The sequence below is a fragment of the Ipomoea nil genome, unplaced genomic scaffold, assembly GCF_001879475.1.
Source record: "Ipomoea nil cultivar Tokyo-kokei standard unplaced genomic scaffold, Asagao_1.1 scaffold1407, whole genome shotgun sequence".
Taxonomy (NCBI): domain Eukaryota; kingdom Viridiplantae; phylum Streptophyta; class Magnoliopsida; order Solanales; family Convolvulaceae; genus Ipomoea; species Ipomoea nil.
Genome location: NW_017617835.1, coordinates 4,914,113 through 4,985,221, shown reverse-complemented (window position 1 = coordinate 4,985,221; position 71,109 = coordinate 4,914,113). Strand labels below are relative to the sequence as shown.

The 71,109-nt window shown below is 36.9% G+C and overlaps 8 protein-coding genes across 9 annotated transcripts; 5 read left to right on the top strand and 3 right to left on the bottom strand.

The window, feature by feature from the left end:
* Nucleotides 1-1,511: 1,511 nt before the first annotated feature.
* LOC109186663 (auxin transporter-like protein 2) lies at nucleotides 1,512-5,688 on the bottom strand. Of its 2 annotated transcripts, XM_019336750.1 has the most exons (10): nucleotides 5,248-5,688; nucleotides 5,046-5,118; nucleotides 4,747-4,962; nucleotides 4,473-4,658; nucleotides 4,030-4,142; nucleotides 3,744-3,927; nucleotides 3,387-3,484; nucleotides 2,976-3,183; nucleotides 2,629-2,886; nucleotides 1,512-1,949 (listed from the first exon to the last, which is right to left on the bottom strand). In XM_019336750.1, the coding sequence occupies exons 3-10, from the start codon at nucleotides 4,924-4,926 to the stop codon at nucleotides 1,737-1,739; spliced, it is 1,440 nt and encodes a 479-aa protein (XP_019192295.1). In that variant the 5' UTR covers nucleotides 4,927-4,962; nucleotides 5,046-5,118; nucleotides 5,248-5,688; the 3' UTR covers nucleotides 1,512-1,736. The 2 variants fall into 2 exon arrangements, with proteins under 2 accessions (XP_019192295.1, XP_019192294.1); XM_019336749.1 differs by lacking the exon at nucleotides 5,046-5,118 and having other exon boundaries at nucleotides 5,248-5,687.
* Nucleotides 5,689-25,117: 19,429 nt separating this feature from the next.
* On the top strand, nucleotides 25,118-27,240 carry LOC109186588 (60S acidic ribosomal protein P0-like). Its single transcript, XM_019336637.1, has 4 exons — nucleotides 25,118-25,610; nucleotides 25,709-25,777; nucleotides 26,359-26,850; nucleotides 26,934-27,240. The coding sequence occupies exons 1-4, from the start codon at nucleotides 25,353-25,355 to the stop codon at nucleotides 27,078-27,080; spliced, it is 966 nt and encodes a 321-aa protein (XP_019192182.1). The 5' UTR covers nucleotides 25,118-25,352; the 3' UTR covers nucleotides 27,081-27,240.
* A 2,276-nt stretch (nucleotides 27,241-29,516) lies between these two features.
* Nucleotides 29,517-31,120, top strand: LOC109186586 (nematode resistance protein-like HSPRO2). Its single transcript, XM_019336634.1, has one exon. The coding sequence runs from the start codon at nucleotides 29,618-29,620 to the stop codon at nucleotides 31,004-31,006; it is 1,389 nt and encodes a 462-aa protein (XP_019192179.1). The 5' UTR covers nucleotides 29,517-29,617; the 3' UTR covers nucleotides 31,007-31,120.
* A 1,241-nt stretch (nucleotides 31,121-32,361) lies between these two features.
* Nucleotides 32,362-35,118, top strand: LOC109186587. The gene is made up of 2 exons (XM_019336636.1): nucleotides 32,362-34,160; nucleotides 34,617-35,118. The coding sequence occupies exons 1-2, from the start codon at nucleotides 33,058-33,060 to the stop codon at nucleotides 34,849-34,851; spliced, it is 1,338 nt and encodes a 445-aa protein (XP_019192181.1). The 5' UTR covers nucleotides 32,362-33,057; the 3' UTR covers nucleotides 34,852-35,118.
* Nucleotides 35,005-36,290, bottom strand: LOC109186589 (glycosyltransferase family 64 protein C4-like). Its single transcript, XM_019336638.1, has 4 exons — nucleotides 36,050-36,290; nucleotides 35,815-35,978; nucleotides 35,542-35,612; nucleotides 35,005-35,482 (listed from the first exon to the last, which is right to left on the bottom strand). The coding sequence occupies exons 1-4, from the start codon at nucleotides 36,089-36,091 to the stop codon at nucleotides 35,322-35,324; spliced, it is 438 nt and encodes a 145-aa protein (XP_019192183.1). The 5' UTR covers nucleotides 36,092-36,290; the 3' UTR covers nucleotides 35,005-35,321.
* Nucleotides 36,291-56,530: 20,240 nt separating this feature from the next.
* On the top strand, nucleotides 56,531-58,543 carry LOC109186862 (aquaporin PIP1-2-like). The gene is made up of 4 exons (XM_019337031.1): nucleotides 56,531-57,161; nucleotides 57,413-57,708; nucleotides 57,841-57,981; nucleotides 58,168-58,543. The coding sequence occupies exons 1-4, from the start codon at nucleotides 56,837-56,839 to the stop codon at nucleotides 58,258-58,260; spliced, it is 855 nt and encodes a 284-aa protein (XP_019192576.1). The 5' UTR covers nucleotides 56,531-56,836; the 3' UTR covers nucleotides 58,261-58,543.
* Nucleotides 58,544-62,742: 4,199 nt separating this feature from the next.
* Nucleotides 62,743-63,243, top strand: LOC109186261 (WUSCHEL-related homeobox 7-like). The gene has a single exon (XM_019336187.1). It carries the CDS (start codon nucleotides 62,743-62,745, stop codon nucleotides 63,241-63,243), a length of 501 nt encoding a protein of 166 aa, XP_019191732.1.
* Nucleotides 63,244-65,153: 1,910 nt separating this feature from the next.
* On the bottom strand, nucleotides 65,154-66,906 carry LOC109186408 (uncharacterized acetyltransferase At3g50280). The gene has a single exon (XM_019336370.1). The coding sequence runs from the start codon at nucleotides 66,742-66,744 to the stop codon at nucleotides 65,311-65,313; it is 1,434 nt and encodes a 477-aa protein (XP_019191915.1). The 5' UTR covers nucleotides 66,745-66,906; the 3' UTR covers nucleotides 65,154-65,310.
* Between the last annotated feature and the right edge of the window lie 4,203 nt (nucleotides 66,907-71,109).

The window sequence follows — 71,109 nt, the reverse complement described above, 5'->3', positions numbered from 1 at the left end:
TCCACTTTGGGGGTATTTTTAGCTTCCATAGGGTAAGCCATTTATCAAAAGCCCACATTACTATTAGCATCATAATTCCTAATAATGAGCTTGTAGCCATTCTTCACATTGTGGTTATGCAAGTTTCATATGGGCACAATCTAACCTTCCACTTCCCAATATTACAACAAATATTTTTCATGATTGGTTTAATGCAATCTTAAATGTTCTAGACACTAATGGAATTATGTACGCAGCTACTATTCTATATCATATTTGGAGAGCGCGGAACGAAATGGTTTGGGATGCGTGTCTACCATTACCCCGGAAGATACTTGCCACGGCGACAGCCACACTATACACATGGAGGAAAGTACACGATGTAATGCCCAACGCACCACCGACTGCTGCCTCGGTCGAAGGATTGCCGGCGGCCTCCACGGCCAGACTGCCGCCATTCGCTGCTCCAAATCACGCTGACGCACTACATCACCGGAGATGCTACGTCGACGCCAGTTATCGCCACGCCACAAACTCGGCCACAGTTGGAGTAGTATTGCTCGATGCGAATGGTGGATATATCTCGGCGTACAGCGCCCCGCTTCCAAACTGTTTCTCACCACTCATGGCCGAAGCATTTGAGGCAAAGGAGACACTATCTTGGCTACGTGCTCGTGGAGAGCAGTTTATTCATCTATACAAAGATTGTCATACACTGTAGTGCTATCTATCCTCGTCGGATGACCCTCCCCGATCTTATACTGGTTATGCTATTGATAGTTGCAAGACTTACATCTCGGCATTTTATGCCTGCTCAGTTCTTTTTATTCTTAGATTGCAGAATTATTTAGCACATAATTTAGCTTCTACTGCTTTTTGAACAGGCTACGGCTATGTATTGGGACTCTGTCCCACCTGACTCTATTTCAGCTTATATCTAAATATAACCACATTGGTTGCCTTAAAAAAAAAAAAAAAAACAATTAATACTTGTATATAAAATTTGTATATTTAAAAACCACATTAAAAATACCATTAAACAAAAATAATAATAATTTTAAAACAAAAAAAAAATATTAAATAAAATAAGAAAAAAATCTTTAAAAAAAAAAAAGAGAATTCATTTAACTAGTGCATAATAAACATTATAGATAAAATGAAAAAGAGGAAGTAATTTTTTTTTCAGAAAAGATTCAAAATAGTCACCAAACTACATACAAAAGTGTAATTAAAAAAAAAATTACAATTAAGTACCTCAACAGTCTAAAATTATACAATTCAACTAAATTTAACATGTTTCTCATGTTATTACTGACATGACGAGATTATCTATAACTAACCGTCACAAATCAAAATGACTGCAGTCACAAGTTTTTTTATCCTTTGCATTCTAGGTTTGGGATTACCCCCACATGTAATCTTTTTAATTGATACACATTACTTAATAAATCAATGTGAGGTTATCCAATTCACTTATAATTCATTAAAATCTATCTATATCTATATAAAAATAAAATCAAGAGTTCCTAAGATCTTAGATTCTTATCCCATTCTTTCATATCATTTTCAGGGCAAAAAGACAATTCTGAGCCTACTAAGAAACTGTCACCATTTCATCTTCTTATACATCTTTATACATATTCTGAACACAAAAACATAAACAGAAACACACAAGATACTACAACATTAACCCCCAACAGAAAGTCAGAAAAAGCATTAAAATCTTCTGTGATGAAGAAAATCTTCTGATCTTCCTTCTATGTATGGTGATTGGTTTCTGGAGACTTGTGCTTGCACTGATAGCATTTCGCGAATAGCCCGAAGGTGTCGACTTGCTTGATGAAGTTGTTCATGCTTGCCCACCCCCCGAATCCAAACCCGACGACTAAAACCCAAACCACAACGAATGCGTTCAATACATACACAGCGGTCCAGCTCGGTAGGAAGAACGGGGGTTTCTCTGCTGCATTCTGGGCAAAGGGAAACGTAACAATTTTATCAGATAAGAAGCGGGCAGGAAAGAAGTACAAAATTAGTTGAAAAAGATTGAACTTTTAGAAAATGCAGACTTATGGTACATCGTTTATGTGCTGCAAATCGACAAAAGTAGACAAATTTCGTTCAACTAGCTCAGATTCAGAAGGGGTAGGCTTAAGGGGGTCGGTGGTACCAAAACTCGGGATGTGTTTCTGGGTAGCTGAGCTTGACTAGTCTCGAAAAGCTTCAAAATCTGATTGAGATTGCTAAAATCCAATCTCTAAAGGTCACTATAGGAGCTATCTTATCTCGTGTTCACATGGTTCGAGCATAATTAGACTAACTTAAAAACGCTATGATTCATTGATGACATTGTGTCCAATAATGGTGTTAGAAAGGCATGTGAGGATGATGTCTTATCAAGAATAGCACCTAGTTAATGTATGGGTCTGATGACCAATAGAAATAAAGGGCCAGAAAGGACACATTAATGCATCGTTTTATAAATTTTTTTTGCAATCACGCAACTTGCAAATACTAAATACTCATCGGGTTTCAGTTCAATCATGAAACACGTACGACAAGGATAATGAGCAGTGGCCCGGTTTGGGCAAGGCCAGCAGGACAGTAAGTACAAAATGAAGTAGAAGATAAGACGATTGGACTGCATACCTGCCGGGCCGACGCCTTTCTGTATGTTACCATGTGTGCGAGGGCGGGGATGATGTAGACGGTGAAGCTAACTAGAAGTGCTCCCACAGCGGAGTTGATAGGCCCGAAGAAGGGAAATATGATGGCCAAGAACCATATCGGTATCACCACCGGTAACCTCGCTAGTGCCCTTAAACATATGCTCTTCGTGTCGTGCATCCCTATCACTTTCTCCCAAACAAAGTACAGTGGCGTGCAAGCAAATCCGAACGTTATGAACTGTCAAAGGAAAACAAAAAAACGGATCACAAATCACAAACTCTCAACTCTCAAATGACAGTTACCAAACTGAAAGCTTCGGTGAAGACCTGGTGGATTAGCATAAGAACAACAGCTGCATCGCGAAAACCGTTTTGGGGAAGGAGTGCAAACGCATTGGCATTACTGAGAAGCTGATCACCGTAGGCCCAATACATGGCAGCAGCAGATGGGATCGTTAATGTGAAGACGTAAAGGGTGGCGAATAGATATATGTACTTAAACTTTTGAGGCTTCCACATCGCGTGCATGATTTCCCTGCAAGAAATCAAGATCATCTCAAAACGTGTAGATGCAGGGCTGAAATGATCATAATATTTCAGTCAAATGTATAATTACTCGAGCCATAAGCAAGGATTCACATTTACTAGTAGATTCATTAATTCTCTTATCGGAGGCTATCAAGAAACGAATGTGGAATCTTCAGATATGAGTGATAATTAACATTAGAATTTACTCACACAGTGACAGCATGCCCACCGAAGGTGTAGAGTATATTGGTGGCTCCGGTAAAGTAAAGAACCATTTTTTTCGGTCCACTGTGAGTAACACCTTCAACCTGCATAGCCATAGAAAACACCAACTCAGTAAATTTGCCACAACATTGTAAGATAATGCGGGTTTTGTCAATTCAATTGAAGCATGTGCTCCATCTCAACTAAAAGCCTAAGCTGATAGTTGGATTGCAACACGTGGACTACCTTTGGCATAGCTCTGATACCAAATTGAAGCATGTGCTCCGTCTAAACTAAAAGACTAAGCTGATAGTTTGATTGCACATTTATGTTTATGTTATATTATATGCTCAACAAATTCACCTGGCCATGAACGAAGGCTGCAATGGTCAAATACCACGCGGTATATGTTGTCATTCCCAGTCCAAGAAAGGACCATATCCTATAGTTGTGAAAGGAGGGGATGAACACCGTCGTTGCACAACAGGCCCCGAATATGTATGTCCATGTCCTCTTGTCCAACCGGTCGTTAATGTAGTATATATTACTGCAACCCACCAAAAATTATCACTCAACCACAACCCAAAATCAGAGAATCTTCTTGATCGTTAAACCGATAATAATGAGAGCATTTATCATCAACACAAACCTTGCACAAGCTATGAGCTGAATGACAGAACCAAACAACAGGAAGGTACAATTGAAGGCCAGGCCAACAGCTTTCCATTTGGGTCCCAACAAGCCATCCAACACCTCAAACCACTAGATACAAATATAATAAACACATGTATTCCTCAGAGACATTGCATATCTATACAAATATACAATAACTGATTATAAAACATTAGTCACATACATGGATGATGTTTTTTAATGTTAATTAATCAATAGTAGCAGACAAGGAAACAAACAACCACTGTACTCTTGAGAGTGTATGCACCGGGTAAACCTTGTGACCTAAAGACTAGCTCTGAGAGTCAAACTTGTAACATTATTATAAATACTAAGTCAAGAAATTGACCATTTTGTAACATTTGGGTTACTACTATTCTTAAATTTTTTTTTAATGGAAGTATTGTTTGGAAGGCTAACCTGGATAACATGGTTCTTGAAGCTGACATTCTCTTTTTCCTTTCTGGTTCTGTACTCAACATACAGTACACTGATAAGATAAGCAGTCCAGCTTCCAAGAATGCCATAAAAGATCTGAAGCAAAACCCCTGAGAGCATCCCCATTTGAGAAAAAGAGTATGGCAAAGTTAAAAGAACCTGAGCCACCTGCAGAAACAGGACCAGAAACCCCAAAACTCAGAATATTTATACTTTTGCCCCAAAGGAATTTAAAAACATGGAAAAGTTTAGAAACCTGATTTGAAGCACAGCTGAACCAAGCATCATAAACAGACCCTCCATGCCAAAGAAAGCTCTTGAAACCAAGCATAGATTCTTGTTGAACTCTCCCTTCCTCTCTCTGATCATCTACCTCAGTTTCAGTACTCATAATCCCAGGAACTATTGCCTCTTCACTCTGTCTCTGTGGCTCCATCTTTTCCTCTCAACCCCTCTTCTTAAACACCTAAACCTGCAATAAAAACCCAACAACCACAAACCAATTCAGGAAATATCAGCCCCAGCAATTCATCCAAAACAAGATAAACACTCCACCTTCCAAGACTGAAAATGGAAGAAAAAACTGGACTTTATACTCTTTTAGGCTTGCTTCAATGGTGGGTTCATGCTAAATATACACCACAATTCCATAAACGCTAGTAACTGAAACTATGGGAATTGACAGATGGCGAAACATCCATAAAAAAATGCCGCATGTTTCCTACATTCAGAGCAAAAACCTGGGATTCCTCTGTACCTTAACCACACGAAAAATGCTTTCACATACGCTTCTTCCAAAATCACACCGCCCAAATGCTATACGGCACAGCTCGCGGTTGGATGGCCGTTACAACTTCTTCTAAGGAGCGCTGTTTCCATTGGGGCTATAAATGCAAGCAAAAACAGTAATATATTATTATCTCTATCTGAATATTCGCAGCTGACGGCGGCAGAGCAATTATTATTAAATGTGGGGAGTCTTGAAATCTTGGAGGGGATAAAAAGACGAGATTTTTAAGAGTGCAGAAACGAAACGAAGCGAAAAGGCTGGCTTATTGAATACACTAACGCAGCCCCCCTAGAGCTAGAGAGAGGGTAGAGAGTAGAGAATCAGAGAGAGAGAGAGAGGTGAGGTGAAATCACTCTGTAAAAGAGAAGAGAGAGTGATAAATGATTATGAATGAAGAGAGAGACGGTGAAATAACCCATGAGTGTGTATGGACCCAACGGGTAATGCAGCGAATCAAGCTAGCCTCGCATGGGAAATTCATCGAAATCCATAATTTTTTTTTATATATGAAGAGATAAATTTGCTTTCACTCTTGAATGTATAGTGTATACCATGGACCAAAGAGTATAACTTTTATGGAAATTTTATCAATATTCATAACTTTTTTTTATATGACGAGATAAATTAGTTGTCACTCTCAGTAGTTGTTATACTATGGGTCAGGAAGTATAACTTTTATGGAAATTTCATTAACATTCAAGAATTTTTTATATATATGACGAGATAAATTGGCTGTCATTATTGATCGATGTTATACTATGGATAAGGGAGTATAACTTTTATGAGAATTTCATCAACATTCATAATTTTTTTTTTATGACGAGATAAATTGGTTGTCACTCTTGAGAGCTGTTAAAGCGTAAGCTAAACATTGGTCCTAAATTGTGTATTTTTAATAGAAAATGCTACATGTACTCTCATTTTGTACTTTTAACTTGTACTTCCACACACAAAACATTGACGTAGACACTTGTATTGGGACCCATATGAAAAAAATAACTTATCAGAATCCGCCACATAAAGAAGTAAAATTTAGAAAGTAAGATTAGGGAGTACATGTAGTATAACTCATTTTTAATATTGAAATGGTGTACTTTTAAAGAGTAAATACCAGCGGAGGTCCTCTGACTTTGGTGGCACTGCCACTTTTAGTCCTCAACTTTTAAATCAACCACTTTTAGTCCTCTTACTTTTTGTTTCTAGCCATCTATGGTCATTTCGTTAAACTTGACTCTCTAATGCCGTTTTCTAAAAGATAATTCAGTCCTTTCATAATTAATTTATTAATTATTGTGTTTAATTTCCTCATCAGAATAGTCAAACAATGGTTTCCCAGCTATGAACGTGTACAAAACCAGCTCGTGAATCAAAATGGCGTACAAAAGCTGGTACGAAGGTTGTGCCAAAACGACGTCGGGATATCTCTGTATGACTCGACAAACATAATAATTAATAAATTAATTATGAAAAGACTGAATTATCCTTGAGAAAACGGCATTAGATGGTCAAGTTTAACAGAAGGACCATAGATGGCTAGAAACAAAAGGTAAGAGGACTAAGAGTGGTTGATTTAAAAGTTGAGGACTAAAAGTGGCAGTGCCACCAAAGTCAGAGGACCTCCGCTGGTATTTACTCTACTTTTAAAATATAAATTGTGTTTCTAAATTTTGAGAATTTGTAAATACAATATATGGTTATCATAAATTGTAAATTTTTAAAAAACAAGTTATCCCATTATAAGCACTTCCTTTTATTTTTGGGAAAGACCTTAGGGCAACCCCATCCATGGATTTTGTGATGGTTTTTGTAGAGGAAAAAGTTTGAGGGTAGGTTTTTTTTTTTTTTTTTTTTTTTTTTTTTGCAAATGAGGAAGAGTTCTAAATGAGTTTTTATTGTAATGTAAGTGTGTACTTTTTGTGGGACTCGTATATGGAGGAAAGAGAAAAAACAAATGTTGTGTGTTTGGGGCAAAGTCACCCTACTGGACAAGTAAAATGTAAAATTATAAACTTACTCATGATCATAAGTAACTATTATAAATGATTTTAGTAATTTATTTTTGGATACATCATAGACGAAAAATTCAAATGACCTAAATTACTTAAAATCTATTTCATCATATTTGGACATCCGAAGCATCAAGCCGAAGTTGTTCTTCTAGATTGTCTGAGGGGTGATACTTCAGCATATATCAAGAATTGAAATAGTAGCAACACGAGTTGCTCAGATAGTCAATTGATTATTGATTTTGTTAGTTTATTTTTTTTTTGGTCGTTATTTATTAACTAAAATCCTAATGCAAACTTCATCTAGAATATACATTTGAGTAACAATTACAAACTTTGACATTAAAGAATAGATGGAATGAATTATGAAAAGGATGTAACGAGGAGAATACTCACATAGTGCTGTATAAAATGTGTTGCAGGTGGCAGTGATGGAATGATGTTTTAGTTCACACTCTGTATGTGTCATTCCCAATCAAATTGATTGTCACGTTTAATCCCTGTGACTTAACATCAATTAAAAACTGATCTGTCTTGTTTGATTGCGATACAAGCTCATTTCAAGAAAATACATAAAATTTCAAAATTTTCTACTACTAAAAAGGTTATCGAACACATATAATTTTTAGTATGAAAGTCAAGTGTCTTTTCGACTATTTTGAGAATTCGATATATCTTTTTATTGTTATTAACAATCACTTAATAGCGCTCTAAGTGAAGCCTTTTTAGAAGAAATATATATGGCTTTCTGAATGAAGTCCGACGAACTTATGTTGAGACAATTTCAACAATGTATCAAATTTAAAATTTTGTACATATAAAGTCAATTGTCCAACCAAATTGACTTGAATTGTCGATTTAAAAAAAAAAAAAACTCTTTATTTTTAATTCATGTTGTACTATTTAGAGTTATAAATTTTTATTACAAAATTTGATGTGAATAAACAAGACTACTTTATCTTTTTTGGTTTTGTGCAAGAAGATAGAATTATAGGTGGGTAGTATTGATGCAATGGTCAAAAAGATAGCTAGAAATGATATATGCCTTTATCAAGTGCTACACACAATCCGAGTCGAACCATGAGGGCAAAAAGGGATGAAAATAAAGCCTACCTACCTATTCGTTCTTTCCCCAAAATTAATTTTATTTTGGTACTATAATTACTTTTTCTTCTTCTAAAATATTGAATCCATAACTTCAAGAATTCTCACACTCCGACCCGACAGAGTATTATAATTCACACACTATTATTGTTGATATTTGAATCTTGATCTCTTCTTATAAATATGAAATAAAGGTCAAATAGGCCACTGAACTGCACACGAAAATGCAATTAGGCCACTGAACCTAAAAAACCTACAATTGGGTCCCTAAACTAACCAATTTCATTCAATTTGTCTATTTTTCAAGTTTCTCAAGTTGCTAACAGGTTACCCCTCCACCTAGGATGTATATGTGGCATTTTTTAAAAAAAATAATTTATTTTTAAATTAGTTTTTTTAATGTTCAATAAATAAAAACTAAAATAATTTTTTTTTTGAAAATAAAATAATTTGTTAAGACGTCGTACATGGCTTGGATTTTATTTTCAAAAAAAATTATTTTAGTTTTTATTTATTAAATATTAAAAAAAAATAATTTAAAAATAATTTATTTTAGTTTTTATTTATTAAACATTAAAAAAATTAATTTAAAAATATTTTTTTTTTTAAATGTCGCATATGCATCCTATGTGGATAGGTAACCTGTTAGTAACTTGAGAAACCTGAAAAATAGACAAATTGAATAAAATTGGTTAGTTTAGGGACCTAATTGTAGGTTTTTTAGGTTCAGTGGCCTAATTGCATTTTCATGTGCAGTTCAGTGGCCTATTTGACCCTTATTCCTATAAATATTGTCTACTGAACCAGTGAGTTAAATCTATGCATGCACAATAATTACTTTTTAATTTGAGCTTTGATGTAACCATATTTGGAGAGTTTTCTCCTAACTTGTTAATCCATTCGTAAGGTTCGAACATAAAACTTTATTTTTAAAATTAATCCTGATCGATAAAATATTTTTTAAAAGTATTGAAATATGTGTATAAAAGTGAGTGATTTGGTATCTTTGGAGTCCTACTTGGTATAAATATTATTAATTTTGATGTATAGACATAATTGACAAGTTAAAAAAATTCGTGGTCAAATAAAAAATCGATGTATATATGGGTTAATATTTCATGTATATATGTCTTATATTGGAACTTATCTATTGAATCGAATTTAATTTGATATATCACTCTCAAAGTTTACAAAAGTTAAATTGGGTACAAACAATAAAATTCATTTTAAAAATATCACGTTGCACAAAAGTTTAACCAAGTTGTATATGGAAATTCTAAATTCAAGATTAACGAGAATATAATAATTTTTTTTTTAAATAACTTATGAAGATTACTACAAATAATAATATAATTATATATCCTCCCTAGCTCCAAAAGATGTGACATTTGAAGAGAGAATCTAATAGCATCAACCAAGAACAATATAATATAAGATATGAGGAAGGCATACACACAATAATAATTGAGTTTGGAAGTATAGGAATATATGAATGGCCCAATGGAAAGAACAAGACTAGATGGAAAAGACATTAGTAGGAGAATGGCACAATTTTATTTTTGTAATAAAGAAAATAAAAGAAATTATTGAGGATTTGGGCAAGCTTATGCAAGAGTGATGAGTGATGATGTTAGGTAAAAAATGGTGAGCATCGGCAAGAATCCTATCATTAATTAGCAAAATGAATGGAGGGGCCTTCTTCTCACTCATCACCTCTCTCCCTTTATTTCCAATTACTTCATCCTCCATGTCTCCTTTGTCTCTTTGACCCTTGACTCCTACTTACATACTTAGGTTTGTTACCACACTCTCAAAAAAATATAATGCGCGTGTGAGTGAAACATGATTTTCTTATATGATGTGCTCGATCAAGATAATGTTTACAATAATTAAATTTGTAACTTTCAGATACAAGAGTAATGTTTTACCTACTCATCTACCCTTTTTGAGGTTAAAGTGGCTTTCATAGCCACTCAATGAGGTGCGACGGATTTCGCATGAGGATGTTACTGGAGCCTCTATGCTCATGAAAAGTGCGGGACGCAAAAGTCGACTTATGTGTAGAGTGATCCCTTTCTCTTAATTCAAAAAATTATAAATTTATGGTCCTGTTTGGTAAATGGATATTAGCTGATAGCTAATAGTGTTAATTAGAGTGTATAACTAGTTGATAACATTAGATGTTGTATAAAAGTGTTTGGTAAAGTAGCTGTTAGCTAATAGCTGTTTGGTATAATTTTTTTAAAAAAAAAAAAAAAAAACTAATTGAAAAAATTGCTTAGAGTAGCTTTTTGAATTTTAACATTTTAGAGTTGCAAAAAGTTAATTAACCAAACACTTATATTGATATTTGAATTAAATTAAACAATTAATAGTGATAAAAAAAATTAAAATTGACCTATAAGCCAATTTTTTTACCAAACAGGACCTATATCTTTTTACTCGAAAAATTATGCCCAAAATATTAAATTATAGTATGTGCTTCCAATCCTTCAATGAGGGTTTTTAAAACTGCTGTGTTCCCTCATGACATGCCAAAGTATGAACTACACAAGGCAATTTGATTTAATAAAGAATAATTATGCTTTGGGTTTAGTGGGAGACCTAATGATTAACCGTGAACTCTTCAAAGTAAATCCAACATTTACACTACAAAATCCGGCCTTATGGTAACCAGCTAGTAAATAATAAAATAAATTGTCTTTTTTTTTTTTTAAATCACCATAAAAACACATAATCACTACTTAAAAAATATGCATCGAGTCTCTACGTAATAGCCAATAAACCATACAAAAGAGGTTAATTACATTAAAAAAAATTACCAGGACTATGTGGTCTAATGGTATCCGAGTTGGACTTCCGTTTGGAAGGTTGTGAGTTCAAGCCTCAGTGGAGGCGTTATTGGCTCTTTGTGTTTCAGTAGGTTGAGAAAGTATATGAACAGATACTACAATGTAATAGAGCTAGTAACATTAAAAAAAATTAACAAGTGATAAGTCTAATCCAAATAATGTTGGTGAGAATTGAATAGTGACTTTTTGATATGATATTTTTGTATTTTACAAATTAATTAAGGGAATTGACATGCATGGGAAGTGATTAATAATTAGTACTCCGTAATTATGTAAGCAAATAATAATAATAATAATAATAATAATTTTCTGTTTTCAAAAGAAAAAAGAATATTTTTCTCCGCCGTAAAGGTTATGGGTTAATGTGATTTCTTTATGTATTGTCCCCTGCAGAATGATTACTTCCCTACTGCCATAAGAAATTATATATATATTTTTTTTTTTGAAAACCAAAGACAATGCATTAATTCAAATCCGAAGAAAGGGTATTACAAATGATAGGAGGAGGGTTCGTAAACCACTCCAGTTATATATTTAACCCTATAGTTTCATCACTTTAGTTATTGTTGATTTCTAAATTTACTCAATTTCATTCTCTTCTCCCAAATACTCAATTATACAATTGTTAATCAAAATTATCTTCAATAATGTTATTTTGGTTTGGACCATCTTTTTCTATTTATTATAGTAGACATAGTATTTTTCTCAATACTTTTAAATTTTCTTATATTTATAATCTGTCTTATTCTCAAGATATATAATATATATATTAAAAAATAAATATGATATCGTAACATAATACACCTTATTGTATATGTTACAACATAATTACATAAACATTATATTTACTACATATATAAAAATCATGCATCAATTTGATAAACCAACAATAAATACTGATGTAACGTAGATTTAATAAACTGATACTAAAAAAATTTATTATAGTTTCAAAATGTATATAGTGTTAAATGGTGTATATCACCATACATAACCACCACACAATTCACCATTTTCATGTGCTACACTTAGCGTTTATAAAACTATCTAACATCAGTTATAATTGATACTAAACACATAACTTACAAAAAAAAATAGTGAAACACCAATAAATTTATCTACGAATTTTAATGATTTAACTATGAAAAATCATATGGTAATTCAATACCCATGAATTATTTTGTAGGCATTTTTTTTAATGTTTTTAGTGCAATATGGACACTAATCGTTGTTTTTTTTTTTTTTCTTTCTTTTGATAGAGATTATGGTTTTGTTTTGATATAAATATTTAATTATGTATTGTATTGCATATAATAAGTTACTAAAATTTTCCATTAAAAATGACAAGTAATTAGATTATAATATGATACTTTAGATATTATGATTGGAGTTGAGATGACAAAAACCAAACATCAAAATTCATTATTCAACACCCATTATGGAGCCTGGAATCGATTCAAATTCCATGTTCCACCAAGGCCACAATACAAGCAAAAAAAAAAAAAAAAAAAAAAAAAAAAAAAAAACTAAATGCATATAAATGGATGCAGTTTTAAAAGATTGATATTGCTACAAGTACTTTTTTTTCACTATTTGGTGTAGCAATAAAGTTTTTTCTTTTTCAAAATTTTTTGATATTATTGAAAAGTCTGCATCAGCCACATGAAGGTGCACGCTAGGTGAAATTCGTTTTATGAACCTAGCCAACAAATGACTATTATGAGGTAAAATAGCCTAGGTTGGTTGACCAATAAGAGACATCTTTCATGACATTGTTGTAAAAATCGCGCCTAAGCGCTAGGCGGTTGGCCTCCTAGGTGCCCTAGGCGCCCGCCTAGGAGTTCTAGGCGCTTTAGGCGGTCCCCATGCTCTTAGAGGGCGCCTAGCGATTTTTTCAACATTGTTTCACGGGGAATCAAACTTGGAAGAACTTTGTAGTTACCAAATCAACTATCCGACTAATTTGGCTACCAGTAGGGATAGAAATAGACTAGGCCGGGGCGAGTTTTAGAAAATTAGGCATGTGCTTGCTATGAGAACTTGAGGCCTGAACCAGTGAACCTAGGACTGAGGCGTACGTACGTAGTCTTTTCTTAAGTCCAAGCCTAAGCTGCTTACAATAGGTCTGGTATGGCTTAAAGCCTTTTTAAAGGTATGTTTAATATGTATATCATTAAAGATACTCTATTGTAGACCCAAATATAACAATGATAGACGAACAGTTGTAAGCGTAAGACACAACAAGTGTGAAAGTAGTGATAGCAACAAGCATCCTTAACCTCAATCGAATTTAAAAATAAATAATAATAATAATAATAATAATAATAATAATAATAATAATAAAAACTAAGATAAAAACTCAATATCAACGATTTATCAATCAAATGTTTCACTCCACCGCCCCACTACTATTATGCAATATGCAATGATCAATATGCTACTCCGTTAGGAGGAAAATAGGAGGAGAGTTAAAAGTGTGAAAATTGAAAATTGAAAATTTAGGTTTTTGAGTTTGATATATATAGTTGGTTTTATTTTGTAAATTAAATATAAAAACATATTAAATAAAGTGAAATATATAATAATCATATATATATATATATATATATATATATATATATATATATATATATGTATATAAATCATGTACAACTATATCAAGTTATCAAGTAATGGTGAAATTAACATTTTTATCCTGATAGCATGATGTATTTTAAATGGACTCATCTAGATGTAATCATGGATGGTATGAGAGAGAGTTCACATGCATCATCATGCATGACTACTTGTAGTGATGGGTTGGGGTTTGAATGGGGATTTAAGGATTTTGTTTCCCACACTCAACAAAAATGATCATGACATTGGGTCCATCCAATTATGCACATCATGAATCCTAGTCTTTATATGTAATATTTGGTCGGCTGTAAATATCATTTCTATTGCCCATAAGGCCATAACAAAAAAGGTAATATATATATATATATATATATATATATATATATATATATATATATATATATATATATATATTGTTGGGAATAACATTCAAGAGGTGAATAGGCGGTCAGAATTATTCTTGTGGACAAGAATTAATCTAGTGCGTTAGTGGACACATCTGAACGCAACTTGCATTCCCTCTCCCCTTTTTTCTCTTTTTTTGTGGCTGGTACAGGGGAGACAGGTATTCTCACTACTATAAATACCTGTCTTCCCAGACCTATTTCTTTACACTTGAAAAAAAAACTCTCAAGCTCTATAAATACTCTGAGTATGTATCTCTATAAGTGCAACTGAGTTACGTGAGTACTTCTGTGTGAGCCAGTCGAAAGCTCCCGGGTTAAGACCGCACAGTCTCCGGATATAAGCTTTTAAGGCAGTGTCCTGCACACGTCACAGAAACTATCCTAAACATATCCCAGCCTATATCAATCGTAGTCCATATAAACCTACGACATTTTTATAAAAACCACAACAATTAAAAGCTTATATATAAAATGAAGATGTCGTCCCTCCTTTCCAAGCCTGCCACTGAACTCTCGAAGATCGAGCCGCTGAACGGTATAAATTACCGAAGGTGGGCTGTGAAGATGATGGTGCATTTCGAGACGCACGAGGTTGACTACGTGCTCACCAGCTGTCCTTTCGGTCAAACCACTGCAACACCGACTCCAACAACACCAACACCAGTCGGAGATGAGATCGAGATTGCTTCGACCGAAGACACAATTCCAGATCCGGTGACACCAGATCTAAAGACGTCTGCGCCCGCAAAATCGTCTGCAACAAGTCAAGATGTTCGAAACAAGTTCGAACGTGATAATAAAATGGTAAGAGGCATACTGCTTCAATACATGTCTGATTCTCTTCTGGATATTTATGCACCTCACAAGTCCGCGAAGGCAATCTGGGATTTGCTACAAAAGAAATACGGGTCAGATGATGCAGGCCGGAAAAAGTATGCTGTTGCAAGTTGGTTAAACTACAAAATGGTTGACGGTAAGCCTATTATTGATCAAGTTCATGAGTTCGAAAATTTAATTGGGGATTTAATAACCGAAGGGATTCGGGTAAGCGACACATTGCAAACTTATGCTTTGGTTGAAAAATTACCTGAATCGTGGTCTGAATTTCAAAATAAAATGAAACATGAACCAAAGTTAAGTACATGGGAAGAAATGGTGAATCACATAAACATCGAAGAGGCGTTTCGCCTAAGACAAAGGTCAGTTTCCTCTCCTGAAAATTTAAAGGCTAACGTTATAGAAACAAGTGACAGGTCAAAAAGTGCAAACAATGGTAAAAATAAAGGTTGGCAGAAAGGCATGAAAGCAAACAACTCTAAAAACTTCAAGGCGAACAGAAACCAAAAATCAGGGAAAGGAGGTGGCTGTTATGTCTGCGGCAAACATGGCCATCGTGCAGCGCAGTGCTACAACAAGAAAGGTGGATTTGATCAAAAAGGGAACCAAGGAGGACCAAAAAGCCAAGCAAATGTGGTGGAAGATTCTGAAGTTGTAGCAGCCGTTGTAACACTAGAAGCCAACGTTATAGAAGACTCCGAAGAATGGATCGTGGACACTGGAGCGTCACGCCATTTCTGTTCAAACAAGAGTCTTTTCAAGAATTTTCAAGCAATTGCTCGAGGGCAAGGTGAACAAGTTTTTATGGGCAATGATAGCGTGGCCGAGGTAAGAGGTAGTGGTACCATAGAAATAAAACTATGTTCAGGAAAAAAATTGTTTTTAAACAATGTAATGTATGTTCCCTCTCTGCGAAGGAACTTAGTCTCGGGGCCTTTATTAGTGAGGGCCGGGATTAAGTTAGTGTTTGAATCTGACAGAATGATAATGACTCGTAGGGGGGGTTATCTGGGGAAAGGTTACATGCGTGGGGGGCTTTTTGTGTTACCTTTCATTTCAAACAAAAACAATGCAATCAACATGAATAATGTGGCCAGTGGCACTGGCAGTTCTGCTTATATTGCTGTTTTGTTTGACATGTGGCATGCTAGATTAGGACACATTGGTGTTAAATGCATGAATAGACTAAAGAACATGAACTTGCTAGCTAATGTAACAAATGACACTATAACACAGTGTGAGACTTGTGCTGAAGCAAAGTTCATTAAGAAACCGTTTACTTTAGTTAAGCATAAAACAACATGTGCTTTAGAGTTAATTCATTCTGACTTAGCAGACTTTAGAAGCACGGAATCTAAAGGTGGAAAAAGGTATTACATATCCTTTATTGATGATTTTACTCGCTTTTGTAAAATATATCTGCTAAGAACTAAGGATGAAGCCGAAGATAAATTTGTTATTTTCAAAAATGAAGTTGAAAATCAACTAAGTATGAAAATAAAAAGATTGCGTTCAGATAGGGGGGGGGGGGGGGTGAATATGAATCTGCATCCTTTAAGTCGGTATGTGAAAAACATGGAATTATCCATGAAGTGACTGCCCCTTACACCCCTCAACAGAATGGCGTAGCCGAGAGAAAAAACCGAACTCTCAAAGAAATGATAAACGCCTTTTTGTTAAGTTCGGGAGCTCCCAATACACTTTGGGGAGAAGCCGCGCTTACAGCGAATCATATCCTGAATAGAATACCCCACAAGGGGTACGATAACACACCTTATGAGATGTGGAAAGGATACTCCCCAAATCTGAAATACTTCAGAGTGTGGGGGTGCCTAGCGAAAGTTGGGCTTCCCTCGTTCAAAAGACCTAACCTTGGGTCTAAGACTGTGGATGCAGTCTTTGTTGGGTATGCAGAAAAGAGTGCAGCCTACCGGTTCATGCTATTAGAAAACCGGTCCATATGTGAAGCCAGGGAAGCTGAGTTCTTTGAAACCATCTTCCCCTTGAAAACCCCTAATAGGACCAAATCGCTTTCGGTTCTATACTCACAAATTGAGAGTGAGCCTGAACAACTCAGGAGAAGCAAGAGACAACGCACTGAAACTACCTTTGGTTCAGACTTTATAACATATATATCTGAGCTAGAAGACTTAAATGAACTTTCTGAGCAGTCCGTATGTCAACTAGTCTTAGAAGACGAACCAAAGACTTTCGATGCGGCTATGCGCTCAGTTGATGCGGTGTTCTGGAAAGAAGCCGTTCAAAGTGAACTAGACTCAATAAAGTCTAATCACACGTGGGAAATAATAGAACTTCCCAAAGGGGCCAAGCCTATTGGGTGCAAGTGGATATTCAAAAGAAAACTTAGACCCGATGGGTCAATAGAAAAATTTAAAGCGAGGTTAGTAGCCAAAGGCTATAGACAGAAGTTTGGGGAAGACTACTTCTGTACTTACTCGCCTGTGACAAAAATAGCAACAATAAGAGTGTTATTTGCATTAGCCGCAGCACACAAGTGGACAGTCCATCAAATGGATGTCAAAACGGCCTTCCTAAATGGAGACCTAGAGGAAGAAATCTACATGGACCAACCTCCTGGGTGTGTAGAACCCGGACAAGAAGGGAAGGTCTGTAGACTAGTGAAGTCCCTATACGGGCTAAAACAAGCTCCAAAACAGTGGTATGAAAAATTTCACAAAACACTGTTGGATATGGGTTACACAGTAAACAGATCAGATGCTTGTTTATACTCAAAAGAAGTTGAGTCAAGCATAGTACTCATCTGCATCTATGTAGATGACATGCTAATCTTTAGTCCTAATGTCGAAGCAATAATAGAGACCAAAAGGTCTCTTTCTGAAAGATTTGACATGAAGGGCTTGGGGAAGGCGGATGTGATACTTGGAGTGAAAGTCATTCAAAGTGAAAATGACTACAAGTTGTCACAAAGCCACTATACAGAAAAACTGTTAAGGAAGTTTGACAGTTATGAAGTGACCCCGGCTCCAACTCCGTATGATTCTAGTGTCAAACTGAAAAAACACACTGGAGCAGGAGTGGCGCAAGAGGACTATGTGAAATTAATAGGGAGTCTGATGTTCCTAATGAACTATACCAGACCCGACATCGCTCTTGCAGTCAACAGACTCAGTCGGTACACTCATAATCCAAGTGAGGTCCACTGGCATGCATTAAAACGTGTACTACGTTATCTGAGAGGCACCATCGAGTGGGGCCTGCAGTACACTGGTTTTCCAAATATCTTAGAGGGATATTGCGATGCAAACTGGGTCAATGACAGTGATGATGTAAGCTCCACCAGTGGGTATGTATTTACCATGGGCGGAGCAACTGTGTCGTGGAAATCCACGAAACAATCATGCATAGCCAGATCTACAATGGAGGCTGAGTTCATAGCTCTTGATCTGGCTGGGCAAGAAGCTGAATGGCTGAGAAACCTACTGGCAGACGTGCCGTTGTGGGGGAATTCTGCTCCATCAGTGCCCATTCATTGTAACTCACAAACTGCCATATGTGTAGCAAAAAATAGTTCCTACAATGGAAAAAGAAGACACATAAGAGTCAGACACGAGTCTGTAAGGCAGTTAATTGTGAACGGAGTACTCACATTAGAGTATGTGAAGTCCGAGAAGAATATTGCAGATCCTCTAACAAAAGGACTGAATCGGAAAGCTATCCTTGATATGTCAAAGGAAATGCGCTTAAAATGAGAGGTAAGGAATTCAAGGTGGACACCACTGTAGTGGTCAAACGAAGCCATGAAAAGACTTACGTAAGAAAGTTGAAGGGTATGCTAAAGTACTGATATGTGAACCAGAGTTCAAAACTACCCACTTCTCAAAGAGTTCAAGACTTAGTTCACTCCTGAGAGGTAAGTTACTCAGGTCACTACGTGCCAGTTCAAGGTTACACACTGGCATTAAGGTCAGTCTAGGTGGTATACTCAAACGCCCTGTTACCACACCCCTTGAATGTGTGGGGGATTGTTGGGAATAACATTCAAGAGGTGAATGGGCGGTCAGAATTATTCTTGTGGACAAGAATTAATCTAGTGCGTTAGTGGACACATCTGAACGCAACTTGCGTTCCCTCTCCCCTTTTTTCTCTTTTTTTTGTGGCTGGTACAGGGGAGACAGGTATTCTCACTACTATAAATACCTGTCTTCCCAGACCTATTTCTTTACACTTGAAAAAAAAAACTCTCAAGCTCTATAAATACTCTGAGTACGTATCTCTATAAGTGCAACTGAGTTACGTGAGTACTTCTGTGTGAGCCAGTCGAAAGCTCCCGGGTTAAGACCGCACAGTCTCCGGATATAAGCTTTTAAGGCAGTGTCCTGCACACGTCACAGAAACTATCCTAAACATATCCCAGCCTATATCAATCGTAGTCCATATAAACCTACGACATTTTTATAAAAACCACAACATATATATATTCTCCCAATTACCAACTCATTATTTGAAAGAACATGCTATGGAGCATTATGGATGGCAATTCAAATTCGAACTATTAATATTATTTAGAAAAAAAAAAAAAAACACATCAAAGTTTTACAATTTGATCGAATAATTGGAATATTAAACAAAAATGTGTCATTAACGTATATAACAAGTTATTTTCAGGTAAAATTGGTCAAAAGTACAATCATCAAATTTTAATTTTTTTAAAAAAATATTAACGCTTATTGATGATGGATCCTCTTACATCCATCCCGGTGGCCAATGGGCAACGGTGAATGCACAAATATTTCCTCCTCAGCCCAACTATGTGAAGGAAGAGACAATTGAACACATGCTTCAATTGAGACAACTACATACTTCCTACTTCGTATAAATCTACAGGGATGAAACATTATCATATTTTCTTCGATATATTACTATGTTATATTTATTCACATAAGTGATTTTATCATTAAGTTATAGTAAAATCTAACAATTTAGTAAAAGAATTTGTAACAATTATCACAAATCATGTTATTTGATATACGTTTACTCTTGTAGTTTATTAGATTTCATAATTTACTCTTGTTCCTTATCAAAGAATCTACTTTAATTTGAGAATTTTATTTAGTTGATCGGCATCTTAAGACATGATTGATTCCTTTAGTAATAAGATTAGTCTATATAGATTTATTATTTACAAGGATAATTGTTATTTCATAACTTAAAAAAAAATTAAAAAATTGCAACACCATATCAGATAGGGATCACATTGGGATGGGGTGGGAAGTATGCTCCCCATCCCCGTCCCTACAAAAGAATATAAAAGTTTTTATTGAATTCTTAATTTAAACTATCAAATTCATATATTAGTTTATCACTTAAATCTGTAGTTATTCATAACTTCATCAGAGTGTGTGTGTGTGTGTTGAATAGGTATAAGTGTACAACTCCTTGTCCTCGTTTTATTTTCCAATTTATGGTCCCCATCCTGCACTGTCACATAATATCACATCAATTACAATATGTATTAATTTTTGTTATATTAAAAATATTAAATTAATAGTATAAACAAATTTTCTAATTTAAAAAAATATTTTTTAGATAAAAAAATCACTTGTTCATTGTCCCAACAAATCAACAATAGTATAAGACTACTAAACACTTGTGTTTTCTTCTCACAAGATATCATATAGAATCTTTGATGGCACGACTTTTCTATCTACCTCACACCCCTTGCATGCATCAAGTAGGTACCCACAAATTCGATTAATAGCTCAACTCTATTCTCTATAAAAGTGTCAAATTTTAATATTATATTCCATTGCCTATCTTGATGTAATATATTTTTTGAAAGCATCTTGATGTAATATATATTTAGACTAAAATTTTAATTACCAATATTACTTAATTATTTATTTATTACCATATACCTTGACAAATGAGGCTGTAAAAAGCGTTTGACAAGTAATGAGAATGCTAATCATTGGCCGAGGATCACGCAATTGATCATTAAGGGGGATAATGCTGTAAAGTTGATTAATGACTTAAAGAAGAGATAAGGTTTGCTCTTTCTTTTGGGCATCCAACCCTAGTGAAATTAAGGCATAGGAGAATTACCTTAAACTTTTTTACCTACACAAGGATAAAATTATAAATTCTTTGACAACTAGCTATTTTTATTTTTGATAATTTATTTATGAAAAAATTTGCAATCACTACTCGAAAGTGTGCAATGGGTAAAGTCGCCTTGTAATCTTTGTCAGAATGCCGGCAAAGGACAACAAGGAGGTAAACTAGTCTAAATTATCCATAGCTGAATGGTTCAAACTAATAAGGCTAATAGACAATTTCGACAGAAAGTCGAACTTGAAACAATGTGATTAACAAGTTAATTTTTTTTTTTTGAAAACCAGTTAATTGTTCGTTCACTACAATTATAAACTTATATCTCATAAAGGATCAAAAAAAAAATATAGGAGGAGTCACAAGTGTATAACATTAATTATTATATCACTTTAAAATATTCAAACTCGAGATCTTATTTAATGCGATGCACCAACAATACTCCAAACTCGAGACCGAGAATATTTTTTTTTTTTTTTTTTTGAAAATCGAGACCGAGAATATAATTGAATTAAAGATGTGATTAAAGTAATAATGAGGAGTTTTAGGTTAGGGTGGCTTTGTTTAACCATTTTCTATACACCCACCTCAGCTCCCTATGGGTCCCTTCTGAATTAAGTTCTCATCTTGGGCTCAAGGTTGGCGAGTGGGTCTGTCAATTGGATAATGACAATGCCATATAAAAAGAAATATAAAGATGAGCCGACATCCATTTATGGCCTTAGACATCATGGTATGCACCACCTTAAAATGATATTTTCACCATCAGATTTAACTCATAAGAAAGTAGTTATGAACAGATACTATATTATAATAGAGTCAGTAGTACTAAAAAATTTGATACAAATTATATTTATTTTTAACTAACAAAATCAATTGACTCGTGGATAATTGAGTTGGATCAAGGGTTATATATCAATCTATTATGGTGGTGAGTGATTCACTAGTGACAATGACGAAGATTATGTGGGATAAGTCAAGGCGAGACTCTAGCTCTCGTTTGCATCATTGCAATTTGCAACAATAAGAGATTTGTGAGTCAAAAGTAGCAGTATCATTAGGTTTATATCTTTTGAGAATTAGAATTGTATTGATTATTGAATAGTCTCTTTCGCTCAACGTTTAGAGTTTGAAGTTACGTTAATGAGTTTTTAGACCTTCGAGATGGTCGGTGAATGTCGATTTCTGGTCGCAAACTTTAATTTGATAGGGTTGTGTGGACTTACCTTTTGTGATCATTAGGTGTTTATTTTTCTTAAAAAGAATTGTATTGTTGCATTATATAACAATTAAGGTGAATATTTAATTTTATTCTCTTCTCTATTTTTTTGCAAGATCAAAACCACAGATAATATCTCATTTTTATCTGATTTGAGAGCCAAATCTGAAAGATCATTTGCCCAAATTGCATCTAAATGACAGAATAAAAGCAATAGCCTTCAATTCAGTCACCACTTTTGACAGATAACTAAAGCTCTTTCAAATCATCCAAAGCAACCCTATATATGCTACACCATCCAATCATATATTTCATATTAACTTTTATTAGCACCCGAAATGGATAACCAAGTGAGTGGAACATGATTTTCATATTAAAAATTTAATTCTTGTCAACGACCTCTTAGTTCAATTCGTTGAGCTTGTTGCATAAACTTTTTCTAATGTAATTTATTTATTTTGTAAACTGTTACACAAAAATAAAGTTTATTTAATATATATCCTTAGATAGTAATTGCGGGTTAACATAACATTCAGTAAAAGCTAAGACAATAGGGAAATGAATATGGGGTGAAGCTAATAAAGTTTATCATGCATGCTAGCTACTCCCATGGCTAATGTAACTTGTGGATGAAGTTAGCATGCATGCTGACATCTTCATTGTTCACACTTCACATTATGATTATGTAATAAATTGCATTACAATGATACAATATACGTATGTGTTAGTTGGATTCTGTACTTTGGTTAGTTGAGTCTTGTACATTCTCCTAATTAGAAGTGTGATTGCATATATAAAGGTTCGAACTTTCAATCTCATGCTTAAACCTTTCTTACTTTTATCTGGTACAGATTTGGATTACTAAGTCTATGAACTCGTCTCTAAAACTTATAGAGGAGGTAAATCTCGAGTTGTCCAAATAATTTCAGATTCTCTTGCAGTATGTACATTTTGGGTAAAAGAAAAATCACCGAAAGTAATAAAACTAAACATTAACTGATCAACCATATTCACGAAAGCTCAAATGTCACATCTCAACAATATCTTTATATACAAAATAAAAACAATCAAGTCGAAAAATGTCCGGGCGGGCGGCAGGCCGGGCTGGTGATCGCAATCCTGGGCGATATGAATGTCTCCTTACTGGGGATCTTGAAGATGAATGAGATTGCAAGGCTTTAATTTAATGGATCGTTCCAAGATTCACTTCCCATCAATCTTTTCATCACCCCCACAATAATCACCCATTCCAAGTCAAAGTTCATATCAAACTCAATGACGATGTATATGAAAATGTGTCAGCCCTTCATTTGAGAAACCTCCAACGTAGATAGATAAATCATGTTCATATGTAATAACTCGTAAATCACACATGAATTACATATAATTAGAGAGAAAAAATTAACAAGAATTAAACTAAAATTAACAAGAATTGAATTTTATGGCTGATGAACTCGTAAATCACACATGAATTACATATAATCAGGGTTGTTTTAGAGAATCATTAACTTGTGGAGCTGATGAGGTCGGTAAAACACAAATCTTTATGGCTTTTTATTATCCATTCAACCCAGTCATTATGTGGGTTAAGAATACTTTGCTTTGGAACATGTTTTTCCGTTTGTCTTCTTCCGTGTTTTCCAGCTCCGGTTTGTGCTTTTGTCGGAGCCCTTGGGCTGGAAATTTACCATTGTTCTTTTATATACCATCACCCTTGATGGAATAATATAATTAGGGAGCAGGGATCCGGGGCGGCGTAATATGGAGCAAATCAGATTCGAAACCTGACTTGACTACGCACGCAACAAATTTTGAAGGGGTTTGCCTTCCAAAGGATCCTGGCTACTACCTCGGGGTCGGCCACCTTGTGCTCTCCACTTGGCCGAGCTCCGGGCTCAGCCAAGGGACTAGGTCCTCATGTTAATCGGGTCTCTCAGCGGCGAATGTGGTCCAGACAGCTTTCACCGCGTCCTCCGGGGTTGTTGGGGCGACATGGAGTATAAAAGCACTCCTTAGTGTCCCGGGTTAATTAATTCCATCAACCCTAATATAGTAATATATGCAATTGTTATATCATCGATCACAGTTCATATTGCATTGTGAACCCTGATACAAAAATTCTGTACCTTCAGTTAACAAATTTTGTACATACAGTTAATAGTTTCTGTGCATGTAAACAAATAACTTGATAATTGTTGACACATAATATGATAGCTATATATACAGAAATTATCAACTGCAGATACATAATGTGTCAATTATAGATATATGATCTGACTTAATAATTGTTGACACATAATATAATAGCTACAGGTACATAAACTATCAACTGCAGATACAGAATATGTCAATTATAGATATAAAATCTGAAAGTTATTTTGAAAACATGGTCTACAATGTAAGGTAGACCTTGATCCATTTTTTGCATAATCCATGATGGTATCAGTTAAGGATCGAAAGTGTAATGTTTACTACAAATTATTAAAGGATGCAACCAAACGATCCTTTAGTATATAGAACGGGCCTATATCTCTTGATACAATTAAGCCCAACCTAAAAAGCTCCAAAATGTGGTGGATTTGAAGATTTGGGCTATAAAAGTTAAGCCCAAAGAAATCTGGCCCACCATATCTCAACCGTTAATTTATGTTAAGAATAAATCTTGTCCGTCGTTTACGTCATCTTCTCCGATCTTATACCGTATATATACAAGCCCTAAAACCTACTTCATTTTCTACAGTGCACAGTTTCATCTCAGTCTAGGGCATTTTTGCTTCTCCTTTTCCCCTTTAATCTTAATCTATAGGTTAAAGTGACGGCGCCGCCGCTGTCCGCCTTGACGGAGCTTCTAAAGCCACTGTCTTGGCCCTAAATTTTGCCCCAATTTCTTAACTTTTTTCCTGTAAAGTCGTAGTTGAAGAGTTAACCTACCTTAGATCCTTCAATGGCGGTGAAACAAACCAAGGCTGAGAAGAAGATTGCGTACGACCAGAAGCTCTGCCAGCTTCTGGACGAGTACACGCAAATCTTGATTGCGGTGGCCGACAATGTAGGAAGCAATCAGCTTCAGAACATCAGAAAAGGGTTGAGGGGTGACTCGGTTGTGTTGATGGGTAAAAACACTATGATTAAGAGAAGCATTCGTGTTCATGCTGAGAATTCTGGGAACACTGCCATTCTCAATATCATCCCTCTCTTGGTGGTAAGTATATACTGTAATGAGATTATGCCTGTACTGTAATTTGTCCATGAGAAAGAGTAATGGTTGAATCTTTAATCTCTGGCTGTGTTTATATATAGGGCAATGTTGGATTGATATTCACCAAGGGTGATTTGAAGGAAGTTAGTGAAGAGGTTGCAAAATACAAGGTAAGATGAATGTTGGTTGAAGTTCATACATATCATTACTTAAAGTGCTGTAGATGATATGATTTTCTAATGTTGAATGATTATATGTGGTTTTCTTTGTGTTATTATCTGCTTGATTAGTAGCATTTTCTTTGTGGCTAATTGCTTTTGCAGTATATATAGGCCTTGCATTTCAGTTGGTCTTATCTCTATTGGAATTTTAATATAAAATGCAATTATAACCTGCTCAAACATTATTGCATTGTGAAAGGGAGTGTGTAAGTTCATTGATTAAACGTGATATGCAATGGGGTTTTTATAGCTTCTTTTTACATCTCCTGTAATCAAATTTTGAATAGTCTCGTTTGTTTAGAACCCTAAATTGAAATTCAGAAGAATCGAATGTCATTTTTTGATGTATGGGCCATCTAGTAATCCAATGTTCCTTTTTTCACATTTTCATTGTTAATCTTTGTAAGGAATGTTCCTTTTTTTTCAGATTTTCATGTTTTCTGAAAATGTTATAATTTGGTAAATTTGCTCTATTTAAACACTTTAGTAACGATTAGCACTAGAGGTTCTCATGTTAATATTGTGAACAGGTTGGGGCCCCTGCTCGTGTTGGTCTTATAGCTCCAATTGATGTTGTTGTCCCACCTGGAAACACGGGTCTCGACCCATCTCAGACCTCTTTCTTCCAGGTGCTCAACATTCCTACAAAGATTAACAAGGGAACTGTTGAGATCATAACCCCGGTTGAGCTTATCAAGAAGGGGGATAAGGTGGGTTCTAGTGAAGCTGCTCTCCTAGCAAAGCTGGGCATTAGGCCGTTTTCCTATGGTCTTGTGGTCCTATCGGTTTACGATAATGGAACCGTCTTCAGTCCCGAGGTTCTTGATCTGACCGAAGATGACCTTATTGGGAAGTTTGCCATGGGTGTATCCATGGTTACTTCACTGTCGCTTGCTATATCATACCCCACTCTTGCAGCCGCCCCACATATGCTCATAAACGGCTACAAGAATGCCCTGGCTATTGCTGTTGAAACCGAGTATTCGTTTCCGCTGGCTGATAAAGTGAAAGAGTATCTCGAGGTTTGTTACTTTTGATACTACAATTTATTTTTCGATACTCTCTTGGCCTCTTGGGTGCGATTAATTGTGTTGAAACACTGCAGGACCCGAGCAAGTTTGCCGTTGCAGCAGTTCCAGCTGCTGTTGCTGCTGAAGGTGGAAGCGCTGCTCCTGCTGCTGCTGTAGAGGAGAAAAAAGAGGAGCCGGCAGAAGAGTCCGACGACGACTTGGGCTTCAGCTTGTTTGATTGATTCCTATGATGTTGGCTATGTTGCTTTCATGGTTTTTGAATGTTTTCTATGTTGATGTTTTACCAAAGACAGCCATTGTTTACTCCTTTGACCCGAGTTTTTGAAATTTTATGTTCTCATACTCCAAACTTCAATTATAGAGTGATTTTTCTTGTGTCAACTTCTCCTTTTCTTTTCTAATGACCAATATTACTTTGGTAGTTAGCTTATCGGTCAATTTTGACTTATTTGATCAACATTAGCTGTTTGACTAGATTAAATAATCAATATGTGTGTTTGATTAATTAGCTTTTTGTAACAGTTTATTGCTCTAAAATGTTAAAATTTATGAAGTTGTTCAAAAATGTTTTTTTTTTTTGTTTGAGAAAGTCATTTTTCCAAACACTTTTTTATAATCAGCAAATAAACTTTGTTGTATGCTCTATTTAGTCATTTCTTTTGCCGTTTGGAGACAATTCTAGTTAAGTTAGGTTGTTGGTTTGACAATTATAATAGTACAAGGTTCTAAGTTTAACTCCAAATAATTATGGACAATCTTTTGTAATTCTTTGTTGATTAAAGTATAAAATAGAATTTATTTTGTGCACATCTTTAAATAATGAACGTAAATTTTTTTTTTTTATTTATTTTATTGTTATCTAAAAAAAAAAAATGACATCTTTTAAGTTACCTTTGAATAACCTATGAAAACTCAAACTCGAGTTGTATGTTTTTATCAAAATGTTAATGGGATACACGTTAGGTGTACAATGGTCAAATGGAAAGTGAGGGTTGCCAACTCATAAGACGCCATTAACGACAAATTATTATTTTGAGGGAATATGCCTACTCTACTTAATCTAATCTATAACGAAACCGAATAAATAAGTATAAAAAAACTGGAATTTGATAGGTAAAAGATCAGTTTCTCTTGGAAGATGCATGGCATATGCTGCCGCGCTTTAAGTTTCAACGAATTAAGATTAAAAAATTGATTCATTTCCCAGAAAATGTCAATAGGGAATGGCCAATATTAGAGTTTATTCCACATTTATTCCTCATTATAATGCTATTTTTAAATTTAATATTTAGTTATCCCTTGCCAACTATTATTTAGTGTGGTGGTATTTCTGTTATCATTCTAAATAGATGCTGACATGATCAAATCCTGATGATTTAGTCATAAGTTTTCTCGATTAATCAGTAGCCACCCAAAATGAGACATAGATTTTCTCGACTAGCCAGTAGCTACCCAAAATGAGACAAATCATGTTCGTATTAGGTAAAACTATAAAAGTGACAAAGCATTGCATCAGGGGTTACGTTGGAAGAAAATTGTGTCATTTCATCCGCGTCTCATAAGTAATACTGAAATTTATAGAGTGAGAAAATAATTTCATTTTTAAGTTTTTAATTATATGAGATGATCCAAGTTGATCTTTCAACTTATCTCGGATTTGAGCTTTACAAATGCAACTAATTTAAAACTCATGAGAAAGTGGTTCCCGAAGTTGTATTTGATAAGAAGAGAATTAGTTTCAATGTGTAATCTTAATTAAAGAGTAAATACCCAAAATGGTCCCTCGACTATAGCTAAATTCACAAATTGGTCTTCAACTTTCAATTTTATCCAATTAAGTCCTTAACTTTGCAATTTTGACACGATTTGGTCCTCCATTTAATTGACCGTTTGTTGACCGTGATCGACGATCTCCAGAAGAACCTTTAGCTCTCGTCGGAGCACGTGGAGGCCTCCAGGATGACGTTGCACCGATTCGGAAACACGTTGTCTTCTTCGCTCTGGTACGAATTCAACTACATTGAATCCAAAGGGAAGATGAAGAAGGTGACTGGGTTTAGTAGATTGCTTTCGACAGTGGATTCAAATGTAACAGTGCGGTCTGAAAATACAACCGGAACCTTAAAAAACCGACGATGAATCATGAAATTACATATATATCCTAAAAAATCACAATCAACAAATGGTCAAATAGATAGAGGACCAAATTGTGTTAAAACTACAAAGTTAAAGACTTAATTGGGTGAAATTGAAAGTTGAGGACTAATTTGTAAATTTAGCTATAGTCGAAGGACCATTTTGGGTATTTACTCTTAATTAAATGGAGTTTTATTACGTTAGTACAATAATTTTTTTAAAAATAAAAATACATCCAATGTATTAAAATGGGTCGTTGTATGGAGTCATGCCGGCTTTAGTTGACAAGAAAGCATGGCTGGCACGACCACAGTCCAAATTCGGAATTTCACCCGATTTCGACTGGTGTGTTTGGCACCTCATGTGCGGATATTTAACTCAAACTGGATAAGATTATTTATTTATAAAATAAAAAATAAATTAATTTTACCTTTTTCTCCCTCCCTCCAAGTCGTCGCCGCCCACGCCTTTGAATTTCTTCATCGTTCAACTTCCCCCTTCCCCCACGCCTTCCTCTTCTATATATACAAATTCTTTCTCCGCCTCTCTTATCCGAACTGGGTTTATAATTTTCTTGAATTACAGATATTTGTGTGTAATTTGGGTTGTTTTTGTATGAAAGATGACGGCTTTTGATCGGAAAGTGAAGGCTGAATTGCCGAGTAAATCGCCTAGGCCTTCAAATAAGCTTCATGTTTCAGTTCCGGTGGCGTCTGGTCGGGTTGCGGAGGCGGCGGAGGTGGCGGAGGCGGCTTGTTTGGCTTACGAGCACTACGTTAGGCTGCCGGAGCTGAAGGAGCTGTGGGGTTGTAAGGAGTTTTCGGGGTGGAAGCAGGAGCCGCTGCTCAAGCCAGCTTTGCAAGGCTTGGAAATAACTTTCCGGTTTATCTCCGGCGCCTTGTCGGATCCGAGGCCGTACGCGAACCGGCGAGAATGGAAGCGGAGGTTGGAGTCCCTGGCGAGGAGTCAGGTCGAAATCATCGCTATGTTATGCGAGGACGAAGAAGCGGAGGACGGAGAGACACGTGGCGCGGCACCAATCGTTGATCTGACGTCATCAGACGGCACGCTGGCTCGGCGGAACAGCTCGGCGGAGGTGTGGAAGCTCTCCGACGAGGTCACGGTGGTGAGCCGAACGAGCGAGGCCAGCTTGTTGCCCCGCCTGGTAACGTGGCGGAAATCGGAGGATATCGCTGAGAATATCCTCGGATTCATAGAGAGCGAGATGCGCAAGTGTCCGTACACGCTAGGGTTAGGCGAGGCGAACCTCAACGGTAAACCTAGTCTCGACTACGACGCCATTGTTAAGCCCTCGGAGCTTCATTCCCTGAAGAAATCCCCCGCCGAGAGCATGAATCTGCAAAATTTCGAGAATCAAACTCTCTACACTACTCACCAGATCCTCGAAACGTGGATCTGCGCGTCCAAATCAATCCTGAACCGAATCGCGGAGAGAATCGAATCAAAATCCTTCGGAAACGCCGTAAGCGATTGCTGGATCCTGGAGAAAACCTGGAATCTGTTAACCGAAATCGAAAACCTCCACCTGTTAATGGATCCCGACGACTTCCTCCGGCTAAAGCACCAGCTATCGATCAAAGTAACCGCCGAATCGCAACCGTTCTGCTTCCGATCGAGAGGACTGGTGGAAATCACGAAGCTCTCCAAGGATCTGAGGCAGAAAGTCCCCGGTATTCTGGACGTCGAAGTCGATCCCAACGGCGGCCCAAGGGTTCAGGAGGCGGCGATGAAGCTGTACGCGGAGAAGGACGGTTTCGAGAGGATCCATTTGGTTCAAGGCTTGCAGGCAATTGAAATGGGCGTGAAGAGATTTTACTATTCGTATAAGCAGCTTTTGACGGTGGTTATGGGGAGCTTGGAAGCCGGAGATTCCGACGATTCGTTGGCTCAGGTGTTCCTTGAGCCGACATATTTTCCGAGCTTGGATGCGGCGAAGACGTTCTTGGCGGTGCACCGGAGCCACGAACATGGCCGCCGGTTTAGTCCGTAATTACGGAACCAAAATTGGAGGATAGTACAAACTATATGCGAAAACTTATGCAATTTCATTTTTTTTTAATTTATTTTATAAAATTGTATAATTAGAAATTTAGAATTAATTATTTATGTCTTTATTCCACACAAAGCATTACTCCACCAAGAAAGTTATTCTATATTTTAGTTCGAGTTAATCCCATCTAAGGTCTTCCGAGTTTGATAGCTTCATCACGTTTAGTGTTAAACTTTCAAATTGATCGCTTGTGGTCCTTCGAGTTTCGAATTTCGACCTACTGTATTCCTTCCCTAACATATGCAGTCTGCGCCGTGAAAAGTAAGAACAAAACAATCTTTTTATTTCAAGCCCAGCCAAAACAATTCATTTTCTTGAACAATTAGTCATAATCTCTAAACCGTGCACAATGCTAAGGGTGTTGGTTTCAGGATTTTTGGGCCCAATCAGGTCCAACACAACCGTATTTGGTGGGTTCATCGTTTAAAATAGAGCTACTAGAAAGGAGGAAATGACTTATCAATTTTCTTTGTATTTTACTTGTACTCTCTAGCGACTCTCTACCGGCCAAAACTTGCCTTTATATTCTCTTAGGGGCCCTATTTATAGGTGGTCACCCTTTGTTAAATTAAATATGAATATTAAAGTGACATAATGGAACCTATTAAGACTAAGGGCCGTTGGGTTGCCGTTACTAGGCCTCCCCAATGACCCGGTTGACCGTGCATGAAAGGCGGCCCTTTAATGGCAACGGTCACCAGCTGGGCCGATCCCTATCCGTGTCGATTGTCTGCCTGCACCGACTCCTTGGACTCGACTCCTCGCTGGCCGCGTCCTTCTCTGGGCTTGCCCATGGCCCATGACGCTGGTTCTCTTCATTCCCTCTTAAGGGCTTACTTCTGTAGGCCCAATATTCAGTCCATCTCTTCTTTTTCCCTTAAGCCCTAAGCCCATTAGGTCCACACCCCATCAAAAGAATTAGTCAATATCAATTGGATTATGACTCCTATTTTAGAACTTTGATTTAAATATGTTAAAATATCTTATGGATTACAAAATCTTTACCAAATGTAAAGTCTTATTCTTACCCAATAATTAAAACGAATGAATAAATATTTAGAATATTGTGTACCAAACCTTCCTATTATAGAAGAAGCCCAATATATTATGGCCCAAACATTGCCTATTTACTTGTCACTTTTGCCTTTCCTTTTCCATAGACAAAATCCGTGTGGCCCAAAACCATAGGCGAAGTCGGATCACATGTGCCATGGAGGCGTAAACAAATTCCCTACTTTCACCACAGCGACTTCTTGTCATCCCATTCTCTATTTCTCTCTACAGTGTGGCCACGCTCACATGTAGCGCATAACTAACTTCCACGTGTGACCCCCTTTTTGCATTTTGCCATACCATCTCATCTCTTTTGCCAACTCCCTTTTACGAAAACCCCAAATCTTTACATTCTTTTTACTCGGAATTTGATTCAAAAAACTGTTTTTTGGCCTCAAGACACAGTCTTTGGTAGCTTGCATGATTGATCACTTCTATAGAGTGATGGGTTTCTTGTTTTTTTAACAAGTGTTATGAAATGGGGGAAATGGGGAATGCATTCTTTTTTGTATTGTTTTTTTTTTTTTACTTGTTCTAGAAAGCTGTGGGATCTGCTTTTCTGGAATAGAGAGTGTGAATGGGGATCTTACACGTTGAAATCTTGCATCATGGAAAGGAGAAAAAAAAGTGTTTAAAAAATTGGGTTGCTTTTAATCTCATCTGTATTTCACAAGGTTTGGTTTAACCTCAAAGGCACCCAATAAGTCCACCCAATCACCTCCATTTTCAAGATCTGCTGAGATTAGAGAGCCACACAAGTCCACTCTACCTCATAAAGATTTGGCCTTTATACACGGGCTTTAAGTTTTCTGCCTTTTCTTCTTTGACTGTTCTATTCCAATCTGCTCATCAGATATTTTACTCAGAAGCCATCAGTTTTCTCTCTTCTTCTTTATATAATCCCCTGTGTTCTATTTCTTTATGATCTTTTAAGCAATATGGAGCTTAGAATTGCCTTACCCTCTCTTCAGTCTCCTTTCCATGTTATGCCTCAAGCTTCTGCTTCTTTTGCAGCCTCTTTGTGGCATGGGAGACACTGTAGTGGTGGAATGAATCAAAAGGTTGCATTTGAGGGTGTTTTTCTCAGTCCTGTCAGTTCAAGAAAGCTTTTGAGGGTGCAGAACTTTGATAAATTTTCAAATAGAGGCCATTTAAGGGTGTCTTGTAGGGCAATTCTTGATGGGGGTTTGGGTGAAGAACCCTTTGAATTTAGGGATGGATTGAGTCTAGACAGTGAAGGGTGTTGCACAATATCTGAGAAGAGTGTGAAAGGTTCAAACTTTCCATCACAGTTTGATTTCTTGGAGCCTGGCATGCTTGGGATTGTGCCAGAGCCTCCAAATTGGCCTGAAAGGGAGGCACTTTTGTGGGCAAGTGTTGAACACAGAGCCAAGAGTTTTGAGCTTCCTTTGTCCTTGAGAATGATAAAGAAGAAGCAGCAATGGGAAGTGGGTGTTAGGGGTTTGGAAGAGATGAGTTGTTGTTCAGTGAGAAAGGCCTTCTCTTCAATGGTGTTCATCATTGTGGAGCTTCAGAGCAAAGCTCTGCAGATGAGAGAAGCACTGTGTGATGAAGAATTGGAGTTAATTGTCTCCAAAGTGCAACGCGAAATGCACTTATCGTTCGCCTGGATGTTCCAGCAAGTGTTTTCCCGAACGCCTGAATTGATGATTCATGTTATGACCCTTTTAGCCAATTTCAGTGTGTATTCTGTCTCTGATTATGAGACGATGAAACCATTTCCGGGACTTAGCGGTCCACCATTGTTCATCCAAAATCCTAATGGAGCTCCTGAGGAGCTCTCACAGGATCAAGAACTGAGTGAATCAGAGACAACAAATATGGGAGCTCTCGAGGATGTTGGGCTCAATCATGAATTCGTTTCGCCCTTGTCTCTGGAGTTTGGACCAGATCATGACCCTACAGCTTACTATAGAACAGATTTTATGTATCAGATAATGTTGTCCCAGGATCCTCACAATCCACTTCTGCTCTGCAACTACGCCCAGTTTCTGCAGCTTATTATACGCGATTATGATAGGTAACTTCAAAACTTTAGATACTCTTCAATTTCATTGAATTATTTAGTACTTAGATCTTTTAGCATGAACTAACATAGTAATCACTTGTGTTGTCTGCAACTGCTATAATGTGTATATTCACTTATCTCTTTATGGCTCTGATACCAATTCGGTGTGGGGTAGGCTAATTCGTATGAGCAAATTCTATATCTTAAGGTTTCATTTATTTGTTGGGTTATTTTTTATGATGTTTACCTCGAGAATTACCATGGATCAGCCTACAATATTATGGAAATTTCAACGAAAGATCTTGTCCTATGTATGCTCGATTTTCTCTGAAAGGTCAAAGGTTTAGATAAGTGACATTGACAAAATGGTTTATCTAAGTTGTCTTAACATTACCCTTCAATTGGTCTAATATCTGTGTGTGAACAAACCGAAAACTTGTGTACCATGTCTGAAAGTTTACGTTACAGGGCGGAGGAATGTTTCAAACGTGCCATCCAAGTGGAACCGCTAGAATTAGATGCAGAGGTGCTCAGCCAGTACGCCCGTTTCTTGTGGAAGGTTAGGAAGGACTTGACGGGAGCAGAAGATGTATATCTGCAGGCCATCGCGGCTGCTGAGAAAGAGAATCTCTATTATACTTCTCAATATGCCAGTTTCTTGTGGAGTACAGGTGGTGAAGACACATGTTTCCCCTTGAACTAATCTCTGCGAGTTTCTATTGAACCTGTCGTGATTTCATGTAAACGAGCTTCTGAATATCGGCAACAAGAAGTTATTTGGAATCTGTAACACTTGAAGAGGTGATCATACTCGTGGAAAATCTCGGGGTGCAAGAAAACATGTTCAACATTTTTAAAGTGTATGTTGGACAAACCTCCATGAAAACTACTGTTATTAAACAGTATTCATTGTACATTAACTTTCCAAATCTTTGGATATAGATATGAATACACTCTGTTCAGTCTGAAATGTTGCATTTTGGAAAAACACTACACAATGGTTTCCTGAATCAATAAAGCTATAGGACACATATGAACACTTGATGGTGAAACTGTAAACTTTCCTATACATATGTGACAAATACGAGCTATGTAACTTAAGACTAACTCTTTTGGGTGGGACAGCTGGCCTGGAGATTTAAGACTGCTCTATACCCAAAGCCTTTGGTTAACTCACCAAAACCAGATGCTGCGGCTATCAACAGCCTTGACAGAAGTGGAAACCAATGGCATTCTCCCATACTCGGTTACAAATCTATTGACACAACGAGTCCTCCTTTCGCTGTGACCTCCCAAGCTACTAATCCCAGTTGAACCAATTTCGAATATTTTACCTGTAGGATTGGTGTTATTAAAGAGAGAGGGATGGATATGAAAGATTGAAGCTCATTACCTTGTACCCAGATAGGAGGAGAATTGGTCGCATTTGCCACGAGGAAGGACATGGCAATGTCTTCACAGTTCCTGCTTGGTTCACCAAGGTAAATTAAGATTTCAGATTTACTATGGCTCTTTTTGGTAGAGCTTATAGTTTATTTTAAGCTACTAATAAGTTATAAGCTCTATTTGGTAATGTTCCCATAATAAGCTAGTAGCTTAAAATAAGAGCTTATTTTGAAAAACTATCATAAGTACTGAAAAGAACAAGAAAAAAAGGGATGGGGACCTGTTTTTAGTTACGTATTCTCGAATGGATGCTGGCATTTGATAAGTATACATGCTAAGATACTTTCTGTGAAAAAATGCAGCTTTGGAAAGAACCATAGTGTAGGTTCCCATCCACCACACTGACCACCACCCTCCATAGATATACTTATCTGCATTGCCTTTCTGCATATATACGAGCTTCCTCGTTAGAATGGACAGTCGGGACAATTTCGCTTTAACAGAACAGGACATACCGAGTGATCAATCCAGTGGACGCGGGGCACAAATCCCACCATTGTATCGGGTGCACTACGCCAGATGGTGAAGGCAAACTCTACTGAAGAACACGGGAATATGACATCATCATCAATCGAAAAGACAGCATCTGTTTTCGAATCTGTAAGCTCCTTGAACCTGTTATTCAAACTGTCTTCAGAATTGATGTCGAATTTTAGCTCGATTTCCCGACCATGTCTTAACCGGATAACGTTCTTGAGATAGTGAACAAGTGAAAGTGAGGGAGGATCAGGCTCACTCCACACTATATGTATGGAATGAAGCCCTGGGCATGAGGAATAGTGGGAAATAGATTGCATAAGAAGATCATTTCTCTTCCATGTATTAATCAGAATTGTGTATCCTTTCCTGTCCAAAACACAAAAGCTGTATTATTAGAGCAAGAGTTTAGCAGGATCCTACTGTCTCACTTTAGTATGCCATAATTTTTTTTTGAAGCTCTAAAGGCTAAAGTACACAACTCCCTCCTATTACCTTTATTCTACAAACTATGGAGGCATGACAGAATATTTTCATTCTTGTTTTTTACCTTTTCCCTAACATTTCCATGATTCGTGTTGTTATATCCTCTAATACAGCAACTATTCTTATAGAGAAAGTTTAAAAATTCACTTTCCATGGCAAAAAGAATTAGAGATTCTGGGCTATCGTAACCAAGTTGGCCATGACTTGGTAACCATAAGGTTACAAGTTCGACTTCTCGTGGAAGCAGCCTATGCATATTGGATGGCCTTTTTAATTTGAACCAATGTTGATTTACTTTTTTGTGGTCCTTTACGAATTAAGATCACAAAATGATTTTTTTCTAGTGCACTCCATCGGATAGTGACTATGAATTTTCTTGAAAAGAGTCAGAAATCCAAATTAGGTAGTAAGAACTAACATACTGTTTGGTTGGATATAGTTGTAATTCGTTTACAACATAATTTATTGGCATTTTAAATTATAGTGTTTGGTTGAAGGGAATTGTAATTTCCTCCATTTGAAAATTACAATTTATACATTCCCCGTGAGAATTCTAATTCGGTTCCATCTTGAAAAAGGAAAAACATAAAATGACCAAATTACCCATTATTATTATTATTATTATTATTATTATTATTATTATTATTATTATTATTATTATTATTATTATTATTATTATTACTATTATTATTATTATTATTACATAATGACATTTTAGTTTTTATATCATTCCTTCCATTCTCATTTCAAATAATTTTATTTCTCCCTACTAAGCAATATAATTTGGATTCCTACTTTATTCCCACCGAATTACAATTTTTTTCTTAATTTCCTAATTACCTCCTCCCAACCAAACGTCCTGTAAGAAGCACTCCTGTAAAATTGGGACTAGAACATTCTCCATGTATAAACGTGTCTTAGAAGCCTGGTGAGGTTCTAGTAGAGTTTCGATATGCAGATTTTCAAAGTCCCCTTTCTTCTAAAATGAAACAACTATTTATAGGGGTGAGTGTATAGGAAAAATCTAACAAAACTCCATCATTTGATAATTCTCAAATTTAATTTAATTATTTGAATTAAATATGAGATATATATCGGGACACCATCACGTCCAAGTTCATGATTCCATTCAATTTCAAATAATATTCATATTTAAAATTCTTCTAAATTAAATAATCCACATATAAGAAAAAATTAAACTCATTCATTTAGGAAAATTTCTCTCTAGGGTTTGCTAGAGTTTTCTCCTCCCCTAGGGTTTGCTAGGTTTCCGATGGTTTCCTACGTTTTTTCCGGTGATCATCACTGTTTGGCGACGCTAGTCGCAGCGGGCAAGTGCGTATGGCAGCGACGGAGGGGGACGGTGTAGCGGCGCTGACACGACGGTGGGCGGACATTGTTCTAGACGAGGAGGAGGATGCCGTGTTTGCGCCGGCAGGGATGGCCGAAGGCGGTGGCCAGGCGGTGACGGAGCAGACGTGGGGCGTTGTGGGCCGTTTTCTGACGAACAAAATCATTAAGGCAGAGTATATGCGGCAAGTCATGGCATCCGTTTGGCAACCAGTACGAGGGGTTCAGGTTTCGGAAATTCAACCGAATCTGTTCCTCTTTGTTTTTTATCATGAGACGGATGTGGAGTATGTGCTGGAAGAGGGGCCGTGGTCGTTTAACAATCATTCGTTAGTTTGCAAGAGGGTTCCGGATGGTGTGATGCCGATTGATGTTGTGCTGGATACGATTGATCTCTGGGTACAAGTGCATGATTTACCGATGGGATACACGGGGATCCCGATTCTTGAGCAGGTTGGGAATTTTATTGGAACTTTTGTCAAACTGGACGAGAGGTTTATTGGGGAGCCTTGGATCACGTATTATCGTATTCGGGTGTCTATACCGGTTGATAAACCGATTAAGAGAAGGATGAAATTGCTGAAGAGGGATAGGACAACATGTTGGGTTAACTTCAGGTATGAGAGGCTGCACACTTTCTGTTTCTGTTGTGGTATGCTGGGTCACTCCTATAAGTTTTGTATAAAGGCTCGGGAAGCAAGAATACCGGTGGAACAGTATCCGTACTCTGCGGAACTACGAGTGGGAGGAAACCGAGGGCCACGGGAGATAGGGGACCCTTGGTTGGTTCCTCTCGGTGGAAAGCCGAAAGACTTTCCGATGCATGGGAATCCGAGCCGCCGACCGGTGGTACGGAGTAGCCCGGTTGAGGAGGCCGAGAGGTCCGAGACCGAAGAGGTGGTGGTGGCAGTGGCCAAGCGCCGCCGTGAGAATGGAGGGGATGGTACAGATGTGACGATGGTGGATGGCTCAAAAAACTTGTTTACGGCGGGTTCTGGATCACAGACCCGCCCAACCCAATGAGTACGCTGAGTTGGAACTGCCGTGGCTTGGGTAATCCACGGACAGTTCGAGAGGTGGTGGACATGGTGTCCAAAAAGCAACCCGACTTTGTATTTCTAATAGAAACTAAGGTAGCGCGAGATCATGCTGAGCGTCTTCGTGTTACGATTGGTTTCGAAGGCTTATTTTATGTTGACAATGATGGTTTGAGTGGTGGATTAGCATTATTGTGGAAGAAGAATAATACGGCGAGACTCCTTAGTTACTCAAGAAACTACGTTGATATTGAGGTAACTATGACAGGTCATCCGGCCTGGAGAATGACGTGTTAGTATGGTTATTCGGACCGTAATAGGCGTGCTGAATCATGGGATTTGTTGAGAATGTTGGCGGCAAAATCAAATCTCCCGTGGGTGGTGGTGGGGGATTTTAATGATTTGCTATACCAGTATGAGAAGAGAGGGGGAAATCCACATCCGAATAGCCTTCTTCGAGGTTTTGGGGAGACGATTGAGGATTGTGGATTGGCCCAGTTACCAATGATTGGATACCCATATACCTGGGAGAAGGGGAAAGGGACTGCAAACTGGATTGAGGAGAGACTTGATAAGGTCCTAGTAACGAACGAGTGGCGCAATATAATTCCCCATGTAAAGGTTATGAATTTGAGAACCAGGAAGTCAGATCATTCAGCCATTTTTTTCACAGTTCAGGAGGAGGTAGGGAGGGATGGGGTTAGAAGAAGGGGTTTTAGGTTTGAGATGGCATGGTTATATGATGAGGGATGTAGGGGTGTGGTGGAGCAGGCGTGGCAGGAAGGGAGAGGGCAGGGTTTACAGGGTTGTGTTCAATACTGTGGAAACCGGTTAACACGATGGGGTGGGGATCGGTTCCATAAGTATGGGAAACAGATTGTGCAGCTGAAACAGGATCAACAACGTTTGAGAGGATGCACTGACTCGGCCTCTCTTGTCGAGTTTCAGCGAATAGAGCAACTTCTGAGTCGCACTGAGGCCCAGGAGGATGCATACTGGAGGCAGAGGGCCAAGCAGCACTGGCTCAAGGAAGCTGACGCCAATACCAAATTCTTTCACAGGTATGCCTCTCACCGAAAGAAAAAGAATACTTTACTTAGATTAATGAATGACAATGGGGATTGGTTGGAGGGGGATCCCATGAGAGATATCATTCTGGACTATTTTAAGAATATTTTCAGCTCTGGGGGTCCGGGAACTGGAGATGATTTTTTTGGGGGGATAGAACCCAGGGTATCACAGGCGCAGAATGACTCACTATTACGGCCATTTAATCTGGAGGAAGTAAAGGATGCATTGTTTGCAATGTATCCGGATAAAGCACCAGGACCGGATGGAATGAATCCGGGTTTTTATCAGCATTTCTGGGATGTGGTAGGAGGGGATGTTGCGAGTTTTGTGCTAAACTGTCTTGAATCAGGTGACCTCCCGTCTGGCTTGAATGAGACAGATATTGTGTTGATCCCTAAAAAGAGTAATCCAGAGTTAGTAACTGATTTGCGCCCTATAGCACTTAGCAATGTCATTTACAGAATAATAGCTAAAATGATGGCTAATAGAATGAAGCCTTTGATGGAAGGAATAATATCTGAGACACAGAGTGATTTTATCCCAGATAGATTGATAACAGATAATATTCTATTAGCTGCAGAAGTGGGGCACTTTCTGAATCGAAAACAGTGTGGATTGAGGGGCTGGGGTGCACTTAAGCTGGATATGGCTAAGGCGTATGATCGAATGGAGTGGCCTTTTCTCCGTAATATGATGATGGCATTGGGTTTCCATGATAGATGGGTTGATTTGATTATGAAATGTGTGACCACAGTCTCCTATAGTATTCTGATAAATGGCTCAAGGAGTGACCCAATAATACCCACGCGTGGTTTGAGACAGGGAGACCCGCTATCCCCATATTTGTTTATTATCTGTGCAGAGGGACTCTCGTTGTTACTACAACAGGCTAACAGAGCGGGATTAATTCATGGATGTAGGGTAGCAAGAGGTGCCCCTCAGATTTCTCATTTGTTTTTTGCAGACGATAGCCTTTTATTCTTTAAGGCTAATGTGGAAGAGGCTAATGAGATAAAGAAATGCCTGACTGTATATGAGGATCTATCGGGACAGGTGGTTAACTACCACAAGTCGAGTATTTGTTATAGCAGGAATACGAGTAATGTGGATAGGGAAAGTGTGGCCCAAGTTTTGGGGGTGGAGCAACACCAAACTTTGGCAAGTATTTGGGTCTACCTTCGTTTGTGGGTAGAAATAAAAAGGCAGCTTTTGCATATATTGAGGATAAAATACGCCAAAGAATTGGGTCGTGGAATAAAAGGCTATTGTCTCAGGCATGGAAAGAAATACTGTTGAAAAGTGTGGCACAATCTATGCCTACCTTCTCAATGAGTGTTTTTTTGCTACCTATATCAGTATGCACGGCTATAGAAAGAACGATGAATAGATATTGGTGGGGTTCTGGGACGGACAACCGAGTTCACTGGAAGGCTTGGGACAAGCTATGTGTTCCTAAGAAGTATGGTGGATTGGGTTTTAAGGACCTACGTGCATTTAATCTAGCTATGTTGGGGAAACAGGCATGGCGAATGCTCACTAAGCCTGATTCCTTAGTAGCTCGTGTTTACAAAAGCCGATATTTTCCCAGGGATACTTTCTTTGATGCGCAGGTAGGAAATAATCCCAGTTTTTGTTGGCGGAGTATAATGGCATCAAAGAGCATAATTTGTAGTGGGGTCAGACGAAGAATTGGGAATGGGGAAACTACATCTATATGGACCCATCCATGGTTACTGGATGACCAGGACCCTATGATACAAACAGAGATGCCTATACAGTTACGAGAGGCCAGAGTAGTGGGGCTAATAGATCAACAAACTGGTACATGGGATAATGAAATTTTATCAGATTTATTTCAACCTACGGATGTCGAGAGAATTATGAGAGTACCTGTATCCCGGGATTATAATGATGCATGGTATTGGTACGGGGACCCGAGAGGATTATATTCTGTGAAAAGCGGGTACAGACGATTGGTGGGAGATTATGAGAATAATCAAGGCCCCTTTACTAATTGGTTAGCTTTATGGAGACTAAAAATTCCACCAAAGTGGAAAATGTTCCTCTGGATAGCTATTTGTGATATTTTGCCTACAACTACGAACTTGCTTTTAAAGAGGGTGGAGGTGAACCCATATTGTGCTATGTGTGGGATATCACATGAGAATACAATGCATGCATTAATCTTGTGTGATTTTGCAAGAAACATTTGGGATCAATCCAACCTTACAATCCCCAATATTGTCACGGATATTTTTCATGTTTGGTTTGGGGAACTTCTAAATATTTTAGATTCTGATGGAATGTTATATGCAGCATCAATTCTATACAATATTTGGAAAGCTCGAAATGGTGCAGTTTGGGAGGCATTTTTACCACGCCCGGGGTCCCTACTCAGAGCCGCAGCGGCAGCCAAGACCGCATGGACTCAGTCCCGCCCAGCCGTGGCTGCCACTGCCACTGCTACGCTGCCGACAGAAAACCGCCACGCTGCCCAGGCGAGTCCCACCGCCGGCCGCGGTGCTGCCGACGCCGCCGGATCCTCTGTGCCGCCAGTGAGAAGATGCAGGGTCGATGCGGGATATCTACACGAGACAGGGAATGCAACTGTAGGGGCCGTTTTATTAGATGGAGATGGAGCCTATATCTCGGCACTAACCGCGCCGCTACCGGCCTGTACGTCACCACTTATGGCTGAGGCTTTGGCGTGTAAGGAAGTTTTATCATGGCTAAAGGATCGAGGTGAACAGAATATTGAGATCTACACGGATTGTTTGACACTACAACGCTACCTTACATCATCAACCACTGCGTTTCGCTCTTACGTTGGCTATGCCATTGATAGCTGCAGGCAAATTGCCGTTTATTTTCACTCATGTTCTTTTAATTATATTTCTAGATCGGACAATTATTTAGCTCATGCTTTAGCCACTACGGCTTATCAGCAACCTGATACTATGTACTGGGATACTCACCCACCAGACATTATTTCAGCATTTTTCTAATGAAGCACTGCAGAAAATTTTCAAAAAAAAAAAAATAATCCACATATAATTTTGAGGCAAATTATGTTGTAGAACTGTGTTCACCTTGCAATGTGGACACGATTCCACAGCATAACGATTGCTAATTATCGCCCGCATGGGTAGCTCAACTGGTCATAGAGGTGAAACTTTGGAAGAATGACCAGGGATCGAGTCTCACCAGCGGCAGTGTGGGAGAAACCTCTCAAAGTGAGGGGGGCTCCTTGTGCGCAGTAAGCACCGGTCTAGCCTCTATGGTTCATGTTCAGTTGAGTCACCATGATTTACATCCTCCCAAATGCTCTGTCGGGCCAGGGTGTGGGGGGCCCTTAGGGTTGGGGTTCAGCCTTTGGAAGAACGATTGCTAATTATCCATCATGGCCCAATAATACACAAATTAGCCCATTTAAATTTTCAATGCTTACAAAATGAAAGGAAAAGTGGCAAATTATGCTATGCGCACGTCGCTAAAATGGCGTCGTTTTCAGTGAAAATGACGCTGTTTTAACTAAAAAAAAAATTATTCTAAATGCCGTTAACGGCATATTCGTTATAAAATTATGAATATACAGTTATGACATTATGAATGTACAGTTATAGAATTATGAATGTACAATTATGGAATTATGAACTTACAATTATGAACATAGAGCTTCGAGAATTATGAATGTTCGGTATGGAATTATGAATATACAGTATGGAATTATGAATGTACAGTTATGGAATTATGAATGTACAGTTATGAAATTATGAACATAGAACTCTGACATTATGAACTTACAATTATGAACATAGAGCTTCGAAAATTATGAATTTACAGTTATTGAATTATGAATGTACAGTTATGGAATTATAAATGTACAATTATGAAATTATGAACACAAAGCTGTGAATATATGCTCCTATAACGAAGCAATCTAAAAAAAAAAAAAAAAAAAAAAAAAAAAAAAAAGAGAGGAAGATAACGGTGCCTGACGGCACCGTTACCGTGCCCATGATGCACGCTGGGCACGAGTCCACAGCATAACGACTCAGGAAAAGTAAACAACAAAAAATCAAACTGCGCAATGATATCTAGTACTACAATATAATCCAAAATAATTTAAGCGTTCTATATATACAGACCTGTGCAGTGACGGTTGGTGAAGAAGAGAAGAACTTTGGTGTTTCCACCCCATAAACCACGCCGCGCGGCTCGCAAGGGCGATCAGCGTGAACAAGACGCAGCAGGCGAGCAGGAGCTTGATCCTCACGCCCTGCCGGAGCGTCCTCCGGCTAAACACGCTTGCCCTCATCGCCATAATCTTAATATATATCACTATATATACATCTCCTAGCTACCACTCTCACCGGACTCGCTCGTTCACCGATCCGATTCACCGCCTCCGCTCCGCCCTCACGGTTCTAGAATCTTCCATACAACACGGAAACGAGTTCGTTCGCGCGTACTTCTGAGCTGGCGGCAGCGGTTGATTATTCCGGCAAGTTGCGGTAAGCAGCGGAGAAGCGTCTCGCCGGAGAATAACAAAACTGGAGACTATAACAGCTCGATCGAGGTCATGCATGCAGGTCATGAAAACGTCTGTTACCTTTCTTCATATTCTATTCATTTAACTATATATTTACTACCGTATATATGTACGAGTTAATGCAAAATGTTTTTTTTTTTGGTTAGTGAACAGTACAACATATTTTTATTTAATCATTTCATCTTCTTTACCAGAGCATTGATAGGATGTAAATTATGATAAGTCACCTAAACACAGTGTCATTAGTGAAGCTTCATCATCTATATTTTTTCAACCTGTTAAAGTATAAAGAGTCAACATCTCATTACCTCATATATAGAAGAGTAATTACATGGCATATGAGTACAAAGTAAGTAATACATGTGAGAGGTAAATGGACATGGGTTCTCTTGCATAAGTCAAAATGATTGGCGATCCGCATGGAGCAGTTGATTTTACGATAGAGATTGTCTGTGCGTGTCATGTCGCTGTCATCCTTAGATGTAAATCCAAGCCGTCCACCAATATTTATTTACATATAGGTAAAAAGAAAATGATATATGTACTCTCCAGTCTCCAATCACTTGTAGTGATTTTTTATTTCAATGGAAGAGAAAAAGAGTAGCACAAATAGTGGATTATTGTTTTCTTGTTTTGAATAAAAAAAATATAATCTAATCAGAAAGTAAAAATTGAAAGTATGAATGGATAGTATTATATGTAGGGACATTTTAGTCCACTAATTAATTATACACATATTATAGACGTAGTTCATAAATTTTATAAAATTAATATTTTTTCATTCTAAGAGAATCGGTAAATATATAAAGATTTAGTTGATGAAATTTGAGAAAACTCTTCAATGACTAATATTTCTTTTAAAATTTTGAAAATTCAAAGTGCACTATTAATTGTAACTGAATTTATTAGTGACGGATTAAAATTGTCATTTTACACATAATTAAAGTGGAAACTTGTATTTTTTTTATTAAAATAAAAGTGAAAGTGTACAGAATAATAAATATGGACCGAGTCTACCGTATTTGTATAATTAAAGGATTAAAATCGACAATTTTTCTTTACATGTATATGATGTTATAGAATTTTGAATTTTTTTTTTTTTTTTTTGTGAATTAAAAGTAAAATTCAACATATCGTAGTAAAACACCTATCGTTTGTCAAAAAAATTTATGTTACTGGGGACATTCCACGTTCCAATCAAGTGATCAACTTTAATACACAACAGGTCAGCAGTCCACTTTCGGAGCATTACTTTTCGTTATTAACGGCAAGTGTTTCGAAATAAATTTTTATTTTTTGTTTGAAATTGGAAATTAAATTTATCTTTTTTTTTCTTAAATATTTTAATGCAAAATAATTTGTAATTAGAATCTGATGTTATTAGTTATTATTAGAATGGAGTCTACAATATAATAATCTCAATACCAATCAATATTGATACCTCTTATATTATGTGTATAAACAGAAAAAAATAAAATAATAAAATAAAATGACACCTCGTACAAGAAACACCCGTATTAATTGATAAATGTATTTTTGTCTATATTTTTACTTCTTCTTGAACTCAATTTATTTGTGAATTGCTGAAAAACTTGTGTGAATTGTAACTAACTTGTGTTGGTATTATTTCAAGGTGCAATCATTCACAACAAGTGAGGAATTCAATGATTTTTGGAAAGATTTGAGCAATTCTTGAACCAAGAGATCAATCAAAAGAGTTTGGAATGCATTTAGAAATTTCAAGAGTGTCGTACCGCCTCGCGTAGGCCGTCCATAAGTAGTGTGCAGTTGAAGAACTCGTACTGCCTCGCGTACGCCCGTACGCCCGTACGCCTGCCCGTCCGTCTATTGCAGTGAGCACTGGAATATTGCGTACTACCTCATGGACGACCGTCCCAGAGGGCGTCCCTCCATGCTCTGTGCATTATTTAAGCACGATTTTGGTCATTTCTACACGGCTTTGACGCATGGTTGAACCCTAGTTTCTCTCCTTCAATTCCTATCATATTTTTAGGTTAGATTAGGCTTAGATTTATGTTCTATAACATTTTGGAAGCTTGTAATCTTGGATTTGAAGCTTGGATTCCAACATTTCAAGATTATTCTACTATTTCTAATACATAAGTTTTTCTACCTTTTAACTCTTTATTTTTCAAGATTTATGTTTATTACTTGTGTTTTTGTGTTCTTTATGCTATTGAATCATGAGTAGTTAGTTTATGGACTTGAGTTAGGGTTGTATTACCTATCTTGATGCTTAATTTATGATTATTGCAAAAAGGGGAAGAACTCTAACATAGGGTTCTTGAGTTTATGAAGGATTTGTGTTTGTATATTGTTAATGTTTGGTGTACAACATTCATTGGCATGTTTTGGAGGATTATTGGCCTCAATGAGAATTGGGTCAAGATTCCAAGTCACTCATTGCATAAACTCAATTTCTTCCTACAAAAATAGGGGAAATTGGGGGCTTTGATGTTTTGTGTGCTTGAAGAACTTGGAGTTGATGCATCATGAGAGTGAGGCAATTCCTTGTTTATTGATCACGAAAGTGAATTTTAGATTAGAATTTCTAAGTGCATCCTCTCTATTCTTTGGTTGTGTGATTTTTCCCAATCTTTAGGTTGTGCTATGCATCTAGATGATAATGCTCCATAACTTGAGTCTTATTTCTTTATTTTGTGTTTATTTCTTGTTAATATGTGTTTGTGTTATTTTGTTTAGATACTGTAACATCAACCTCGTTATGATTTGCTTAGCTTCTTGTGCATTTCCTTGTGCTAGTGCCTAGTAGCTTGTAATTGTATATTACGTGCCATAACCCCCAATCGCATGAGAACGACATTTCACACCCGTATACTCACTATCACTCATTTTTGCTACAATCATATATATATATATATATATGATTATATTCAAATACAAACAGTCCTTAAAATACAAACGTGTGGATTGATTAGGATCGTTGGATTTTGGGATTGGATGTCCAGGATTTATTTAATTATTTATGGTGATTTTTATTTAATCGGTCACCTAATTTATGTTAAGGGGGGGGGGGGGGGGGGGGGGGGAGTATTTTTGGATTATTAGTATTGTTTAATCGTCTCCGATCCTAGAGAAATACAATCAACATCAGATTTGTCGACTTTCCCGGTTGTCTCTCTCTCTCTCTCGTTACCGTGCATCTGCCAAGGCTCTCCCACGCCATTGATTCGCGTTCTTCTTCAGCAGCCAGACGATGGTCGTCGGTGGAGACTGCCGGTGGAGCCAAGCGACGGAGACCCCATCTCGGGGTGTAGGTCGAGGTATTTTTTTGCCCCTTTTTCTCCTTTGCGGTTATTTTGCTTGTTTTTATCCTCGTTTTTTTGGTTTGTTTGTCATTTGTTGGGGGAGGGTGATTATGCATGTGTGTTTCCATCATCAGGTTTGCTGTTGAACCTCGATCTGTTAGAAGAATATCGACATCCGGGAATTACTTCGTTAAAAGTTTAGCAAACTGTTCCTGGGAACTGTGTCACCAAAAATTAAAGGTAACGCTCAACTAAACAATCTAAAAGTAGTATTGTTTCATTTTCAGTCTTTAATTTCTTTTGGATATGATTATGCAGTTCGTTTTCACTTAATAATTCTTATCATAATGATGCAGTGGTTGGGTGATGTTAAATTTCTGATAACCTTGCTCATTTAATTGGTTTTACTTTTAATCCCTTGTAGCTATGCTTGAGATGGTTGATTTCCATTGCCTTATGTCACTTCCATACTGTGTTTAACTGGTGGTGTATGTTAATGAGCAGACTGGAAGTGCCTGCTTCATATGAAATTTGGGGATTTTTGCATGTTAGGATTTTAATGTTTGGTTTTGGGTGGTAGTTGCTTCATCCTTCCGCCAGTGTGGTTCGAGTCTTGTTTAGTGCTTTAAGTTTAATTTTTGGCCTTGCAATTTATTATGTAAATGTCCTTGTTTATTATTATTTTTTTTGGGGGGGGGGGGGGGGGTAAATCTATTTTGGTATGCTGTTGAAGTTTTGCTCGGTTATGGGGTTGGCCGATTTCGGGTGTGGTGGTGGTTTAGGCCATGGTTATGGAGGTGTGTGCAATTGTGTGCACACTGAACGCAGACTCGGGGTCTTGGGTTCATGTTGTATGGATTTGTTTCATTTGTAGTGCCCGTGTGCATTGTTCTGTGTGACTGTGAGCACCGCTGATACTTTGTTTTTTTTGGGTTTTTTTTTTTTTTTTTTAATTATGATTTTGGGGTTTTGTTGTTTGGTTTTCTCGTTTTCCAGTAGGCCTTTTTTCCTGGTTTAATCTGCAGTGCTATGTCTCTTTGTTGGCGGCAAAGTTGGATTTTGGACCTCATGAGTCTTATGCTTTGTTTGGTGTTTTTGTTCTTTTAGTTGGTGCACAGACATACAGTTTTCTATGGACAGTTGTGTGCATTTGCGTATTCAGATGTGTGCAGTTAAATGACCTATTTGTTTTAGTCTTTTTAAGGGAGGGGGGGGGGGGGGTGGGGGGTGTTTTTTTTTTTCATGTGGTGTGTTGTTTGGTTCTTGCAGGTAAGAAGTCCAAGGTATCACATTCAGGTACTGGTCGCTCCCAGATTTCTGATGATGATGATTCCGTGTCGCCACCATTGGCGTTCGGCCACAGATCTAGGAACCTCGCTCGGGCATTTCAGTTTATTTCCACTCTGGCTGCTATTTAGTGTTGCATTCATGTTTATGACTTCTGTATGATATGCCTATTTTTTGGGATAGCAACACTAACTTTAGCATAGGCTAATTTGGTTGGTGTAGGTTGTTAACTTGTAAACACTTTCAATCTCCTTCCACCTACAGTATGTTTTTTATATTTGGAAGCCATATTCATTTCCTAATGCTATTACACTTTTTTGGTTCAGTGATATAATCTTGTTGTTTAGATGTGTGTGGTCTCCAGTGTTGTGCACTATGTTGGCTTGTTGGCTGCATGGTTTTTATTTTTTATTTTTTTTTTACCGTTTGCACAAGTTTACGGATTGTTTTTTATTTCATTAGGTGTGCAACTAGTACTCACTATTGCACACTTCTTAACTCTAAATACACACGTGTGCACATGACCATCCAAATGTATGCATTAAGGTTAGTTCCATATAATTCACACCCAACTATATTACAATGGCTACACACATGTATACAGGTAGTGTGTGCTATCACTGGATAACCACGTCTGAGTTAGCATACTATGTTGTAATGGATGGATGAGCCCATGCAAACGTCTTTAACCTGGCGTGCACACTACCCAACCCAGTGAAGGCATTTCTGTGTGCACTACGGATCTATTGGTGTGCGTTAAGTTCCAACGTAAGTCTATTATGAAACCCATAGACTGTATCATCTAACTACTTCTATTATAAGTCATTTAAGAAAACAAACAAAGTGCAGTGTATTTAGTATGCACGGATTTGAATTAATGTCTGTGTGCATTTCATTAAAACACGAATATTTGTTCGTGAATGCACACAGTAACCACCATTATGAATCCATCATGTTTTTCGTGTTATATTTATACGTGCACATAGTTTCGTGTGAGTGTGCACACTGCGGTACATGGCATTATATGTGTGCATAAAAGCATCTAAGTGTGTGCACGACTAGTGCGTGTGTTGCGTTAGTTCGCATTAACCGTGTTTACCCCCATATGTCACCCCAATCGAACACCGATATTCATTTATCCCCTCATTATTGTGTGGAACATATTTTGTATATTGTAAAATAATGTACATTCAGTACAAAAATAATGTACATTGTTTTCGGGGGATGTACATTATTTTTGTACTGAGTGTACATTATATTGTATAATATATTTTCAGTACAAAAATAATATACATTCAGTATATTAAAAAGAGTAAATACCCAAAATGGTCCCTCGACTATAGCTAAATTCACAATTTGGTCATTGACTTTCAATTTTAACCAATTAAGTCCTTAACTTTGCAATTTTAACACGATTTGGTCCTCCGTCTATTTGACCATTTGTTGACTGTGATTTTTGAGGATATATATGTAATTTCATGGTCCACCGTCGATTTGGTCCTCCGTCTATTTGACCATTTGTTGACTGTGATTTTTGAGGATATATATGTAATTTCATGGTCCACCGTCGATTTTTTAAGGTTCCGGTTTCATTTTCAGACGACACTTTTACATTTGAATCCACCGCCGAAAGCAATCTGCCAAATCCTGTTGCCTTTCTTCATCATCCCTTTGGATTCAATGTAGTTGAGATCGTACCAGAGTGAAGAAGACAACGTGTTTCCGAACCGGTGCAGCGTCATCTTGGAGGCCTCCTTGTGCTCCGGTGAGAGCTGCGGGTATTTCTGGAGATCGTCGATGACGTCGGCGTTAATGCAGAAGTGTTCGAAGGACCAAATCGTGTTAAAATTGCAAAGTTAAGGACTTAATTGGTTAAAATTAAAAGTCGAGGACCAATTTGTGAATTTAGTTATAGTTGAGGGACCATTTTGAGTATTTACTCTATTAAAAATGTACTTTTTATTATGGTCCACATAACACTGTGGACCATAGTCTACACAATAATTTGCGCCCCTCATCAACCCCCAACTATTCTGCATCTTCCCTTCCACCATAGACGTTCGTGTGCTTCTTGAAGAATTACTGTCCTTCTTGCATTCAAATTCAAATCTTTCCCTTAATTAAGGCTTGCATTGAAATTTGAATCCTTCCTTAATTATAATTCCTATGATCCTGCGTGATATTCGTTTAATTTCTAATATTATCCAATTTTACATTGTGAATGCATTACCTTAATTACCCTTATTTTAAATTACGCTTCTAATTAGTATATGCTAGTTTTCTAAATCTGAGCCGTCAAAACCCTCTAATCCAATGGTCTCATTTTGTCCACAAGTTTGTATTTTAAGGGTGTTTGCATGTGAATGCAACCCTATATATATATATATATATATATATATATATATATATACCAAAAATGAAAAAGTAAAAATAAATAAATAAATAAATAAATAAATAAAAAAGAGGAAAAACAATGCAAGTATCCAACGGATAAGTGTCGCTTTCTCAGTAGATTGCAAATCAGATAAAAAAAAGCCCACATTTTAGGGCGTTGGGCCCATTGCACTTATAAATACCGTTGGGCTTCGTTCAGTATTTCTCTATTCAAAACACAATGAAATAATTCATAGTGTAAATTGCAATGATATGATCATAACATTTCAAATTTAAAAAAATGTGAATTTTACGGACAATATATAATTAATTGATTGATGAATTCAAAACACCTATAAACTTCATGTTAATACTTATGTAGAACCCACCTTACTAATTTTGGCAAATTATTGCGTAAACCATAACAAACAATACATTTTTAAATTTTAGTATACTAAAAGTATATTATTTGTGTACTGAATGTACACTATTTGATAATATGGTTCACAGACCACACAGCTGTGTTGGCTAATAATGATTGACTAATTTTTGACTGATTACTGGGCACAACAACAACAACAACAATAATAATAATATACATTTAACTATATTATTTTTTGAAAACCATTTAACTATATTATTAATACTATTATAATTTAATAATAATAAGCTTACTAATTATTTTAAAAAATAGAAAGCACTACTGCCATGACAACAATAAATCCTTCAATTCGTCTCCAATCAGGAGAGATGGAGGGTTCTTCTCTGTCTCCGGTGACCGGAGATGAAGATAGATTGTCATCAAACTTAGCTTAAGGGCATATTTAAAATTTTTTTTTTTAAAGTTCAAATTGTGTAATTGAATGCTTCTAAATATTCAATGGCTTATTTGACTATTTTTTTTTTTCCAAAATCATATAAATATTTATTGAATTTGATATGCAACTAATGCAAGATAACAATTAAATTATTTAAGCAAGTCAGAGAATTGAAGCACAAATTCAACCATTTCATTAGTGGCTAGGACATGGAAGGCTCATCACATCTTGGCAAAATGTATAGCCTTTATTTATTACTCCTTATTTCAATTTCTAGTACTCCATTTTTTTTTTTAATATTATCTCTAAGAGAATATCACAGACCAAAACTACATTACAATTACAAACAGCCTGTTTGAGGGATTAATAATATTAACATGATTGGGTTCCATAATGATTGGATTTTTTGTAAACAATTCCAGCGTGGAAATTCCTTGTTTAGGTGAGCTAATCATAATACTACATGTGTTTGAGTGGAAGAGTATTTTATTTAAAAAAAAAAAAATCGTCTAAAAAAGAGTAAACAAACCCTCTAAACCAATCTATGTATGTGTTTTTCAAAAAGCAAGTAATCAAATTACATTTTTTTTTTAATACTTAGCTTCAGTAGACTAATCCTAAATCCAATCAGTCACTGCAAAAATAAATCGATAGTCGTCGTGCAATCAGCCTACCGATCAGTGGCGGAGCCACAATGGAGGCAGTGGGGGAGCTGCCCCCAGGCCAGTCTCCTACCCTCGTCCCATTTATATATATTTTATGTGTAAGTCCTTTGTATATACATAGTTAACTTACAAATACTAAATTTACGTAAATATAACTAAAGGATAAGTTAGTTTAGCTAGATTGTAAGATATTTAGTTTTTCTCTAAATGTTAAGGGTTCAAATCCTACAACATGAATTTATAGTGAGGCTAATACTAATCAAGTTATTTTATCTAATTAATTATATTTTATATTTTTTAGAATTTTTATTTGTAGCATTGTGTGTTTTTTTTAAAAAAATATTAATAGTGATATGAACGTTTTATTATAATATGTTCTCTATTCAAATTATTTTATCTAATTAATTATATTTCATATTTTGTTTTGAATATTATTATCTCATTTTGATGTATTTTAATTTTTCATCTAAATTAACAATATTTATGACTCGGCCTCTAAATTTTTGTTTTTTTTTTTTTCAAATTATCTCATTGGGTTTTAATCTTTTGCCCCCCCCCCCCCCCCCCTTCCCCCCACTAACGAAGATTTCTGAATCTGCCCCTGTTACCGATCAAACCCTAATATTCATGTGTGCACAATGGATCCAATCCACACCTTTTATCATTCCAAACCTTTTTTCATATTCATGGTTTCAGTAGGATTTCAATCCCCACTTTACTACCTTTAGTAGAGATATCAAGTCAGATGATGAACTACATACTATGTTACATAATTTTTTAAATTGAGAGGAAGAGAACACCCTAAGCACTCAAACTAGCATCTACATCGCGAAGACAAACTAGCATCTACATCACAAACTCTTCTAACATGAAAACTCGCATAGCAAATTCAGCCAATTCAAGAGTCTTTGCACCTAAAAGTTAAAACGCACACGTCTTGGTTGGCTATGGCTCTAATACCTTTTTTTTTTTTTAAATCAAATTTAAAAATGTTATATATATATATATATATATATATATATATATATATATATATAAAACCTAAGTGTGGTCCACTCTATCCCTTCTTGTTTTTGTAACACTTGGTGCACCAACTCCGAAAATTGGTACTAATAAACGCATTTACTTGCGACACTGCAGATTTGAACGTTCACTGAAGTGGTCAGAGACAGGTGACAGCGAGGACCGAAATCGTCGCAATTTGTATCCAAAATGAACTGTGCAGTGTTTTCCATGCAATGAATTAAAGTTATATATATACTAATATGATGATATGATGTGACACTGCAGCCTCTGCAACTATGACAGTCTTTGCTGGCCACGTGTCCAGACATGTTGCACTATCAAAATGTGATACTTTTGACAAAGAGGATTGGGGTTTGGAGAAGAGTAGAAGATGGAGTTTTGATGGCCATTAAAATTTAATGGGGTGGGTGTGGGGTGAGATTCTAGGGGTTGGCAAATCTACTATTGTGTGGGCAGTTCTAATGTAGCTAGTGTGGGCAGCCAGTTGTATTATAGTTTTGTCACACAATTATTTGACATGACATAAATTAAAGTTTATAATTTGGGGAAATCCCATCTAAATGAATAAGAGGGTTTGCTCTTATTGAAGATGTTTTATAGTTTTTTTTTTTTTTTTTTTTTATTTGAGTCGGTCAATTATTAATAAAATAAGTCTTTTATTATTTTTTTTTGTCGCCTTTTACCGGTTAGGGTCACAAGGTAAAATTTAACAGATGCACATTTTTAAATAGTGATGGCGGATTTTCTTCGTCATCACTAAATCGTCACTAAAAAAAATTACAATTTTGATCACATACAGTATTGTGCTCAGTGATTTTATTTTTATTTTTTTTGAAAACTATGGTTTTCCAGTGAATCTTGGATGCCATGAACCTGTCTCTAAGCCTATGAGAATATAAATCGAGTAAATGAGTCAAATTGGATACTTTTGCGCGCAAGGGGTTCAACCAAAATTCAAACCCCCAATATTTATGGTAGAAATCAAACTCCACACTGCCACTAAACACACATTTTAAGTTACAGTTCTCATCCATCAAACTAATGCCTAGAGGTTTATTGTCTTATTGTGCTCAATATTGCTTCCATTTACTCATTTTATATATCAGTCTCGGTTAACAAAATTTAACTAAAATTATTCACAATTTAATTTAATGTTAGTGCATAAAATTTATATATTTATAAATTATATCAAAATATATAGCTATTAAATATAATAATGCGGACTTAGAAATTATAAGAAAATGATCAAGAAAGAGAGTTAGATTGATCAATAAATAATAAATAAAATGTGTAAAATACGACAGTGTGGATATATATATATATTTTTTTTGTTTAGTAAACACAATTTTTTTTTGAAAGCTAGTAAACACAATTTAATTCAATGTATTTATGATTTTTTAATAATATTTACTTTAATTAATTATTTTAAAAATATATAATTAAACCCTTTTTACCAATTGATGCAAGTATCTGGCTTAACAACTCTACTAGGCTACATGTGTATGGCTTTATCTACTAGACAGTACTTACTAATAATTTATATATGCTTTGACTTTATCGATCGAAGCTCCAACGTCTATGAAGTCGAGAACGCAAATGATCAGCTACAAGGGAGCTGAGTTTATTTTTTGTGTCCAATATACGCGAATGATGAGGAAGAATTGCGATCATTATCTGAAGTGATATATATATAACATTAATTGTCTATAATTCACATGTTTAAACTAAAAAGATCAATAAATTACTTCTATTAAGAGTAAAACTTGGAATAATTTGATCAATTTGGGTAAGATTACCCAAATGCTTGCTTGTTATATTTAATGATTATTAACTGTGTTGATTAAATTTTTTTGTTTAACAGTGAAATGTATAATACCTAATAATCATTATTTCGAGGAAAAAAACAAAAGAAAATGTTTTCAAATCCGAATTTGATTCCACCACGAGCAATGGGCGGTGCCGCGGCGGTCGAGTTGTACAACATCACCATTCACCAATGTAACGTTATACTATATTGTGGACTACATTGCGCCACCTAGGACCATCCTCATACATAAAAACAAAACCATGGACCCAACCCCCACCTAACATCTCTTTTCACTCCCAAAAGAAATTGCGAGAATTACTATTTTAAGTACCCACGGAATTAATTCAATGGTTCAGCTAGTAGACAGTATTTCGAAGAAGAGATTAAGGTTCAAATCTCGACAGGACAGTGAGAATTATCAGAATTTGACTGAGTTATTGAGTCACCGTAATTTACATACTCTCAAATGTTCGGTGGGGTTGAAGATTCAACCTTTTTGGAAGAAGGAAATTACTATTTTGGTTCCAGAATCTTAATATAATGTAAATCATGATAACTCAGTTGAACACAGAAGTCTAACCTTTGTTTACTGACCAGAATAGCACAAGAAGCCCTCTCACACTGTGACTGTTGAGATTGTGTCCTGGATTATTGAGTAAATCCACTATTACTATGTAATTCGAGGCTAAAAAATGACAACTTTTCCAAAGAAATTGCAGCACTATAGTCCATATACATATATCTCTCACATGAAAAAAAGTATTCATCAGAGACTGAATTATACATGGTCGGTTGGCATGATAATGAAACTTGTATCATTGTAACACCTCATAGGCCCCCCCACTCCACCCAAAAAGTCATATATATACGTACACCATTGATGATACTCCTCACTCATTCCCCCCTCCATTATTGCAACAATTTCACCCAACGTTCAACGTTAAACTTTGCAGAACTCTCATTTTCTTGGTAATAATTTGGTAGATCAATCGAAGAGCTGAGGATGGAGCACAGAGAAGAGGATGTGAGATTGGGGGCCAACAAGTTCCCGGAGAAGCAAGCCATCGGCACGGCGGCGCAAGACAAGGACTACACGGAGGCACCGCCGACGGCGCTGTTCGAGCCCAGCGAGCTCTCCTCGTGGTCCTTTTACCGCGCCGGAATCGCCGAGTTCATAGCCACCTTCCTCTTCCTTTACATCACCATTCTCACCGTCATGGGCGTCAGCAAATCCGACTCCAAATGCAAAACCGTCGGCATTCAGGGCATCGCTTGGGCCTTCGGCGGCATGATCTTCGCCCTCGTTTACTGCACCGCCGGCATCTCCGGTACACTAAACCCAAACCCTACCTATCAGTTTAAACTTTTAAACTTTTAGTTAATCAGACACAATTATTACCTAAAAATGTGTACTGAGTAAACTCGTCACAATATCTGCAAAAGGACCAAAGGACCAGTAAACCAGCTTAGGTTACCATAATTGACGGACTCAAACTAATAAGTTTTTTTTTGTTGATAACTTTGAGGTTACCAAGTTAGTGTTTTGTTTTGTTTGGCTGAGAAATGAGGTTGTGTGCAGGGGGGCATATTAATCCGGCGGTAACGTTCGGGCTGTTTCTGGCTCGGAAAGTGTCGTTGACTAGGCTGGTGTACTACATTGTGATGCAGTGTCTGGGGGCGATCTGCGGCGCCGGCGTGGTGAAGGGGTTCGGAAAGACGCTGTACAACTCCAAAGGCGGCGGCGCCAACGTTGTAAACCCCGGATACACCAAAGGCGACGGCCTCGGCGCCGAGATTGTCGGCACCTTTGTTCTTGTTTACACCGTCTTCTCCGCCACTGATGCCAAACGCAACGCCAGAGACTCCCATGTCCCTGTAAGTAATTTGCATCTTTTTTTTTTTTTTTTTTTTTATATAGTACTATACTAAGTAATCTGTTACAATGTAGTATCTGTTTATAACTATTTTTTTTACCTTGCTGATATGAATTTTGTGACGAATAATTAGGTGTTGGCACCGTTGCCCATTGGGTTCGCCGTCTTCTTGGTGCACTTGGCTACCATTCCGATCACCGGCACGGGTATTAACCCGGCCCGAAGTCTCGGTGCAGCCATCATCTACAACAATGAACACGCATGGAATGATCATGTATGTAACTTCTCATTCCCCATTTTCATTTCTCAATAAGTAAATCGATACATATAACATGTGTGATTGTATCAAATATTATAAAGACGAAATGTTATCATATTAGTATTTGATACAAATAAATAATTGATTCACTTAACGAATCATAATTTAATAATTTGTGACTATATATATATATATGTGCAGTGGATCTTCTGGGTTGGACCATTTGTTGGGGCAGCACTGGCTGCACTGTACCACCAGGTTGTGATCAGAGCCATCCCATTCAAGTCATCCTGATCCGACTACTTATCATCTTCTTCAATTGTACTGTTCTCCATTATTGAAGCCTTTTATTTTGCCTAATTTTCTTGTGGCTGGCGATGAAATGAAGCAGAGAGATAAAGGACAAGACAACCTCAATTCAATTATTGGAACATGTTGCTTGTTATCTCTAGGACATTTGCTTTTCATTAAAGTCCAAAAGAGTTAAACAGTTGGGCGTTTGTATAATTTGTATGTTTGTTCTGTAATCTTGAGGTTGTTCAAATAAAAGTATTGCTCTCATTCTCTCTGTCAAAAACTCAAAATGCTAGTTTAATTCTTGCCCACATACAAACGAGTTAAGTACCTCGTGCCCACTTAATAAAAATTGTGGACTACTTTTTTTTTTTTTTTTTTATTACTTATTACTCCTTCCATCGTATTTTGTTTGTCTAGTTCGATTAACGGAGCTTAATTGAAATTATAAGTTATTTTTAAATCACATCTGCATCTATGAAGGATGTTATCTGACATGCTGCCAAGGCTCGAGCTAATGATTTATAGCTTCCACGATTATCTTCGCATCACTTTTGGACACAAAGTGTCTACCTTGGGTCAGTTTGGCTAAGTGTATACTTTTAATAGCGCCCACGCCTCAGTATTATGTTTGATATTAATATATAAAATTTATATATTTATAACTATTAAACACAACAAATTAAATTTCCTTACCGAATTATATTAAATCCTAAATGGGCCATTTCAGCATGGCCCTGCTGTTTGATTCGGAGACCTATGTCTGGGCCATAGATATGATCCATGTTATACGCAAAAGAATCACCAGGATTATGTGCCACATTCATGTCTTATTTATCAGCCCATGATGGGTTAAAACAATTGTTATATCGTGTATCAGGATTCACCGTACACAAATTATAACATAGATCAAGGTTTATTTTTGCATTGTGGATTTTGATATAAAACAATATTTAGATTATGTATATTCAATTAACAAATTACATACCTAAGTAAACTGAAGATATTTAGTACGTTCATTGTAATAGATACATAATATATTCATTGAAGGTAAATAATATGTTAACTATATGTATATAATATGTTACATGTAATATGTATATAGTTTAATAACTGCATTACATAATATGCATTAATTGGATCGTACAGTGTTATTTGGATCTAATATATGAGTTTAAGGTTAACAAGTCTAGTTTGATCAAACAATTCCGAGGTTGAACTATTAGGGTTCAGAATTTCTGATAGCCTCCCCAGCTTCCCTCCCCCTCCTCCACCCCCCCCCCCCCCCCCCCCCCCCCCCCGCTCCAGCTTTCCCACCTAATGCGCTTTATATAAGAAGAAAAGGGAAACACATGTCGGATTCTCAAAATGCTTATCACGTGCCAAAGGGGGATTCCACAATTATTTTTTTTATGACATAGTGTCTCATCGAAGTCGATAATACATGTAATTATGATGTGATAACACTTTCTGATCAGATTAAAGTTATGGCATGGCTGTCAGATATTTTATTCACTCTTCCCAATTAGATTTATAACCTTTAAGATCTACGGCCGGTCGGCGCTCGGTCCAATCATTCCAATTTTCATCAGATCCAATAGGTACGAAGGTTGAGGTCACGTGATTACCGAACGTGATGTAGGGAAAACGAGGTATATATTACCTATCAATAATGTTAATTGTGCATTAGGTACATAATTTATTAACTAAGCCTAAGCATTGTTTTGGAAAAGAGCCCACAATGCAAGGTGTTCATGATATGTCAATTCAATTAACAGATTATGTGTTTATACTTGCATAACAATCAGTATTACGTTTCGATGACAAGATGTTAGAGTCTGCCCTCTAAACTTTCGCCAAACAAGATTAGCTATTCTATTATTGTTATTATAATATAAAAGCATGATTGGGAATTATTTAATTATTATAGGGGAGAAATGGAGAATTGAAGTATCATATCAAGTATGTATATATGTACTGAGTTCCTTGTTTCCAGAACTGTGGTGTCCCAGAAATGGGGTTTCCTAAAACTTCCATTACTGAGGATGTCAGCGGAGACAACAACGAAAGAGACGGAAATTAGGGCGGCCCCTTGAGTTCACGCCTGCCTGCCCTTACTTTCTATGCATTATTTCCGATCTATCTGTAATCGAAATCTATCTGCTTTTTACATGCGCCACTGCACCATACACTTCTCGAATCTCACTGAAAAACATTTTCCTATGTTTGTGTGTCTGCACGTAGGTTGCAACTTTCGAAACCCTAGCTGATAGAGGTAAGGCTTTTCTTTAAATAATATTTTACTAAATACTAAGTAAATGTGTGCAACTTCAGTTGGTCAGATAATTGGCCCGATAAGTTCGACTTTAATTTTTTAGAAGTGTTATATTAATTTTTTTAGTTTGAACCGGTCAGTTATATATAATTTAGGCTAACATGATTTAGCTTATAATAATTTGTCGACTAAAATTATAAGATGAATTTTATCAAAAACACATTTTTGAGTAGCTATCTAAAGGATCAGTTCTCGCGCGGACAGTGTTTTTCGTGCGATTATACGGTCACACTATTAGGTGTAGTGCATTTGTACATTTTATTCTGATGCATTTCTGAACAATGTGTGGTGTATTTGTGTATTTCAATTCATTCTGGTGCATTTTCGAACAATTTATGTGATGCATTTATACATACCTAATAGTGTAATCCGCACCAACACACGAGAAGTCATGACTTCATACCATCCAAAAATCAAATGAATAGTAAAATAAATAAGGGTTGATTTATAAAACTTTATAGTATCTATTTGGACAAATGGAAGTGACAAAAAAGAGACCCAACGCATGGCACTTCTACCCATTTCACCTTTCCATCCTTCCTATACCACCCAACATGCTCATGTATAAAAAAATTCTAAGAAATCAATTGACACGTATACTTCTTGCATTTGTATAACTTAAAAGTGAATAATTTTTTATTTTTTTTTTCAATTTATACCGGAGACACCTCATAATATATACTCAATACAAGTCTAATTTTTTTTTAAAAAAAATTGAGTTGTACCTATTATAAGATGTACAAATGCTAATCGGTATGTATATATAATGTTAGATATATTGCTCTATGTTGAAACCTTTGTTAAGAAAGCAAGACATGGATGGGACTCTTCTGATATGAGATCACTAAAAGGTTAAGTTGATAATTGAATTGCACATTTATGCTTATATATTATATATGCTTGGCATGAAGTTAATTGACTCTGATACTAAATTAAAGTATGTGTTCCGTCTCAATTAAAAATCTAAATTTTATATATTATTATATATGCTCAAGATGAGGTATCTTAATTTCTTCATGGAAAGGGATTAATTTAGTCATAATTTTTAAAGATTTTATGTTATGCATTTGAATACTCTTAATTAATTAATTTTTTAAAATAAAAAGAAAGGGAAAGGAAAAATAAAATTGCATCAAAATTCTAAACCAAGAGCAAGCAGACAAATGAGCTCAATATATAAAGAAGAGATTTAAAAAAAAAAAAAAAAACAACATCATTGGGAATTGTAGAAAACAGCCCCAATTAAGAAATCATATGACCCTACACTTTCACAGGATGGGATTATCTATTGTGTCACTTTGAGATAGGGTCATACATAGTTGCCCGCATGAGTTTAGCTTATTAGTTTAGTAGAAAGTATTTGAAAGAAAAGTTTAAGATTCAATACTTCACATTTGACCTTATTTGCTAAATTACTGTGATTAACTTCCTCACATATACTCAGTGTAGTGACCTTCACCTCCCACATGCTCTGTCGGGTCCGAGTGTGGGGAGCTTTTAGGGTTGGGAATTCATCCTTTTAGGAGAAGTGTAATGACCCTTAAAATTGGAGATTCAGTCTTTTGAAAGAAAAGATAATGTTGTAGGTTTTAGAAATATTATTTCACTTGATATGCGTTCTGCGTGAAACCTTATGTCATGTGACCTTAGTTGATAAATGATCACATGGTTGTAAATTATATATGTATTATTAATGTCTAAATAACACGGAGTATGAAAAAGGCATTGCAAAAAAGCTAAATTGACACCCTTCTACTTGTCCCTATTCCAAGATCTCAAATTGTTGTTGGTATGGTGTTGTGTCTCCTATACTATGTTTGTCCCTAAACCCTAAAAAGAAGTAGCTATATATATAAGCTCCTATTGTATATGGACAATATATATATATATATATATATATATATATATATATATAGGACTACTAAACTACTTTATTTCATGTTTAACCTCAACACTCTTTGACTACCAAGTTCCCATATCCAAGTCTACTAATTTCACTCTCACCACACTCATCTTCCTTCAAATTTTTAGTGGAAAAAATTATTTCGACCACGTGAAACAGTTTCACACAAGATCAATCGAAACATTCAGCAATATAATCAAGCTGAGTAATCTATATAATTTTCAAGAAGCTCATGGAGGAAGGAATGGCAGGTGGAGTTTACGCATGCGCGCCGCCGAGGGTTGGGCGGCGCAGCGGCGGCGGCAGAGGGACGAAATGTGGGCGGTGGAATCCGACAACCGAACAGGTTAAACTTCTGACTGATCTTTTCAGTGCGGGCCTTCGAACCCCAACAACCGATCAGATCCAGAAGATATCTTCTGAGCTTAGCTTTTACGGAAAGATTGAGAGCAAGAACGTTTTCTACTGGTTTCAAAACCACAAAGCTCGAGAAAGACAGAAACGGCGTCGCAAAGTCTCGGTGGATGATGATGATGATGACGATGACGATGATTCCAGACATGAAGAGAATGTCGGGTCGGGTGAAAGGGTGGTGGAGACTTTGCAGCTATTCCCATTGAACTCCATTGATGAATTGAGATTTTGTGGGAATACGAATGCTGCGTTTCATTATTGCAGTAGCAATAATATTGGAACTCAAATGGATCATCATCCAATGCTAGATCTTCGTTTAAGCTTCATTTGATCAATCATAAGGCCTAGCAGGCCCACTACCCAAGGGTGTACCGGGTAAAAACGTGCTAATAGTCATCAAACTGCACAAGAGTGTTAAATAATCATACTGGAAAGTTTCTGTTTGACGGGTTAGATCAAATGTGGGTTAGCAAGAATCAATTTCGTCACGTTTAATTTTAGTATGAAAATCATGCTTCAAATATTCGGTCACTCTTTTCGGTACATTTAATATGCATATCTTGACGTTATGGTACTTAGAATCAATTGTTACATACAATAACTGGAGATTATAGATATGGGCATTATTAGGGTAACCCAAAAGATTTAATAATCTAATAACACACTACCTTAGGCCGAAAGAGCAACATTTTGAATGTCCCGATTTAATTAGAAGATTTGCCTATCCATCCAACTTATCTTATAACTTGTAATTAAGAGTCAAATTAGCGGATAACGACTTACACTATCACGTCACTAAACTAGGTCGTTGTAATTGTATAAAGGTAGTGACACACCACTGCACTTACACTACCGATCATTTCCACTAATTAGGTATTGGGATGACACGTTAGTCTACTTGTACGATGTCACACATCATGATAAGTAAATGAGATTCACTCTAAACAATTTTATGGCTCTATTGTCCAAAGTATCTTCATCTTCTTCTACATCTCTTCTTCTCTCAAATACTACTTATATATTAAATTATTAAGTTAAGCCCGCGCGAGCCATCTTCCTCTGCTCCTCATTTCTACACTATGCACTAGCTAATCATTGACCAAAGCTATTCGACTTCTTTGGCCGAAGATTCTCCTAGCCACTTTGTACTTAAATTTTAGAGCGCATTCATCGCACTTTGTTAAGAATAAGGATGTTTTTCTCTCATATCTACACAATCATGATATAAACGTAGCAAAGACAAACCTTACCCTACTCTAATTTTTGCTATTATAGTCCATGTAATAATTTCGAGGTTATAGAATAATAAGAATTAATAATAAAATTAACTACCTATTGCCAAGCAGCATGTGCTTAGATGGCATGTAATGACTCTCTCATATTGGGAGGTCAAGAAATCGAACTTTAGTGGAGACAGATACTTCAGTCAAGTAAGATACTTTGCTTCAAAGTATATACGAACAGATACTTTACTTCAGTGAAGTCTCGTTAACTAAACTAGACACATAAAATTGGATGAGGAGTAGAAAATTGCATGCATGGAAAGTGAAAGTATTTGAAGTTTCACGCATCGAAGTATTAGAAGCCCAGTTTGATTTTGGGCCAACATATGGTCTTGGGTCAAAGGTTTCAGATCCAATCAAACCATAAGGAAACATGTAAGTTCTCGAAATCAAATTTCCTTTTTTTTTTTTTGAAGACAGAAAAAAAAAAAAAAAAAAAGACCTCTATGTGATCTTTATTAATTATTATGACATGAAAATTAGATTTGTATAAATTTTTATACAGGTCCAAATGATGGTGCGCATAAAGGATCTGTCCATTTCTCAACACCATCGATGTTGAAGTTCGAATCTTGATCTCCTCTTCCAAATATTGCCTACTGGACCAATGAACTAAACCGTGCAAGCAACTCTACCTTTAACTAATATACCAAGGATTACCAACAAGTCCAATCTGAACGATTCATTTAATCATTCACCTTGTATCCCACGAGATGATATGAATTCGAAAAGTTCTTGATCAGGCCCAATTTAGAAACAATTATTTGAAGAGTGTTACGTTACTGTATATAGATTTGTTCATATTTGACTTCTTTTTTTTTTTTTTGGTACTACTCCGTAAACCGTATAACATTAATTAATTATGGATTGGGACATTTAGTGAAGTTTTTTTTTTTTTTTTTTTTTAAATGTTATCCAAGTTATAAGATTAGTAACATAGGACAAATTGACAAAAGTGGATAATGACAAAAGCCGTTAATGAACATCATTGACATTTTGTTGTTACTTACATTACATTATACATATAATAAAGCTAAAAATTAATAACTTTCCCATTAGAGTAAGACCCAACAACAAAAGAAACTATTTTGGGTGTTTTTATTCCCAAACCCGTTTTAATAACCCGATACATATTGCATGAACTCCGGGTCGGACTCCAGCCCCGCCATTGTTTCCGGCGTCAAAATCACCTCCAAATCCACTGTCCCGCCGCCTTCCCGGCCGGGGAAAGCCGAAATCTTGCCGTCGAACTTGTTGGCTCTCCCGCTCCGCACGGCGACGGGTCTGCCCCACCCGAAATCGTTGTCGTACATTGGGAATCTCGGCGAGCTGCCCATTGTGAGCATGGCGCCGTCGAAATTCCCCAACGGAAAACACCGCGGCTCGCTTTCCCAGGCCTCTACGTACTTCCTGACCATATCGCCGTCGTGGGCCTTCACGTTCTTGTTCAGTTGCTCGGCGCACCACCGGAGGTCACGTGACAGGACGTCGCCGGCGGCGGCGTATGTCGGGATGCTCTGTATGGCGTTGCCGAAGTAGAGCGGGTTGAGTTTCGGGTCGAGTCTGTGGCGGGTGTTCACGGCCATCCGGAACGTCGTCGTTTTGGACGCCGGCAGGTTCCTCGCACGTGTCACCGCCCGCCATAGTAAAGCGCATAGAGACTGAAACGACGAAATCTCCTCCCCGGGTTTCTCGGGTTTTGTAACGGAATTTATAATCCAGTTTAACGGCGTGACCTTTCCGTTAGATATTTTCAAGGGGTCGTTGCTTTCCTTTCCCATTAACTCAACGACGTCAATTCCTCCGTTAACGTCCCATTTCTGACTATTCGTCTTGGCTTTCAATTTCAGTATCGATTCCCTGCTAAAGCTGAAAATCCGCTCCCTCAACGGCGCGTCGAGGGCAAACGTAACCTTCGGCCCGCCGGCGGGGAGTTTCAGCACCGCCGGCGAGATCAAAACCGAGTCGCGGCTAAACTCCGGCTGCCTCGTAATCCTCTTAACACCTCTCGTCACCTCCGCAAAAGTGTTAAAGAAGTTCCAGAAAGAGGTTCCGTCAGCCACGGCGTGATTAACGGCGCAGCCAATGAACACGCCGTCGGCAAGCTCCGTCACCTGAACACCGAGAATCGGACGAAAATGCCCCTGAAAGCTCACCGTCCGGTCAAACGGAAAAAACTCCGTCACCTCCTCCGGAACGTCCACCCCACCAATGACGTCCCGGACATAAACGTCAGTCGCGCTGGCGTGAACGAAATCAGCGCCGGCGTCATTACACGCAACGTAAACGTATCCCTCCGAGTCGGTCACCAGCCGGCCGGCGAGCGGAGGGAAGCTGGTAAGCGTCTGAGAAAGGCTCCGTTTCAGCAAGGAGATTAGATGGGCGATCGAGAACGGCGGGCGAGTGAAAAGCCCGCCTTTCTGAATGTAGTGAGTGGAGAGCATAGGCAGGTCGGAAACGGAAAGTTTGAGGTCCGGGAGGGTGGATTCCTCCGCCGGAAAAACAGTACATTTGGCGATCAGAGTGGTGGAGGATTTAAGGCAAGGCATTTTTAAGGAAAATTAACCACGACAAGACAGTGAATTGAATTTGTTGTTTCTTGGCCGGTTGTTTGTCGGAGTATATGGAGAAATGGGTATACGTTAAAGTGAAGTGTGAGAAGAAGTTGAAGGGGCGATGGGTTTATATAGGAATGGGGTGAGGCATGGAAGCCATGGATTCATGCACTTGGGAAAGAAGATTGCTGTCGTGGGTTGGTTTTTAATTATTTGTTTATTACGGAGTAATATTATTTCTATTATTATTATACAACTTATATCCCCATAATTTAGATGAGTTTGACTCTTACCCAGATTATTTGTTGTAAAGTTAAATCAAGTGTTGTGTTAAATTAATCCCACTTTTACTTGTCAAGATTTTGTCATCTAATGGCATCCGGGTTGAGCTCCCATATAGGAGGTTGTGAGCTTGAGGCTTAGTGAAGGTGTTATTGGCTCTTTATACTTTAGTAAGTTGCTTTGACTCAAGGTCGGGTAAGGCTAGTATAGTGTTTTGTAGGACTAATTTGTATTTGATCAAGTTTAACTTGTACTCGAGTTATTTTTGGTAAGCTTGATCTAGTATTTTGTGAGACTAATACAAAAATTGATCTAAATGTGTTTGACTTTTATTTAGATTATTAGGTTAAGCCTGACCCGTTGTTCAACGAGTCTAACCCGAATTGGGTTCGAGTAAGTTTGACTTCTCCTCGAGTTACCCATGGAAAGTCTGATCTGTTGGGCGGAGGCCAAAAGGGCTAAGTTTAGAATCCTGTAACTAGAACGTGCAGTTAAATGTTACTACCAAGTATTAAGAAATAAAGTTACATATTTATTGGTAGATATAATTTGTAGTGTATTGATAAACGTTTGATCCTAACAATTAGTACCAGATCACGAAAACACGCAAGTATAAATCAATAAATAATTAAAATTATATTTTTAGTACTTACCTTAATTTTTGACATAGTAATAAATGTTTGATTCAGATAAATTATAATCTCTCATGTGAGATATTATTATTATTATTATTATTATTATTATTAAGTTTTTTTTGGAAGAAATTATTATTATTAATAAGTTAGTAAGCTTTATTGGCACTTTCCAAAAGTGGAGAGCCGAGGAGTTGACTGTACGTATAGGTACAAAGCAGCAAGCCAGCAACTAGTTATATGTATTATGTTTTTTTTTTTTCTTTTCTTTTTGAAAAGTTATACGTATTATGTTAGTCCAATAAATAGGTTTGGGTAAAACACTAAAACCAACTTTTTTTTTTTTTTTTTTTTTTAAGTTACCGACTCTATTACATTGTAGTATCTATGAACACTGGGACTAGACCTCATGACCTCTCATATAAGAGATTCACTACATGTCATTTGAGCACAAAATATTTAGCCACTAAGGGTCCGTTTGGAAAGCAGGAAAATGACTTCTGGAAAATGTTTTCTGAAAAATGACTCATCTTCCAGAAAACATTTTCCTTTCCGGTGTTTGGCTGCAAAACAGAAAACTGTCTTTATGTGTTTGGTTCATTTTCCAGAAAATGAGTAGGAAAATAAGTAAAAGTATATAATTCACCATTTTGATTATTATAATGAGAGAGATTTAGCTTGTCTAGGAGAGTATAATCTTCAAATTAAATCTATTTAAAAAATCTCAAATAATAAATTTAATAAAAAATTAAAAAGAATAGACTGGTTTGGTTTCCTTATCGCCGGAAACCAAACCAGTGCTCTGGTTTGGTCCGGCGATTTATTTCCTTGCCGGAAACCAAACCAGAGCACTAGTTTGGTTTCCAGCAAGGAAACCAGATTGGTTTCCTTGGAAACCAATATGGTTTGGTTTCCTTGCCGGAAACCAAACCAAGCACTGGTTTGGTTTCCGGCAAGGAAACCATGTTGGTTTCCAGAAACCAACATGGTTTCCTTGCCGGAAACCAAACCAGTGCTTGGTTTGGTTTCCGGCAAGGAAACCAAACCATATTGGTTTCCAAGGAAACCAATCTGGTTTCTGGCTTGGAAAACCAGAGATTCTGGTTTTCCAAGTCAGAAAACCAAACTCGTTTCCGACTTGGAAAACCAGATCTGTGGGTTTCCAAGTCGAAAATCATTAGGATTCCGGCTGTGGGTAATGGTCTCCGGTGGTCGTGAATGTCGCGAAGAAGGCGTCCAAGAACTGACAAACAAGTGCGAAGAAGAAGGAGGCGGTAGTTTGTGGTCTTGTGCGAAGAAGAAGGATGCGGTAGTATGTGGTCTTGTGCGAGGAAGAAGAATCGGAAAATGACTTCCCCCTAAAAAAAGGGGAAGTCATTTTCCAGAAAAATATGGTCATTTTCCATTGACCAGAAGTAATTTTCCTTTGACTTCTCACTTTTCTGTCTAGCCAAACACCAAAAACTCGGAAAATGATTTCCAGAAATCATTTTCCGGGTTTCCAAACAGACCCTAAAATCAACTTGATTGAATGGGGAATTATGTTGTTGAGAATGACTACTTTTGACGTTATATTTCGACCCTCATATTCAATGTACTAAAGCCGATGGTGGGACACACGAAACATATTCAATTTTTAAGGTAATTTTTTTTTTTTTTCCTTTTACGTCCGTTTATTTTCAACAAAAATGTATGAAAACTTATTTGCCTACAATATTGTTTAAATGATTACGTTTTTAACGTTGGAGGAGTTGTCACGTTATCAGTTTGCTATGACTATTGGGTACTTATAAGTCTCTTATTATTGTACCCAAAAAAAAGGAGAGAAAACAATTAAAATAAGCATTACAATTTAATAGATTACTTCCATTCATGTTCAATATATACCATTCAATTATATAGAGAGAGACAAAGAGAGTATAATTTATGGATATTTTACTGGTCATGTAACATGTGTTTTACATTAACTAGCATTTGTTGTTTTATTAAATGTATTTTAAAAATCATTACAGTTTTTGTATTTTTTTTTCATATTGCATTTGTTATGAGAAACTTGTTCATTATGGTCATTTGTCAGTTAGGGTCATAATTTGAGGTAGTAATTACGATTTTCTCGTCACCTAATAACAAAATAAAAAAGTAAAAATAATAGTCTGGGTTGATTTTAATTATTACTCCATATGTCCTATTTTATCGTCCTACTTACTATTCATTAGTCAAACCAACTATTTTTTCTTTTTTTTTTTATTTTCTTTAGTATTTTTTTTACTTATTTTTAAATTTGATTTTTTGTGTTTAATAGTCTTTTTATTATAGTTTCTAAATATATAAAATTTGTATGCTAATACTAAACTTAATATTATAAAAAATTGAATTAAAAATAACTCTAGTTCCATGAACCTCGTTAATCGAACTAGACACATCAAATGAAATGGAAGAAGTATTTTCAAAACGTAGTATGACATTAGATATCTCTACTATATGTGTGTGTCTGTGTGAGGCCCCTAACCCACTCAGGTACCTCCGCCCCTGATTATTGTTAATCAATTTAAGAGAAATTGTTTTAAAATCAACTAAATTTTTTTATAAAAGTTATGGTCAGCCAAGCAGTACATTTTGGACAAAATTTCCTGTCATTAAAAAAAATGATGGATCATATGAAGTAACCTTGGAGTTTGAAGATGATTGTGTTGAAGTGTGAGCTATTATTTGGGAGATTTTGACAGGAAGAGATGTTGCAGACAGATGGAGATTCACAAGCACTACACGCGTATCTTATATGCCCCTTTCTGGTAACAAAAGCTCGGAAAACAATGCAGGATTTTGATGACATTAAGAAACATGAAGAAGAATCCTCTCTGATTTTGCCCGAATCTCCCAAAGGTTTTTCTTGGATTCCTCAAATTCTGCAACTAACACCGTATCAACCTCACGCTGGTCGAGAACTCTAACGGCGTTAATGCGGATGCGGTCGTGTGCGCACCACGCCCTGACCACCACCGTCGGATTCTGTAGTTCGTGAACACGCGACCTATCTAGGATTTGGGTGGATTTTATGTTTTATATTAATTGAAATTGACTAACTATAAAGTCTAAAAGATGATTCTTTTTAAAAAATATATAAATTTCCTAGTTTAAGTTTGATTAATCTTAAGTTTTCAAATTCTAGCTACCTAAGAATGTTGGGTGTGGTAAATTGTGAGTCGTCCAAGTCAGTAATCAGTTTTTGCTCCTACTTATACATTTTATGTGCACAAGAATCCTTCATCATCTTTGAAGCTTTTATCAATATTTTAAGATTTGGGTCTCTCAGTGGCCCCATGTCTTCAGTGATAATCGAACTTCCACCTTACTATTGGAGCAAGACTTTCAGTGAACTTAAGGCTCAAACTCAATTTATTTTGCTCGAGTTTTCGAACTGAAAAATACATGCTAAAATTTAGTT

Bases quoted from the DNA above. Each gene is read 5' to 3' on its own strand.
- LOC109186589 (XM_019336638.1), bottom strand. From the start codon at position 36,091: ATGGTGGGATTTGTGCCCCGCGTCCACTGGATTGATCACTCG. The intron at 35,979-36,049 runs GTATGTCCTGTT...GTATATATGCAG, and splicing joins TCCACTGGATTGATCACTCG to AAAGGCAATGCAGATAAGTA. The intron at 35,613-35,814 runs GTCCCCATCCCT...TGAACCAAGCAG, and splicing joins GAATACGTAACTAAAAACAG to GAACTGTGAAGACATTGCCA.
- LOC109186408 (XM_019336370.1), bottom strand. From the start codon at position 66,744: ATGCCTTGCCTTAAATCCTCCACCACTCTGATCGCCAAATGTACTGTT.
- LOC109186588 (XM_019336637.1), top strand. From the start codon at position 25,353: ATGGCGGTGAAACAAACCAAGGCTGAGAAGAAGATTGCGTACGACCAG. The intron at 25,778-26,358 runs GTAAGATGAATG...TATTGTGAACAG, and splicing joins AAGAGGTTGCAAAATACAAG to GTTGGGGCCCCTGCTCGTGT. The intron at 26,851-26,933 runs GTTTGTTACTTT...GAAACACTGCAG, and splicing joins AAGTGAAAGAGTATCTCGAG to GACCCGAGCAAGTTTGCCGT.
- LOC109186586 (XM_019336634.1), top strand. From the start codon at position 29,618: ATGACGGCTTTTGATCGGAAAGTGAAGGCTGAATTGCCGAGTAAATCG.
- LOC109186261 (XM_019336187.1), top strand. From the start codon at position 62,743: ATGGCAGGTGGAGTTTACGCATGCGCGCCGCCGAGGGTTGGGCGGCGC.
- LOC109186663 (XM_019336750.1), bottom strand. From the start codon at position 4,926: ATGGAGCCACAGAGACAGAGTGAAGAGGCAATAGTTCCTGGGATTATG. The intron at 3,928-4,029 runs GTTTGTGTTGAT...GGTGGGTTGCAG, and splicing joins CAGCTCATAGCTTGTGCAAG to TAATATATACTACATTAACG. The intron at 3,485-3,743 runs GTGAATTTGTTG...ATGGCTATGCAG, and splicing joins CAGCCTTCGTTCATGGCCAG to GTTGAAGGTGTTACTCACAG.
- LOC109186587 (XM_019336636.1), top strand. From the start codon at position 33,058: ATGGAGCTTAGAATTGCCTTACCCTCTCTTCAGTCTCCTTTCCATGTT. The intron at 34,161-34,616 runs GTAACTTCAAAA...TTTACGTTACAG, and splicing joins ATTATACGCGATTATGATAG to GGCGGAGGAATGTTTCAAAC.
- LOC109186862 (XM_019337031.1), top strand. From the start codon at position 56,837: ATGGAGCACAGAGAAGAGGATGTGAGATTGGGGGCCAACAAGTTCCCG. The intron at 57,162-57,412 runs GTACACTAAACC...GGTTGTGTGCAG, and splicing joins CTGCACCGCCGGCATCTCCG to GGGGGCATATTAATCCGGCG. The intron at 57,709-57,840 runs GTAAGTAATTTG...ACGAATAATTAG, and splicing joins CCAGAGACTCCCATGTCCCT to GTGTTGGCACCGTTGCCCAT.